General features: G+C 44.3%; 1 protein-coding gene and 1 long non-coding RNA gene across 2 annotated transcripts; one reads left to right on the forward strand and one right to left on the reverse strand.

Moving 5' to 3' along the window:
* The first annotated feature begins 20,816 nt into the window (after positions 1–20,816).
* tars1 (threonyl-tRNA synthetase 1) lies at positions 20,817–35,526 on the forward strand. The gene is made up of 19 exons (XM_040195987.2): positions 20,817–21,825; positions 22,473–22,550; positions 24,921–25,111; positions 25,705–25,828; positions 26,993–27,117; positions 27,578–27,695; positions 27,788–27,852; positions 28,067–28,145; positions 28,352–28,498; positions 29,031–29,129; positions 29,942–30,108; positions 31,105–31,267; positions 31,835–31,972; positions 33,125–33,202; positions 33,291–33,391; positions 33,887–33,991; positions 34,125–34,197; positions 34,724–34,838; positions 34,992–35,526. The coding sequence occupies exons 1-19, from the start codon at positions 21,766–21,768 to the stop codon at positions 35,138–35,140; spliced, it is 2,175 nt and encodes a 724-aa protein (XP_040051921.1). The 5' UTR covers positions 20,817–21,765; the 3' UTR covers positions 35,141–35,526.
* A 9,883-nt stretch (positions 35,527–45,409) lies between these two features.
* Positions 45,410–52,767, reverse strand: LOC120830295 (uncharacterized). Its single transcript, XR_005713893.2, has 3 exons — positions 50,561–52,767; positions 47,226–49,492; positions 45,410–47,121 (listed from the first exon to the last, which is right to left on the reverse strand). It is a non-coding gene; the product is annotated as an uncharacterized LOC120830295 (long non-coding RNA).
* Positions 52,768–58,726: the final 5,959 nt, after the last annotated feature.

Below are 58,726 nucleotides of genomic sequence, written 5' to 3' on the forward strand. Positions count from 1 at the left end.
CGTGGACCTGGATGGGGGCTCTGGGGGGGTGGGAGAGGGATCCTCACACGTAATGGAAGGAGGGTTAGAGGGGGATAGCAATGGCGGTCCTCCTTCGCCGTTTCTGATAAGCTGTGTTTTCTCTTCCTTCTTTGTGGGCTTCTCTTCTTGTCTCGTGTCCTTGGCAGTGGGGACAGATGGATGACGCATGATGTAAAACATGTTGGTAATGAAAAGCTTTGCTCCCATCTTATTCAGGCAAAGTCCATTTGTCTTAAAAAGATGCCTGCGGTCCCAGAAAAAGGTAAAATTGTTGATAGAATGCATTGAACGAACTGCACATGCAGTTAAGAGCCATTTGTTGAGCCAAAACAATCTACTCAATCTCTCAGCTCCTCTCCCGGTCGGGGGCAGAGGACCACTGATAAACACCTCAGCATTCACAGAGCTGACTGTTTCTAGGAGATTATCGAAGTGCTCTTTCAACTTTTCTGATTGTTGTTTTTCAATGTCATTAGAGCCAAAGTGCAGAATTAAATTTTTCACAGTTGGGTGTTCAGCCACAGTTTCCAAAATTCTTTCTTCCAAGTCAGACACCATATCCTTCAGAAAGCAGTACTTTGGTGTCGTTACTACTTTTCATATCTTTTACAGAAAAATCACCCACAATCAGATTTTCAGGCCCTGTCGTTAGCTTTCTCTGTGGCTTTAAGTTAGCAGGTCTTACCCTGCTGCGTGGTGGTGGAGGGTTATCCAGAAATTTAGAGGGGGATCCAGCAGCAGTGGAGCAAACCTGTTTTGTAGTTTTAAACCTGTTAGCTGGGGAGGTTTCTTGGTAGTTCCCCTCTTCTCAGTTGTCCGCTGCTTTGTTCTACGAAGCACAGGAGTTGCGGCGGCGTTATGCCTCGATGGTAAATGCAGGCCAATCGGCCAGATCACAGATATCGGGCCGCCGGGTCCTGCCAGTTATCCGTTCTCCCTTTTCTAGTCTTCTCTTTGGCTTTGCGAATGGGAATGGGAATGGGAATGGGAATGGGAATTTGGGAATGTCTTTTTTCTTTCTTTCTGGTAGCCGCTAAAATTTTAAAACTAAAGCGATGGTATTTGGTCCTGTAGGTTTCTGAAGTTTTGTTTAGCCCTGCGATAGGCTGGCGACCAGTCCAGGATGTACCCTGTCTATCGCCCGAAGTTGGCTGGGATGGACTCCAGCTTCAAGATTCTGTTGATGATAGCCTACTGTAAGACAAAGATGCAACATTCTATCTCTCCAGATGGCGGGCGAGATGCTCTCGCCACCTTGTTTGTGTGCATGAAACTACAAAATAGAACAACACGTGACCCCAAACCGTTTCGGTGAGGATGCAGTTTCACAGTTGGATTCCATGCAGTGTGCTTCCTCGGTCCTGGAGTTGTCTGTGTTTGAGGAAACCTCTCCTGAGTCAGATGATTCCATGTTGCTTTCAAAATCACTGCAATGTTCATGACATTTGTCTGAATCACACGCAGGCCAGACGACCATCAGCTCAATGGCAGCTTGTGTATAAGAGCTTCTGTGAGCGTAGTCAGCCAGGTGACTCATGGTGACAAAAGAATGTTCCAAGGCTTGCTGAGGTGTTATTCGCATCTCAGCATCTGGATTGAGCAACATTTGAAGGAGATTTAAAAATGCCCTTGTGTCTTCAACTTCAACCTCGTCAATTGCATCTGAATATACGTTTACTGCGTCAGCCAAATTTCCGATTTGGTCGAATTCCCCCTCTAACAATAGCAGCTGGTCATCATACTCTTCTGGTGTCTTCAGTCTCCATCGTGAATTGCGAGTGCAGCGTTTCCTCTTGAAATACTGGTGAGTGTATTGTCCAGCATCTAGCAGGTGGTCTTGTGGCTGACCGAGCAGACAGCAAATAGTTTTCATTACGTCGTACGATGATTCTCCATTGAAGATGTTCTGGCATAAAAACAGACATGCCAAGAGACATCCCAGTGACCACATGTCAATGGCTTCAGATATGGGGAGGCCCAAGGACACTTCTGGTGCTCGGTATGCACAAGCTTGTACAATCATTCCTTCCCGTACTTTGGAGGCTGGCATGGCCAAACCAAAGTCAATTAATTTCACTCTGAAGGGCTGATCTTGGTGGTTGACGAGCATAACGTTGTCAAGTTTTAGGTCTGCATGAAGGAGGCCGATACCCTTCAGGGCGTTGAGTGCTACAAGTAGCTGACGGGTTATAGGACGGATTTCATTAAGAGTCAATCGTTCCTCTCTCTGTAACATCAAATCCCAAAGACTCCTGTCTAGACACTCAAAAGCGATGCAAGACATGTCATCGTCTATGAAACTGTCCATGAATCTCACCAAGTTGTTTCTCTCTGGGTCAAGGTTCCTGAGCTTTTGCAGCATTTTTACTTCCTTGGTATAATTATTGACGTCTTTGAGGAGCTTTATGGCCGTATTCTCATTTGTATTCATATTGACACACTTGGCTACTTTGCCAAAACCTCCTTCTCCAATAAACTCCAATACTTTGTATCGTACAGACTTGTTGTGGAGTATAAAAAGCACTTTTTCCTGCAATGGTTCCGGTGAGGTTGGAGTATCACAGTTGGATCCCATGCAGTATGATTCCTCAGTCCCGGAGTTGTCCACGTTTGAGAAAACCTCTCCTGAGTCAGATGATTTCGTCTTGCTTTCAAAATCGCTGAGATGTTCATGACATTTGTCTGAATCACACGCAGGGCAGACGACCATCAGCTCAGAGGCAGCTTGTGTGTAAGAGCTTCTGTGAGCGTAGTCAGCCAGGTGACTCATGGTGACAAAAGAATGTTCCAAGGCTTCCTCAGGTGTTATTCTCATCTCAGCATCTGGATTGAGCAACATTTGAAGGAGATTTAAAAATGCCCTTGTGTCTTCAACTTCAACCTCCTCAATTGCGTTTGAATATTTGTTTACTGCATCAGCCAAATGTCCAATGTGGTCGAATTCCCACTCTGACAATTGCAGCTGGTCATCATTTTGCTTCTCGTACTCTTCTGGTGTCTTCAGTCTCCATCGTGAATTGGGAGTGCAGCGATTCCTCTTGAAATACTGGTGAGTGTATTTTCCAGCATCTAGCAGGTGGTCTTGTGGCTGACCGAGCAGACAGCAAATAGTTTTCATTACGTCGTACGTTGATTCTCTAAAGAAGATGTTCTGCCAAAAAAACAGACATGCCAAGAGACATCCCAGTGCCCACATGTCAATGGCTTCAGATATGGGGAGGCCCAAGGACACTTCTGGTGCTCGGTATGGAAGAGGTTGTACAATCATTCCTTCCCGTACATCGGAGGCTGTCATGGCCAAACCAAAGTCAATTAATTTCACCTTGAAGGGCTGATCTTGATGGTTGACGAGCATAACGTTATGAAGTTTCAGGTCTGTGTAAAGGAGGCCGATACTCTTCAGGGCGTTGAGTGCTACAAGTAGCTGACGGGTTATAGGACGGATTTCATTAAGAGTCAATGGTGCCTCCTCTCTCTGTTCTATCAAATCCAAAAGACTCCTGTCTAAACACTCAAAAGCGATGCAAGACATGTCATCGACCATGAAACTGTCCATGAATCTCACCAAGTTGTTTCTCTCTGGGTCAAGTGTCCTGAGCTTTTGCAGCATTTTTACTTCCCTGGCATAATCATTGATGTCTTTGAGGATCTTTATGGCCGTAGTCTCATTTGTTTTCATATTGACACACTTGGCTACTTTGCCATAGGTTCCTTCTCCAATAATCTCCAATACTTTGTATTGTACAGACTTGTTGTGGAGTATGGAGAGCTCTTTTTCCTTCAATGGTTCCGGTGAGGTTGCAGTTTCACAGTCAGATTCCATGCAGGATGATTCCTCACTGCTGGAGTTGTCCATGTTTGAGGAAACCTCTCCTGAGTCAGATGATTCAGTCTTGCTTTCAAAATCGCTGAGATATTCATGACATTCGTCTGAATCACACGCAGGGCAGACGACCATCAGCTCAAAGGCAGCTTGTGTATAAGAGCTTCTGTGAGCGTAGTCAGCCAGGTGACTCATGGTGACAAAAGAATGTTCCAAGGCTTCCTCAGGTGTTATTCTCATCTCAGCATCTGGATTAAGCAACATTTTAAGGAGTTTTAAAAATGCCCTTGTGTCTTCAACTTCAACCTCCTCGATTGCATTTGAATATTTGTTTACTGCGTCAGCCAAATGTCCAATGTGGTCGAATTCCCACTCTGACAATTGCAGCTGGTCATCATTTTGCTTCTTGTACTCTTCTGGTGTCTTCAGTCTCCATTGTGAATTGGGAGAGCAGCGTTCACTCTTAAAATACTGGTGAGTGTTTTTTCCAGCATCTAGCAGGTGGTCTTGTGGCTGACCGAGCAGACAGCAAATAGTTTTCATTACGTCGTACGATGAATCTCCATTGAAGATGTTCCGGCAAAAAAACAGACATGCCAAGAGACATCCCAGTGCCCACATGTCAATGGCTTCAGATATGGGGAGGCCCAAGGACACTTCTGGTGCTCGGTATGGAAGAGGTTGTACAATCATTCCTTCCCATACTTCGGAAGCTGGCAGGGCCACACCAAAGTCAATTAATTTCACTCTGAAGGGCTCATCTTGGTGGTTGACGAGCATAACGTTGTCAAGTTTCAGGTCTGCATGAAGGAGGCCGATACCCTTCAGGGCGTTGAGTGCTACAAGTAACTGACGAGTTATAGGACGGATTTCATTAAGAGTCAATGGTTCCTCTCTCTGTACCATCAAATCCAAAAGACTCCTGTCTAAACACTCAAAAGCGATGCAAGACTTGTCATCGTCTATGAAACTGTCCACGAATCCCACCAAGTTGTTTTTCTCTGGGTCAAGTGTCCTGAGCTTTTCCAGCATTTCTACTTCCTCGGCAAAATCATTGACGTCTTTGAGGATCTTTATGGCCGTAGTCTCATTTGCTTTCAAATTGACACATTTGGCTACTTTGCCAAAAGCTCCTTCTCCAATAATCTCCAATACTTTGTATTGTACAGACTTGTTGCAGAGTATGGAGAGCTCTTTTTCCTTCAATGGTTCCGGTGAGGTTGGAGATTCACAGTCGGTTTCCATGCAGGATGATTCCTCACTGATGGAATTGTCCATATTTGTGAAAACCTCACCTGACTTGTGCAGATGAGTCATTGTACTGGGGGTAAAATGTTTTTTCAAAATTAGACAGCTGCTCACAACTTCAGCTCTCAGGAGCTCTGCAGTGGCCCCTTCTGCTCTGTTATGAGAATGCCTTGCCAGATCAAAGGAAAGATCAAAGACTGATAAGCTCAAATGACGGGCATGTAACCATGGCAACCATTTGATGACATCACACAGTCGTCAAATGGTTTCCATGGTTACATTCCTGCAAAATAAATGCTTTATTTTCTCCACTGTATCACACACAAAAAGGTGAACTATACTTGAATCTCAGGATTCAACAAAAATAAGCGCGTGCATTAATACATTTGATCCGTTATTATAAAGTCAGCACTCCTTCGCGCTGCGGATCAGAGTCAGAGGAGAGCGGGTCTCTTGGCGTAGGTTCGATTTGAAAGAATGGCGACATAGATATTATATATAAAGGCCTTTGTATATAATATCTATGGCTCCAGATACATCCGCCCGCGTCCAGCTTTGAACCGAAAGCGGATGCAAAAGTACCGACGAGAGTGGGGGGAATCACCGGGGATCGCAGAGTCGCAGCGTTATTATTTTGTATTGAAGGTGGAAACCCTACTCACTACTTTTACCACAACACCCTTTCTTTTATTAGATACATTTGATTTTAACCTTTCGATCTGCGATGCCCTCTGTCCGTCCGGCGTTTCTTCATTTTGAACACACACTCGCGTGTGTTGCAGAGCAATTCACCGCCACAACAACAGGTGGAGCGACGTGTTTTGTTGAAGACCACCGAGAGAGTCACGTCTTTGTGTGTGGAAGCCGTTGGTTTGTTTATTTATTTATCATGGACTTTATTGCCCCGTGCTGTTGCTTTTTATCGCCTTTTTTCGCGGACACATTTGTCCCGTGTTTTCTTCCACAACTCTGTGCACCTCTTGTTCTCCCTCCATGAATCGGAGGCCATCCGCGTGTCCTTACAGTCCGCCAATGACGGCTTGTAGAAGCGCTCATATTTACGCATTTCTTCAATCTGATTCATTCTCTCTTCGTTTAAATAATGGCGGTATTGTGCTATGAAACCAATTCAGAGCAACTTGATTTGAGCTCATTTAGACTAGATTGCTGTGTTGCTGAAGTTTTAATTACACGTCGTAATGGATTAAGTACAACTAAATGCAAATAGAACAATTGCACATATGAAAATTGTTCAGTTGCATACTGATATATATATATATATTCCACCTCTGACTATATTCCAATAGAGCAGCACAGCAGATGTGATGTGACACATTAGGTTTGGTGTCATTCAACTGATTGCAGCACAAAACCAAAATCCAGCAATCACAAAACAGACTGCTATGAAGATGACAGCTAGTTTTCCTAAAAGGTTGCGTGGGCTAAATAATCTATGCTTCACAATATTTGCTTGGTCCCACATCGCAGGCAAAGCGGTGAATGTAACCGTGTCTGTTACCGTCGATGTAGTAAGAGAACTGATTCTGGAGGTTCATTACAATGAAAGTTGCTCAGTGGTCAAAATCACCATAAAAATGCAAGGTATTCCAGTCGCACCATAGAACAAATGCGCTGGCGTTTTCATTTAAGACCACCTAGAGCCGTCTGTCCAGCTTGGTTTCCTAAATGGAGGGGAGGAATTAAGCGCTGATAGAAGGCCTCGATCCTAGAGGATAAAATGCTCAAAGAGCTGCTTGCAACAAGCCGCTTCTCTTCTCCAAATCAGAGTACAATTGTGCTGTTGGTAAACGTTTTGTGTAAGAGCTCTACTAACGAAGAAATGAAGTCCAGACATATGGAACAATCCCCTGCTGGTTCCCCTTCTCTCCACCCACTCGTTGGCTTTACTTAAAAAATCATGGAAAGTATTTCCACATGATTAAATTGGTTTCTCTCTATGCTAAACAATTACGTTACTCTAAACACTATGTTAGTGTGTTGGGTTAATATAGTTTTGTAGAGTTGAATTGATATGAATGGTTTAATCAATACATTTAACCTATGAATTCACATTACCTTAACTCAATAGAATTGAGTTGGCCGAACTCAACTTCTTAGTGCTAAAATAAAGCCATTCAATCAAATGGAAATCCTTTCCATGATTTTATTAAGTTAAGTCAAAGAATAAATATTAAGTGCAGAAAATGACAATAACACAATGTATTATGTGGTTGAGGCAAGTTTATTCACAGGTCATTCAAGCTGACACTTTTATCCAAAGCATTGTTTTCATTACATGTCATTAAAGTTGACACATTTGCATTGCATTAGATGGTTTACATTTTTAAGGTATGCTTTACTGGTATAACCCATCCCACACAGTGGGAGCAGTTAGGGGCTGGGTGTCTTTCTCAAGTACACTTCCCAGCACACCTCCTGTACTCCATGCACACGGTCACCTGTTTTGTATCCCCCAAAACATTACAATGAACACCACAGGTGTTAAAACATGAACAGACCAACATCTGATCATAGTATTGAATTTGCATAAGATGAGGATGCAAATATTTTGCTTACCTTTCTGTGTGACGAACAATGATAGTGATGCACTTGACTTCAGGGATTTCGTCTTCTCCCGATATCTAAATGGGGCTTGTTCTCTTGATGATTACCAGGATCTTGTGCAGAAATACAAATGCATGTGCAGAAATACAAATGCAGAGTGCAAATCAAATGTATTTAATAAAGGAGATGGTGTTGTGGTAAAAAGAACATCTCAGCTGAGGAGCCGCTGGTCTCAGCAACCAACAGGCCCCAGGTCAGTCCTTTTGACCATCCCTAGTGCCCGTCTGTTGTCTCCACCAGCGAACTCGAGAACAATGGTTCCTACAGGTATTTATACCAATGCTTAAAGGTGTGAAAGTTAGTGTCCACACCTCTGGGAGTGGTCTTCTGTGAGTTCAATGTAACTTGGATTTCGAATGGCCCATAGTCAATATCAGTTGTTGTGCAAGTATTACATGCATGCATTCCAGTTGATTACATTGCATCAAATACAATCATAACTGTACATTTGTATTATTCTATTACAGTTGCAGAATTACAGTAGTTTTACAGTATTGTCATTACTTTATGGATTACGCAGTTTCAGAATCATGGCTGTATTCTGGTGTAGACTATATGCATTTTATTAATTTTATGAACCGGATCGTCAGTTTATTTCTAATATCCTACAGAAGACATTAATGCACATATCATTGTTTTACATTTAGACGGATGACGGTGGATATCTGCTTACCTTTTCCATGTGCGGGCCAACGGTTATCTTTTTAATCTGGTTGTGACAGACGGCCTTCGTCTTGGTTTTCGGGGTCATGTCAGATACTCAATTGTCTCAGTTTATCGCAACTTGAATGCATCTAATAAATGTTACGTTTCTGAAGTTCATGCAAATCCTACATGACTGAATCGCGTTCACATTGAAAAAAAGAATTAATATCGTTCGAAATACATGTTGCACTAAAGTAAACGTAACAACCAGCCAATAGCATTTTTTTGAGTGAGTCTACAGTCACAACCTGGGGAGAGTGCCCTTTCTGAAGAAAGTGTGTGTGTTTGCAAAAAGGATTTATTAGATAAATAATAAAGGAGAGAAGGCATTGAAACCTAATCTAGACCTTCAAATGAAGTTGACAGAAAAATTCAGTTAACTGAAGATGAAAATCCAAAGACCAGTTATTAGGACCTTTATCAGAATATTATTTGTTTTAATTTGTTATCGGTAGATTGGGTGGTTGATTCTTTAGAGTGGAACTGATGACCTGAATATTTTTTAAATCTTGGATGCTGCTGTTATTATAAACACTAATCTTTTGCAATTAGTAGTAATAGTAATATAGTAATAATGGTAATAATAATAGTAACATTTGGATGTGCAAAGACTAATTAACACTGCTTTAACTAATTGACTTCATAAAACAAGTTGACTAGGCAGTCAAAAACATTCTTAAAGAAGTTGGTAGATAGAGCATCAAGACAGAAGCGGTCAAGCGGAAATGGCTGTATCACAACTAGTTGTAATGAAAACAGCGCCATCTATTGTATCGGATATGACATGCTTTCGGCCAATGATTCGATTTATTCACTGCCATGTATATTGGGATAATAGCACCTCCCCCCGAAAAAGCATAGTCCGACTAATCAAAGATTCAAATTATACCATCATGTAAACACTGATAGATAAGTGTTTGTTCCACTTCTTCCCAATGTACAAAGAATTGAAATACACAAACAAGTCAAGTCAAGTCAAGTCATTTTATTTTGTATAGCCCATAATCGCAAATTACAAATTTGCCTTAGAGGGCTTTACAGTCTGTACACATACAACATCCTCTGCCCCGAAACCCACCATCGGCACAGGAAAAACTCCCCAAAAAATGAAAAAACCCTTACAAGAGGGAAAAAAGGGAAGAAACCTTAGGGAGAACGTCAGAGGAGGGATCCCACTCCCGGGATGGACAGACTACAATGGATGCCATGTGTACAGAATGAACAATGTATAATACATGCAATTCCTATGACAGAAATGATTCAAGTAATTGTGAGTAGTAAGCCAGGCGCACAGCAGGACCACTGCAGAGGCAACCACCATCAGATAGAACCACCATCACATAGAACCACCATCCACAGAAGCCTGTGGGGAGGGAGAGCACAGAGATTTTATGAGAGGGTAATGTCGGTTTATGAGTAAAGTAATATGATTAATATCTAAAATAATGATGATGATGATGGCAGCAGCAGGCGTCAGCATGGCCACGGTAGGTGTCAGGACCAGGGTCCCGAAGGAACCACGATCTACGGAGACCTGATAGGGAAGAAAGCACAAAAAAAACTCCCGGAAAGAAGCTGAATTACATTACATTACATGTCATTTAGCAGACGCTTTTATCCAAAGTGACTTACATTACACTTTAAACCCATGGCTTTTCACATTTTTGCCCGGGGAGCAATTAGGGGTTAGGTGTCTTGCTCAGGGACACTTCGACATGGAACATGGGGCAGCCTGGAATCGAACCAACAACCTTGTGCTTCAAGAAACAAGATAGTTCCTGTCTTGTAGATATGACCTGAACCGGCTTAAGACTGTGCCTGAGAGCCCCACCCAGTTTTCCAACCTGTCCAGAAGTATTGAGTGGTCGACAGTATCAAATGAAGCACTGAGGTCTAATAGCATTAATATTGAAGTTTTGCCAGAGTCTGTGTTAAGACGGATGTCATTTACAACTTTAATAAGAGCCGTCTCGGTGCTATGAAGAGGTCGAAATCCTGACTGGAAATTGTCGTGGCAGCCAGTTGAAGTCAGGAAGTGATTAAGTTGTTGTAGGACAACTTTCTCAATTATTTTACTTATGAAAGGTAGATTTGAAATTGGTCTGTAGTTGTTGATAATAGAGGCATCTAGGCTCCGCTTTTTTAGGAGAGGTTTAATAACTGCAGTTTTGAAAGCTTTTGGGAAATGGCCTGTCTGAATAGAGTTATTAACTATTTGCAATAAGTCTGTTGCTAGGCAGTAAAAAACATTCTTAAAGAAGTTGGTAGATAGAGCTTTAAGACAGCAGGTGGATGGTTTTAAATTTGTCACCGTTTCCACTAGAGTTTGAGAGTCTATGGCAGTAAAGCTTTTCATCATTGTTGTGTTACCTTTGCCTAAATAGGGTGGTGATCCAACATTTTTGTTTCAGATATTAATGGCGCGGCAGATGCCTTCAATTTTATCAGTATAAAAGAACGCAAACTCATTCAGGTGGTATTTGTGTTGGGGGGTTGGTCAGTCTGTCAACAGTTTCAAATAGGGTTTTTGCCTTATTAGTGTTGTTGTTAATGATGTTGGAGAAGAATGTTTCCCTAGCACTTTTTAAGTCTAAATTGTAGGCCTGGAGGCGCTCTTTATAGATGTCATGGTGAATATGAGGTTTTGTATTCCGCCAGATTCGTTCAGCCTTCCTGCACTCTCTTCTCTGGGCTGTTACAACAGCAGCTTTTCTCCAGGGTGCCTTTTGCTTACTAGAACTGGTTTTAACCGTAACAGGTGCAATGGCATCTATAACATTCAAAATTTTGGAATTAAAGTTGTTTACAAGATTATCAGCATGACATGGGATTAGAGGTGGTAACGAGGAGATGACATTTTTAAAGAGTACATTAGTATGTTCATTGATTGATGTATATTTTGATTGTGTGTCAGGAATGAAAGAAGTATTAAAGAAAACACAGAAGTGGTCAGACAATGAGGGATCAGTCACAAAAACATCCGAAACAATGAGACCTTTTGTGATAATCAGGTCCAGGGTGTGTCCCTTACAATGAGGAGCCTCTTTCACATGTTGAGACAGTTCAAATGTGTCTAAAATAGTCAAAAGTTCTTTTGCACCCGTGTCCTTCAAATCGTCAGTATGAAAATGAAAGTCACCAGTTATAACTAGACAGTCAAAGTCGGTAGAGATGCTAGACAATAATTCAGTAAAATCATCGAAAAAATGTGCAGAATATTTAGGTGGCCTGTAAATAATTAACAGGAGAACTCTGGGAGAACCTTTTAATACAACACAAAAATATTCGAATGATGGAAAATTATCAAGTGACATCTGTTCCCCCTGAAATATATTTTTAAATATAGCAGCAACTCCTCCACTTCTTTTTCCAGATCTACATTCATCAATAAAGTTATAGTTGGGGGGTGCTGCCTCAATCAGAATGCTTGCACTGTTATTTTGTTCTAACTATGTTTCAGTTAAAAACATAAAATCAAGTTTAGAAGTGGGAATAAAATCATTGACTAAAAACGATTTGTTATTAAGAGACCTAACATTAAGCAGAGCCATCCTGATGGTGTTATTCACAGGCTTTGGGGATGACTTTGAGCTGGAGAGAATAGGAATGAGATTTGTTAGATTAGCAGTGTGTCTAAATTTCGCAATGTTCACTCTCTTGGTGGTCACAATAGGAATGCAGAAGGTGCCATTTTGACGTAGGCGACCTTGGGTCCAGCTGATAATGCGGTCTACTGCTGAACCCTTTTCTATCTCAGTAATATTCAGGGCTGCTGTCAGGAGGAGGAGGGGGTGGGCCTAAGGGGGGGGGAGTGAGCAGCGTCACAGCTGGGATGGATTTGTGGAGGTGGAGGTGGAGCACGTCTTCGTAGAGGTGGGGGAGCAGATCGGAGTAAGATGGCGTCACCGCTGAGATGAGCTGGTGCAGGTGGACGCTGGGGGGGAGGGCGCTGAGGTCGATCTAAGGGAGTAAAAACAGGAGTAGGGCGGGGGGGTAAGTGGGGGTAACTCTTGGAACTCCAAGGGGGAGGAGGGGGGAGAAAGGTTTACTGAAGGGAGGGAGAAAGAGGGAGACGTGGACCTGGATGGGGGCTCTGGGGGGGTGGGAGAGGGATCCTCACACGTAATGGAAGGAGGGTTAGAGGGGGATAGCAATGGCGGTCCTCCTTCGCCGTTTCTGATAAGCTGTGTTTTCTCTTCCTTCTTTGTGGGCTTCTCTTCTTGTCTCGTGTCCTTGGCAGTGGGGACAGATGGATGACGCATGATGTAAAACATGTTGGTAATGAAAAGCTTTGCTCCCATCTTAATCAGGCAAAGTCCATTTGTCTTAAAAAGATGCCTGCGGTCCCAGAAAAAGGTAAAATTGTTGATAGAATGCATTGAACGAACTGCACATGCAGTTAAGAGCCATTTGTTGAGCCAAAACAATCTACTCAATCTCTCAGCTCCTCTCCCGGTCGGGGGCAGAGGACCACTGATAAACACCTCAGCATTCACAGAGCTGACTGTTTCTAGGAGATTATCGAAGTGCTCTTTCAACTTTTCTGATTGTTGTTTTTCAATGTCATTAGAGCCAAAGTGCAGAATTAAATTTTTCACAGTTGGGTGTTCAGCCACAGTTTCCAAAATTCTTTCTTCCAAGTCAGACACCATATCCTTCAGAAAGCAGTACTTTGGTGTCGTTACTACTTTTCATATCTTTTACAGAAAAATCACCCACAATCAGATTTTCAGGCCCTGTCGTTAGCTTTCTCTGTGGCTTTAAGTTAGCAGGTCTTACCCTTCTGCGTGGTGGTGGAGGGTTATCCAGAAATTTAGAGGGGGATCCATGGTCCTGCAACAGTGGAGCAAACCTGTTTTGTAGTTTTAAACCTGTTAGCTGGGGAGGTTTCTTGGTAGTTCCCCTCTTCTCAGTTGTCCGCTGCTTTGTTCTACGAAGCACAGGAGTTGCGGCGGCGTTATGCCTCGATGGTAAATGCAGGCCAATCGGCCAGATCACAGATATCGGGCCGCCGGGTCCTGCCAGTTATCCGTTCTCCCTTTTCTGGTCTCCTCTTTGGCTTTGGGAATGGGAATGGGAATGGGAATGGGAATGGGAATTTGGGAATGTCTTTTTTCTTTCTTTCTGGTAGCCGCTAAAATTTTAAAACTAAAGCGATGGTATTTGGTCCTGTAGGTTTCTGAAGTTTTGTTTAGCCCTGCGATAGGCTGGCGACCAGTCCAGGATGTACCCTGTCTATCGCCCGAAGTTGGCTGGGATGGACTCCAGCTTCAAGATTCTGTTGATGATAGCCTACTGTAAGACAAAGATGCAACATTCTATCTCTCCAGATGGCGGGCGAGATGCTCTCGCCACCTTGTTTGTGTGCATGAAACTACAAAATAGAACAACACGTGACCCCAAACCGTTTCGGTGAGGATGCAGTTTCACAGTTGGATTCCATGCAGTGTGCTTCCTCGGTCCTGGAGTTGTCTGTGTTTGAGGAAACCTCTCCTGAGTCAGATGATTCCATGTTGCTTTCAAAATCACTGCAATGTTCATGACATTTGTCTGAATCACACGCAGGCCAGACGACCATCAGCTCAATGGCAGCTTGTGTATAAGAGCTTCTGTGAGCGTAGTCAGCCAGGTGACTCATGGTGACAAAAGAATGTTCCAAGGCTTGCTGAGGTGTTATTCGCATCTCAGCATCTGGATTGAGCAACATTTGAAGGAGATTTAAAAATGCCCTTGTGTCTTCAACTTCAACCTCGTCAATTGCATCTGAATATACGTTTACTGCGTCAGCCAAATTTCCGATTTGGTCGAATTCCCCCTCTAACAATAGCAGCTGGTCATCATACTCTTCTGGTGTCTTCAGTCTCCATCGTGAATTGCGAGTGCAGCGTTTCCTCTTGAAATACTGGTGAGTGTATTGTCCAGCATCTAGCAGGTGGTCTTGTGGCTGACCGAGCAGACAGCAAATAGTTTTCATTACGTCGTACGATGATTCTCCATTGAAGATGTTCTGGCATAAAAACAGACATGCCAAGAGACATCCCAGTGACCACATGTCAATGGCTTCAGATATGGGGAGGCCCAAGGACACTTCTGGTGCTCGGTATGCACAAGCTTGTACAATCATTCCTTCCCGTACTTTGGAGGCTGGCATGGCCAAACCAAAGTCAATTAATTTCACTCTGAAGGGCTGATCTTGGTGGTTGACGAGCATAACGTTGTCAAGTTTTAGGTCTGCATGAAGGAGGCCGATACCCTTCAGGGCGTTGAGTGCTACAAGTAGCTGACGGGTTATAGGACGGATTTCATTAAGAGTCAATCGTTCCTCTCTCTGTAACATCAAATCCCAAAGACTCCTGTCTAGACACTCAAAAGCGATGCAAGACATGTCATCGTCTATGAAACTGTCCATGAATCTCACCAAGTTGTTTCTCTCTGGGTCAAGGTTCCTGAGCTTTTGCAGCATTTTTACTTCCTTGGTATAATTATTGACGTCTTTGAGGAGCTTTATGGCCGTATTCTCATTTGTATTCATATTGACACACTTGGCTACTTTGCCAAAACCTCCTTCTCCAATAAACTCCAATACTTTGTATCGTACAGACTTGTTGTGGAGTATAAAAAGCACTTTTTCCTGCAATGGTTCCGGTGAGGTTGGAGTATCACAGTTGGATCCCATGCAGTATGATTCCTCAGTCCCGGAGTTGTCCACGTTTGAGAAAACCTCTCCTGAGTCAGATGATTTCGTCTTGCTTTCAAAATCGCTGAGATGTTCATGACATTTGTCTGAATCACACGCAGGGCAGACGACCATCAGCTCAGAGGCAGCTTGTGTGTAAGAGCTTCTGTGAGCGTAGTCAGCCAGGTGACTCATGGTGACAAAAGAATGTTCCAAGGCTTCCTCAGGTGTTATTCTCATCTCAGCATCTGGATTGAGCAACATTTGAAGGAGATTTAAAAATGCCCTTGTGTCTTCAACTTCAACCTCCTCAATTGCGTTTGAATATTTGTTTACTGCATCAGCCAAATGTCCAATGTGGTCGAATTCCCACTCTGACAATTGCAGCTGGTCATCATTTTGCTTCTCGTACTCTTCTGGTGTCTTCAGTCTCCATCGTGAATTGGGAGTGCAGCGATTCCTCTTGAAATACTGGTGAGTGTATTTTCCAGCATCTAGCAGGTGGTCTTGTGGCTGACCGAGCAGACAGCAAATAGTTTTCATTACGTCGTACGTTGATTCTCTAAAGAAGATGTTCTGCCAAAAAAACAGACATGCCAAGAGACATCCCAGTGCCCACATGTCAATGGCTTCAGATATGGGGAGGCCCAAGGACACTTCTGGTGCTCGGTATGGAAGAGGTTGTACAATCATTCCTTCCCGTACATCGGAGGCTGTCATGGCCAAACCAAAGTCAATTAATTTCACCTTGAAGGGCTGATCTTGATGGTTGACGAGCATAACGTTATGAAGTTTCAGGTCTGTGTAAAGGAGGCCGATACTCTTCAGGGCGTTGAGTGCTACAAGTAGCTGACGGGTTATAGGACGGATTTCATTAAGAGTCAATGGTGCCTCCTCTCTCTGTTCTATCAAATCCAAAAGACTCCTGTCTAAACACTCAAAAGCGATGCAAGACATGTCATCGACCATGAAACTGTCCATGAATCTCACCAAGTTGTTTCTCTCTGGGTCAAGTGTCCTGAGCTTTTGCAGCATTTTTACTTCCCTGGCATAATCATTGATGTCTTTGAGGATCTTTATGGCCGTAGTCTCATTTGTTTTCATATTGACACACTTGGCTACTTTGCCATAGGTTCCTTCTCCAATAATCTCCAATACTTTGTATTGTACAGACTTGTTGTGGAGTATGGAGAGCTCTTTTTCCTTCAATGGTTCCGGTGAGGTTGCAGTTTCACAGTCAGATTCCATGCAGGATGATTCCTCACTGCTGGAGTTGTCCATGTTTGAGGAAACCTCTCCTGAGTCAGATGATTCAGTCTTGCTTTCAAAATCGCTGAGATATTCATGACATTCGTCTGAATCACACGCAGGGCAGACGACCATCAGCTCAAAGGCAGCTTGTGTATAAGAGCTTCTGTGAGCGTAGTCAGCCAGGTGACTCATGGTGACAAAAGAATGTTCCAAGGCTTCCTCAGGTGTTATTCTCATCTCAGCATCTGGATTAAGCAACATTTTAAGGAGTTTTAAAAATGCCCTTGTGTCTTCAACTTCAACCTCCTCGATTGCATTTGAATATTTGTTTACTGCGTCAGCCAAATGTCCAATGTGGTCGAATTCCCACTCTGACAATTGCAGCTGGTCATCATTTTGCTTCTTGTACTCTTCTGGTGTCTTCAGTCTCCATTGTGAATTGGGAGAGCAGCGTTCACTCTTAAAATACTGGTGAGTGTTTTTTCCAGCATCTAGCAGGTGGTCTTGTGGCTGACCGAGCAGACAGCAAATAGTTTTCATTACGTCGTACGATGAATCTCCATTGAAGATGTTCCGGCAAAAAAACAGACATGCCAAGAGACATCCCAGTGCCCACATGTCAATGGCTTCAGATATGGGGAGGCCCAAGGACACTTCTGGTGCTCGGTATGGAAGAGGTTGTACAATCATTCCTTCCCATACTTCGGAAGCTGGCAGGGCCACACCAAAGTCAATTAATTTCACTCTGAAGGGCTCATCTTGGTGGTTGACGAGCATAACGTTGTCAAGTTTCAGGTCTGCATGAAGGAGGCCGATACCCTTCAGGGCGTTGAGTGCTACAAGTAACTGACGAGTTATAGGACGGATTTCATTAAGAGTCAATGGTTCCTCTCTCTGTACCATCAAATCCAAAAGACTCCTGTCTAAACACTCAAAAGCGATGCAAGACTTGTCATCGTCTATGAAACTGTCCACGAATCCCACCAAGTTGTTTTTCTCTGGGTCAAGTGTCCTGAGCTTTTCCAGCATTTCTACTTCCTCGGCAAAATCATTGACGTCTTTGAGGATCTTTATGGCCGTAGTCTCATTTGCTTTCAAATTGACACATTTGGCTACTTTGCCAAAAGCTCCTTCTCCAATAATCTCCAATACTTTGTATTGTACAGACTTGTTGCAGAGTATGGAGAGCTCTTTTTCCTTCAATGGTTCCGGTGAGGTTGGAGATTCACAGTCGGTTTCCATGCAGGATGATTCCTCACTGATGGAATTGTCCATATTTGTGAAAACCTCACCTGACTTGTGCAGATGAGTCATTGTACTGGGGGTAAAATGTTTTTTCAAAATTAGACAGCTGCTCACAACTTCAGCTCTCAGGAGCTCTGCAGTGGCCCCTTCTGCTCTGTTATGAGAATGCCTTGCCAGATCAAAGGAAAGATCAAAGACTGATAAGCTCAAATGACGGGCATGTAACCATGGCAACCATTTGATGACATCACACAGTCGTCAAATGGTTTCCATGGTTACATTCCTGCAAAATAAATGCTTTATTTTCTCCACTGTATCACACACAAAAAGGTGAACTATACTTGAATCTCAGGATTCAACAAAAATAAGCGCGTGCATTAATACATTTGATCCGTTATTATAAAGTCAGCACTCCTTCGCGCTGCGGATCAGAGTCAGAGGAGAGCGGGTCTCTTGGCGTAGGTTCGATTTGAAAGAATGGCGACATAGATATTATATATAAAGGCCTTTGTATATAATATCTATGGCTCCAGATACATCCGCCCGCGTCCAGCTTTGAACCGAAAGCGGATGCAAAAGTACCGACGAGAGTGGGGGGAATCACCGGGGATCGCAGAGTCGCAGCGTTATTATTTTGTATTGAAGGTGGAAACCCTACTCACTACTTTTACCACAACACCCTTTCTTTTATTAGATACATTTGATTTTAACCTTTCGATCTGCGATGCCCTCTGTCCGTCCGGCGTTTCTTCATTTTGAACACACACTCGCGTGTGTTGCAGAGCAATTCACCGCCACAACAACAGGTGGAGCGACGTGTTTTGTTGAAGACCACCGAGAGAGTCACGTCTTTGTGTGTGGAAGCCGTTGGTTTGTTTATTTATTTATCATGGACTTTATTGCCCCGTGCTGTTGCTTTTTATCGCCTTTTTTCGCGGACACATTTGTCCCGTGTTTTCTTCCACAACTCTGTGCACCTCTTGTTCTCCCTCCATGAATCGGAGGCCATCCGCGTGTCCTTACAGTCCGCCAATGACGGCTTGTAGAAGCGCTCATATTTACGCATTTCTTCAATCTGATTCATTCTCTCTTCGTTTTAATAATGGCGGTATTGTGCTATGAAACCAATTCAGAGCAACTTGATTTGAGCTCATTTAGACTAGATTGCTGTGTTGCTGAAGTTTTAATTACACGTCGTAATGGATTAAGTACAACTAAATGCAAATAGAACAATTGCACATATGAAAATTGTTCAGTTGCATACTGATATATATATATATATATATATATATATATATTCCACCTCTGACTATATTCCAATAGAGCAGCACAGCAGATGTGATGTGACACATTAGGTTTGGTGTCATTCAACTGATTGCAGCACAAAACCAAAATCCAGCAATCACAAAACAGACTGCTATGAAGATGACAGCTAGTTTTCCTAAAAGGTTGCGTGGGCTAAATAATCTATGCTTCACAATATTTGCTTGGTCCCACATCGCAGGCAAAGCGGTGAATGTAACCGTGTCTGTTACCGTCGATGTAGTAAGAGAACTGATTCTGGAGGTTCATTACAATGAAAGTTGCTCAGTGGTCAAAATCACCATAAAAATGCAAGGTATTCCAGTCGCACCATAGAACAAATGCGCTGGCGTTTTCATTTAAGACCACCTAGAGCCGTCTGTCCAGCTTGGTTTCCTAAATGGAGGGGAGGAATTAAGCGCTGATAGAAGGCCTCGATCCTAGAGGATAAAATGCTCAAAGAGCTGCTTGCAACAAGCCGCTTCTCTTCTCCAAATCAGAGTACAATTGTGCTGTTGGTAAACGTTTTGTGTAAGAGCTCTACTAACGAAGAAATGAAGTCCAGACATATGGAACAATCCCCTGCTGGTTCCCCTTCTCTCCACCCACTCGTTGGCTTTACTTAAAAAATCATGGAAAGTATTTCCACATGATTAAATTGGTTTCTCTCTATGCTAAACAATTACGTTACTCTAAACACTATGTTAGTGTGTTGGGTTAATATAGTTTTGTAGAGTTGAATTGATATGAATGGTTTAATCAATACATTTAACCTATGAATTCACATTACCTTAACTCAATAGAATTGAGTTGGCCGAACTCAACTTCTTAGTGCTAAAATAAAGCCATTCAATCAAATGGAAATCCTTTCCATGATTTTATTAAGTTAAGTCAAAGAATAAATATTAAGTGCAGAAAATGACAATAACACAATGTATTATGTGGTTGAGGCAAGTTTATTCACAGGTCATTCAAGCTGACACTTTTATCCAAAGCATTGTTTTCATTACATGTCATTAAAGTTGACACATTTGCATTGCATTAGATGGTTTACATTTTTAAGGTATGCTTTACTGGTATAACCCATCCCACACAGTGGGAGCAGTTAGGGGCTGGGTGTCTTTCTCAAGTACACTTCCCAGCACACCTCCTGTACTCCATGCACACGGTCACCTGTTTTGTATCCCCCAAAACATTACAATGAACACCACAGGTGTTAAAACATGAACAGACCAACATCTGATCATAGTATTGAATTTGCATAAGATGAGGATGCAAATATTTTGCTTACCTTTCTGTGTGACGAACAATGATAGTGATGCACTTGACTTCAGGGATTTCGTCTTCTCCCGATATCTAAATGGGGCTTGTTCTCTTGATGATTACCAGGATCTTGTGCAGAAATACAAATGCATGTGCAGAAATACAAATGCAGAGTGCAAATCAAATGTATTTAATAAAGGAGATGGTGTTGTGGTAAAAAGAACATCTCAGCTGAGGAGCCGCTGGTCTCAGCAACCAACAGGCCCCAGGTCAGTCCTTTTGACCATCCCTAGTGCCCGTCTGTTGTCTCCACCAGCGAACTCGAGAACAATGGTTCCTACAGGTATTTATAACAATGCTTAAAGGTGTGAAAGTTAGTGTCCACACCTCTGGGAGTGGTCTTCTGGTGAGTTCAATGTAACTTGGATTTCGAATGGCCCATAGTCAATATCAGTTGTTGTGCAAGTATTACATGCATGCATTCCAGTTGATTACATTACATCAAATACAATCATAACTGTACATTTGTATTATTCTATTACAGTTGCAGAATTACAGTGGTTTTACAGTATTGTCATTACTTTATAGATTACGCAGTTTCAGAATCATGGCTGTATTCTGGTGTAGACTATATGCATTTTATTAATTTTATGAACCGGATCGTCAGTTTATTTCTAATATCCTACAGAAGACATTAATGCACATATCATTGTTTTACATTTAGACGGATGACGGTGGATATCTGCTTACCCTTTCCATGTGCGGGCCAACGGTTATCTTTTTAATCTGGTTGTGACAGACGGCCTTCGTCTTGGTTTTCGGGGTCATGTCAGATACTCAATTGTCTCAGTTTATCGCAACTTGAATGCATCTAATAAATGTTACGTTTCTGAAGTTCATGCAAATCCTACATGACTGAATCGCGTTCACATTGAAAAAAAGAATTAATATCGTTCGAAATACATGTTGCACTAAAGTAAACGTAACAACCAGCCAATAGCATTTTTTTGAGTGAGTCTACAGTCACAACCTGGGGAGAGTGCCCTTTCTGAAGAAAGTGTGTGTGTTTGCAAAAAGGATTTATTAGATAAATAATAAAGGAGAGAAGGCATTGAAACCTAATCTAGACCTTCAAATGAAGTTGACAGAAAAATTCAGTTAACTGAAGATGAAAATCCAAAGACCAGTTATTAGGACCTTTATCAGAATATTATTTGTTTTAATTTGTTATCGGTAGATTGGGTGGTTGATTCTTTAGAGTGGAACTGATGACCTGAATATTTTTTAAATCTTGGATGCTGCTGTTATTATAAACACTAATCTTTTGCAATTAGTAGTAATAGTAATATAGTAATAATGGTAATAATAATAGTAACATTTGGATGTGCAAAGACTAATTAACACTGCTTTAACTAATTGACTTCATAAAACAAGTTTAGGAGGTAATTTAATTAGGAAAGCGTCTGACGTTGAAGCCCCGCCTCCTGCAATGTTGCATCAGAATCGCAACATCCGGGTGACGTCATCTTCCCTTACCCGGTAACTCCTCTTACCGGACTACTGATATTTACTAAAGTCCTCTCTTAACGCGAACTTTTCTCTTGTTATGGCCGACCAAGCTGTCGTGGAGAAAATGAGCGAACTGAAGGTGGGCGAGAAAAAGAAGGTAAGGTTTACGTTTTGTAACCGCCTACATTTAACGTTAAGACATATTCTCCACTTCCTAGCTAACGTTAGCCTAGCTATGGTCAGTCATGCTGTCACTCGGTCACAACGCGGTGCTAACCCGGTGCTAACGTCGCAGATAGCTAGGTAGCACTTACGCTTGACCTAAAAAGAAAGGTAGTTTTAATCAGTTTTATCTGCCACATTTCAATTCAGCGAGTTCAGTCGGCGAGTTGGGTTTTCTGCTTTTTAGACCAATCACTTTAATTAGTTTTAAATTGGGACCCGTCCAATGGACTACTGTGATCCGTTTTGTATAAAGCTGTCTCCTCTTATAAACGTGTTTATGGCGTAAACATTTCTGATAATAACCATAGAATGCGTTACAAAATGGAGAGGCTGTCAGGGTATTCTTCATCACTTTCATGCTGGATCACAAATAATCTGTATCGAAGGCTTCGTTACCAGTGAGAAGGATGGGCTCTCTTTTCATGGTAACAGGTTATGCTCCAATTGTTACACAGTATAGTGTTCCACACACGTTGTAGTTCTACATCTTTTTGCAAAACGAAGCTCTGTCTGAATGTGTCTTTCATCAACTTTCCTCTTGACAAACGTTCAATAACATCTTGCATCTTTCCTGTACAGGGGGGACCTGAGTGTGCCAAAGATGGAGGAAAGAAGAAGGCTAAAGGTGCCGCTGGGGAGTCTGCAGGCCGGGCTGAGGTGAGTTACTGACTTCAACGAGCCATCACAAGTGTGTAGATGCCAATGTCACGTTAACAAGAACCGTAGGCCTGATCCTGTTGCATATAAAAGCCCCCCAGCAGCATCAGAGCCCCGGTGCTGCGGTTCGGGTTGAGCTGTTCTTTTGGACCGGCTGGCTAGTTTCAGCGGTCGGGCCTTCTACATTTGCGTACTCTTGCTGTTTATTAGTAAATAAGAGATTTACTCTTTATTTGTTAACTTGAGAGTAAACTTAAATAGTAAGTTCCCATTATTAAATGTGAAATGCTGCAACCTATTGCTGTCTAGCTTGTGCCTACATGTCACATATTGTGACTTAAATCGAAACCAACACTCCAAATTCATTTGGCTGGATGTTTAGATAACGTGGACAGTAGTCAGACTCCAACCAGCCATAGTCACTCACTGTGGTGGTGAATCTGCCCCACGAAGGCACCGTCTGAACCGCCAATGAAGGACATATTGACGAGGACACAGTGTCAGGAAAAAGGCTGATACAGGTGGAGTTGCTGTGCTGCACACACTGGCTTCCCTGCTTGTTGGTTTCTTTTATTAGATACTGTCAAAACATTTTATATGGTTAAAAAAACGAGGGGTCGTTGTGTAGTTACACTAAGTTGAAAATGTAACAAAATACTTTTTATTTTAACATTTTTACAGTGTGTTTCAATGCCCTACATGGCCTTGTGGATCATTGTGTAATCTCCACTGGACTGAGACTTTCATTTACATTGAAGTTATGTCTGGTATTCATCTCCTCCAGAAACGTGTATTTTGAAAATCAAGTTCTGTCTTGAGAGCTATCAATTAATCAAATGCTCTGATGCCAGATAATAGATACATAATTACATTACATTACATTACATGTCATTTAGCGGACGCTTTTATCCAAAGCGACGTACAATAAGTGCATTCAACCATAGGGTACAAACTCAGGAGAACAAGAAACAAGAAAGTGCAATTTCCTCAAATAAGCCAATTTACAATTTGCTATAGATGAGTGACGTTACAAGTACAATTTAAGTGCTACAATTTGTTAGTCTTTAGTCGAGGTAGAGTCTGAAGAGGTGTGTCTTTAGTTTGCGGCGGAAGATGTGAAGGCTCTCTGCGGTCCTGGTGTCTTCAGAGAGCTCGTTCCACCATTTCAGCGCAAGGACAGCGAAGAGTCGAGACCTAGTCGAGTGTTTTGCTCTCAGTGAGGGAGGGACGAGTAGTTTTGCAGATGCAGAGCGGAGAGTGCGGGTCGGGATGTAGGGTTTGACCATGTCCTGGACGTAAGCTGGACCCGATCCATTCACAGCATGGTACGTGAGCACCAATGTTTTGAACTGGATGCGGGCGGCCACCGGTAGCCAGTGAAGAGAGCGGAGGAGTGGAGTAGTGTGGGAGAATTTCGGAAGGTTGAAGACCAGTCGAGCTGCTGCATTCTGAATGAGCTGCAGAGGTCGAATGGCGGTGGCAGGGAGACCTGCCAGGAGGGAGTTGCAGTAGACCAGGCGGGAGATGACAAGAGCCTGAATCAGTACCTGCGCTCTGAGTGAGAAGGGGACGTATTCTCCTTATGTTGTAGAGCGTGTATCTACAGGATCGCGTTGTCGCGGTGATGTTGGGAGTCAGGGAGAGTAGGCTATCGAGTGTGACGCCGAGGTTCTTAGCGGTCAAAGTGGCCGTTAGCACGGAGTTTCCAAAGTTGTCAGGATCTGGGTAAGCGAATCTTTTCCGGGAAAGAGAAGTAGTTCAGTCTTGTCGGGGTTGATTTTCAGATAGTGGGCGGACATCCACTGAGAGATGTCAGTTAGACAGGCAGAGATCCGAGCCGCCACCTGGGTGTCCGAGTGAGGGAAGGAGAGAATTAGTTGGGTGTCATCGGCATAGCTGCGGTAAGAGAAGCCATGCGAGCGAATGACAGCGCCAAGAGAGTTGGTGTAAAGCGAGAACAGGAGGGGACCCAGCACGGAACCCTGAGGAACTCCAGTAGTAAGAGGACAAGGTTCCGACACAGATCCTCGCCAGGTTACCCGGTAGGTGTGGCCATAATACATAATTTAATCCGATACTCTGTTTAATCCTTTAATTTGATCTGAATAAAATGATGGGATGACCTTCAGGCCCATCAACCAACACGCTTGACTGTGCGCATTCTGTCCGTGTGCCAACGAGAACCGTGATCGTTGTTTGCGTTCATAATGTCAATTCGGAGAAGTGAAGACTCAGTTTTTCAGCAACACGTTTACCTTCTTTGGAAAAAAGTGTATATTGACGTTTTGAGTAAATATACACCGCAGTTTGATACTTAATGAAAGTAATACACACTGACAAGATCTTCTGCTTTCTTTTATACCGGTGTAGCTGACGCCAGCCCCCCAGTACATCGACGAGCGTCTCTCTCTGTACACTAAGCTGAAAGCGGAGCACGAAGCGCTGATGGCAGAGAGGGCTGCGCAGCACAGCCGAGCCATCAAGGTGACTCTGCCCGACGGAAAGGTGGTGGATGCCGAGTCCTGGAAGACCACGCCGTACCAGGTGGCTTGTGGAATCAGGTAGGGGCCATCAAGGGATTCCTGTATACTCTTTGAGTGGGATCCCCTGAAATGAAAGAAACTAAAGTCGCGAAAGCAGTTATGAAAGCAGTGATTGGAAATGACACCCGCCAACCTTAGACCGTCCATTAAAGTCATTTAGAAGAAAACAGCTTTTGTAACTTTAGGGATTGTCTGAGAATGATCTCACCACCAACATTGTCCATTACACAATCAGGGCAGAGATTGTGTTAACATGGATTAAATGCTTACGTGATCAGACTGCACGGTAGACTCAGGGGATTTTAGGGAGCTCAATCACTCCCAGTGTGAGAGTGGATATGAATCCATATGACTCTAATTTCTGTGTAATGAGCACGTTGCCGTTTATGGCTGGAGTTTTTCACCATCTATGACCCAAAGGCCTGTACATAAATAATCTTAACTGAATTCAAATGCTAACACTCCTTTTGCAAATTAAATAGTGACACTCCGGTATGACAATCTGCCAATTACGTGGTGAGGTGTTGTGGTTGTTGTTGTGATATTTATTACAACACTGTTGTAATATTCCAGTCACTCAGGGTTGATGTTTTTCTTGTTGTCTCGTCCAGTCAAGGCCTCGCTGACAACACGGTGATTGCTAAGGTGAACGGCGCCGTGTGGGACCTGGACCGACCGCTGGAGGACGACTGCAGCCTTCAGTTGCTCAAGTTCGATGATGAGGAGGCTCAAGCTGTAAGTCCACCCCGTCCCTGGTCTGATGCAGTGCTTATTAGAGATGCACAATATGTATCAACATGATATCTGAATGCTCAATGACCGGAGGTTTTATTATTAATAAGATAATGACATTTTAGCTGAAGAATGCTTTGCTCATATGCAGTCAAACACCACCCAATACAATGAGTAGTGGAGAGTGAAGACTCCCTTAAAGTGTTCAGTCTTGAGTAACTTTGATTAGTAAAGTTGTTTGATACAATAATACAACAGATATTATAAATTGAATTATGACCTGTTTAAGCTGATACCTACTATAGATGGCTATAACAGTAAAATCATCACATTAGTAACATTTTTAAACTCACTTTGCGGGTAAGAAATATTTTTTGAGACGTTGGTGGAAGGTGTCCAGATAAAGAGCCCTGCAGAATAAACAGCTGTTTGTTTTCAGTAAATAATACATTGACATTTCTGATCTTAGCATAATAATTTCAATTCTTTGTATAAATGTCCATTATAACCAAAGTTTGTTTGTGAATGATTTCTTAACTAGAACGTATAGATAATCGGCCTGAACTCTTACACTTCTTAGTTTATGTTATTGTAGCAATAGTGATGGCAGATCCATTTTTGTAAGTTCAGAGCTATGGAATATTAAATCCATGAACACAATTCACTGCAGGTTATTCTAATTCCATCCTACGGTTATAAATACAACAGCAGTGTTCAGTGCTTTTACTCAGCAGTAGCCAACGTCTCTGAGCTCATTCAGCCTTATTAGAGTGTAGTTGGGGCAGGCAAGGTCAAAGGGATGAATGAGACGTTTACAATCAATAATAAACCTCAAAGCTCTTGTGTCTGAGACATAAAGACGTGAGGGTATAAAACGCTGCTGGTCTGTGAGAGTATAACCAGACTTAAATTAAAACAATTTTAGCTTCATGGTCTACAAGGCGATGAATATGTTCTCCCGCAGGATCATTTTTACTTTGTTATTCTATATGGTCGACATTCAGTAGAAGTAGGTGTTTCTCATTTTGTGGTTTAAATGTCATCAAAGTCTTGTACTGACCTCGAGGTCAACGCTCGTAATGTCACAGCACAGTCGTGCTTTGCATTCTTCTTCTTCTCTTTAATAACCAGGCGTGTGTGCGTGTGCGTGTGTGTGTGTGTCTCCAGGTTTACTGGCACTCCAGCGCCCACATCTTGGGTGAAGCCATGGAGAGGGTGTACGGAGGCTGCCTCTGCTACGGGCCCCCGATCGAGAGCGGCTTCTACTACGACATGTTCCTGGAGAACAGCGAGTGAGCCGTCTTTGTGCTTCCGGCTCGTCCGTACAGCCGCTTGTGTTAGTCAGCGCTCTGTCATTTGGGTGTGTGCACTCGGCGTCGGTCGGGTTCACTTCCTGAAACTTGAGCGGAACAAGTTAACACATCTATTCGTAACTCCGAGCTAGAGATTGCTTCTGGGGAGCTTAGAGAGCATCTTGAGAAACCTTCTCCGTACACGACTTCTCCTTCGTTGCGAGACGAGTGCTGTCTAATTCAATGTACGATCGTACAAATGATGAAGTCATTTAATGCTAATGGCGTTCTGGGACAAGAAGGATATTTCGACATTGCGCAAGCCCTGAAGCCGAGCTCGGGCGAGCTTATCACCTTCTGCCAGTCAAGGAAATGACACAGTGTGCATATTGATGTGGGACTAGGTAAGCCCGTCCCTGGATGTCATTGCCCTTGTGTTTTGCTCTGATGTGTCGCACAGGGGCGTATCGAGCAATGACTTCCCCGGTCTGGAGACCCTCTGCAAGAAGATCATCAAGGAGAAGCAGCCGTTTGAGAGGTTGGAGATAAAGAAGGAAACTCTGCTGGAAATGTTCAAGGTATCGTGAAACGCAAACAAACTCCTCCTCCTCCTCCCTCACACGGAAAAACACCCGGTGAGAAATATTCACGCACGTTCTCTCCTCCACAGTACAACAAGTTCAAGTGCCGCATTCTTAATGAGAAGGTCACCACCCCCACCACCACCGTCTACAGGTGAGTCCAACGCTCCAAAGACAAAAAAACGGTTCCCCGATGCACAAAGAAAATGAGGGAACTTTGGTACAGCATTAAATGATTTATTTAAAAAAAAAGATTTTCATCTTTATTAGTGTCACTTACAGGTCTGAAAATACAGATGTGTTGATCTTCTCATGCAATTTGTCAACAAGAAGTAAATATTGGCAGCCTTACCCTGAACACTTTTCAGGTGCGGCCCTTTGATCGACTTGTGTCGCGGGCCCCATGTGAGACATACAGGAAAGATCAAGGCGCTAAAGATCCATAAGGTGAGCAGCTCATTTCTGCGTCAGGTAGCATGCTGCGTCCTAAGTTATCATTGGACCCGTTTCGGACAGCAATGTGGCACAGCGGACTACTATGTGACGCTTCAACAGTGCAGCGACAGCGTGGGCCCCGCTACGTTTCATTCTCCGGGGATTAGATGGACCCGAGAAACTCACGTAATCCTTTTTGTGGTGTCTGGGTCCGCTAGAATTCGTCTACCTACTGGGAGGGGAAGGCGGACATGGAAACCCTCCAGAGGATCTACGGAATCTCCTTCCCCGACCCCAAGATGCTCAAAGACTGGGAGAAGTTTCAGGAGGAGGCCAAGAACCGAGATCACCGCAAACTGGGCCGGGTATGAGGAGAGAAGAGGCTTTGGTCTCCAGAGTCATTATAGAACAGGTTTTGCTTTAGGAAGGAAGGTTATTTGCAGTATGTGTTGAAACACTAGTGGGATGCTCGTGAAGTACAACAGCCCAGGTTTGATGAAGCCGCATGTTGTCAACACACATTACTAAGAATTCAGCACCCCGTTTGCTGCAGGATAGAACAAGACTTAATTATACTGTTTTAACTTTTTAAGACAAATGCCTCAAAGTTTAAACTGTTAGAAATCGGTTAGAAGGCAGAATGAATCTGGGGGGGGGGGCATTCAATCCGATCACCTCACTGAGCTGTCAGGCTGCCCGCGTTGCCTTTGCTCTGCAGCTCTACGGTTTGCAGGAAACTCCCAGTTTAGGGTGTGCAGCTGTCATTCATTCTGTACAATGATAACCGGTGTGGGAAGTATTCAGTATTTGTAAAAGTGAAAACCAGTCAGGCCCGTGAGGCGGCTCCTGTTTTAGTTCTCCATCACGCTGACAAACCTTTTTGGATCTTTAATTCAGGAGCAGGACCTGTTCTTCTTCCACGACCTGAGTCCCGGGAGCTGCTTCTTCCTGCCTAAGGGGGCCTTCATCTACAACACCCTGATCGAGTTCATCAGAGTGAGCCTGACCTGCTGTGGACTTTCAATTGGCTGGGAGACCTGGGGAGAAGGAAAAACTGATTTGGACCTTGAGTCAACCCGTTCCGTATTAGTGGTTTTATTTAATGCCAGATGTAGTGCTGCAGTTGTGTATTGCTGTAAGTGCCAAAGCACTATACCATATATATATATATATATACACACGTAGTTTATTGTAAATCACACTCATGACTTCAGGGCTGACGAATCAAGTCTGAACACACAAAGGGTTTTCATGCAAAAGGTCACGTCTTAAAAGAAATGCTTTTTAATATTCATTTCCATGCAATTCTGCCATGTAATGGAAAAACGGTTCAAAGCTCGACGTCGCTCCAGGGAAAGAGATTTATGGATCTTAGAACGTTCTATCGTCGTGTGGAATAAAATGAAACGTTTCGTTCCGTCTCTGAAGAGATGCGATTTGGACTATCGGGCACATTGAAATTAATTTCCCTTTGATTTGATGAAATAAATTTGGAGGGGTGTTTCTTAAACAGATCCGCCTGCACAACAAAGCAGTCTGATGTGTGCCGCGTTATGACTTGAGGGACCACAAAAAATTCCATCCATTTCCATCCATCGCCAGCAGCTTTTTCTTATACTAGAAAATTGATATCAGACTAGTTTGTCTTTCAATAATATGAACGGGGAATATGCAGCTTTTTCAAAAGCCCAGAGCTCACCTGCTGTCCCGACTGTTTGGGTGTCACGCCCAACCGGCTGTTTGCAGCTGTGAGCATTGTGAAGCCGAGCGGCGTCCTAACGAGATAAACCCCGTTCCGTGTTTGCCAGAGTGAGTACAGGAAGAGGGGTTTCCAGGAGGTGGTGACGCCCAACATCTACAACAGCAAGCTGTGGCAGACCTCCGGCCACTGGCAGCACTACAGCGACAACATGTTCTCCTTCGAGGCCGAGAAGGAGACCTTCGCCCTCAAGCCCATGAACTGCCCGGGACACTGGTGAGGCCTCCTTTAACCTGCCTTCCACGTTGTTGGGAATTAACTAGACAAGGAAGGAAAAAACGGACACATCTGTAGCACCAGGGAAACGCTGCCTGCGTGAGAAGCCTTCGCTTTTTAAGTAATTGCTACAGCAAGAAACACACGGGAATGATCCCGAGACAGCGTATGGACATCGTCAACATTCTCAGTAGAATATGTCAAAGACAGCAAGGAAGTGAGTAGGTATTTTAACCTCAACACCTCCTTTTCTGTTTTCTGTCTACAGAATCCCTTGATTTGCACAAAACCAGGCTTTTTTTTTATTTTTATTTTTTTAATGCTTGTGGGCCGTGATTGTTTAAATCACAGGGATTCGCATGGCTGCAGACAACATTGGAGTTGTTGCTGTTAATTGCTGGTTATTTAATTTACAGATGAGCAAATGGTCTTTTTCTGACTAAACTAGATATAGATGACCATTGGCAATAAATTAAACAAAAACAATATGGTCATCATACATTAGTTTGAATGCAACTACTACAAATTCTAACCCGCTCCCTCACTGCGACCCTCATAGTTGTCGTGCGGAGCGCCGGTAAGCCTGCTGAGATGTCTTGTTAACCTGCAGGTTTCAGGGTGTTTGTTAACGAAACCAGGCAGTTCTTTATGAAAGAGCTTCATATTTGCCGCACCGCTCTGCTCCTTCGTAATGGAGCGACGCTCTTTCCGTGGTTTGGTCTCTGGATGACCCGGCTCATGTTCCTGCTGGGTGCCGCACTGCTGTAAGGAGCCAGACTGCAGCTCATTGTCTCTGCATCTTTTATTCCGCTTGTCTTTGTGCGCTGGCATCTCCTCTGGTATGATGGATAAAGATGGAAATTGAGAAGCGGACGCGTTGTCGGATAATAAATCCAACTTTAAAGGCACTAATGAGGATGATTGTGATAACTGGAGGTCGGGGCAGGCCGTTGTGATTGCTGTAGTTTTGATTCCTCCCCTCCTGTTTGGCTGCAGCCTGATGTTCGATCACCGGCCGCGCTCCTGGAGAGAGTTGCCCATTCGCATGGCCGACTTCGGCGTGCTGCACAGGAACGAGCTGTCAGGGGCCCTGACGGGCCTCACCCGGGTCCGCCGCTTCCAGCAGGACGACGCTCACATCTTCTGCACCATGGACCAGGTGAGCACCCACTCTGCCAGAGCAGCAACAAGCTGCAGCTCAGCTTGCATCTCATGCGAATGCACGCGCGTTGTCACGTCATTGATCTGTCACAGATGGTTCCTTCATTTATTCATACATTTTTTTACATTGTGCCATACGAGAATGAACACAGGCAGATTATTCTCTGAAACACCAGAGGGCGCACAACCAATGGGGGGAATCAAAAAGATACCGAGCGTAACCCAGAGCAACGCTCACTTTAAAGTGAGTCAATCACTGCCGAGACTGACCGAGCGCCGAGTGGAAAGTGATGACCGTTTAGTGGAAGTGGATTTCTGTGGAGAGGAACTGCGAGAGAATCCGTGTCCTGCTGCTACAGTTCATTAGTCGTATTTATGGGTGATGCTGCCGCTGAGCCCACCGTCACGTTGTCGGGGGGCTCGCCAGGCTGCTGCAGCTTGGCGGGCATGTTTAGTCCCTCCTTACAAAGAGAAGCACTGCCAATACCCCCCCCCCCTCCATTTAGCATAGCGAGATGCGTGAATCTAATCATCTCACGTGTCTGGTTTTTGCACCCACACCCAGATCGAGGAGGAAATCAAGGGCTGCCTGGACTTCCTGCGCACCGTGTACGAGGTCTTCGGATTCACGTTCAAACTCAACCTCTCCACCCGGCCAGAGAAGTTCCTGGGGGACCCGTCCGTCTGGGAGCAAGCAGAGAAGGTGACCACCAGGCCCACTTTTTTTCCCCAAAAGCTATGATGTTATCAAGGTGGAGACTTTGTCGCCACGACACAGGCAGAAAAGGGAAATTTGAGGGAGCAGGTTGGGCTTGAAACTGTCTGACACCAAGATCCAGTGAGTAAAACTGAGTGATAATGTGTCTTTATCGCCGAGTGTCTTCTGTAGTGGATTAAACTCATCTCGTGGGACAACTCAAAGGGAGATTATCCAGCTGCAAAGTTATACACGTTTATTTCATCAGCATTACCTGTGGCTAGAGGGAATAAGTTTATATGGAAAATGGATTAAAATAAGGGAAATAACCACATATGTTCAAGTAGTAAAGCAACTATATGTAAGGATAAACTAAATACTAAAACATCACAATTCACACCTGCCAAGTAAAACTAAAACACAGTGTAGTAATAGAAAGCGACGATGGGAAGGGAAGCGATCTGTCTTATGTTCTACTCACTGTAAAACCCTCTGAGGCAATTTGTGCCTCAAATCTCTTTTGCAAATGATTTTGTACTCACTTTTGTTAAGTTCTCTTAGATGTGAGCCAGATATTATGCAGATGTGCGCCAGCTATCATGCAGATTCGGCCACTCAGTGGTGCTTTTCAAACGTTCCAGAGATCCTCTTCATTTCGTCAGTGATGTGATGGTTTAAAGTCCTCGCTGGATGAAGTGTGTCCTTTCGCCTGCTGGCTGCAGGAACATCACTGAAGTTATTTTTAACACATCTTTTAATTAATATTCATCTAGTGGCCACCGTTTTAAATATTAAACTCTGCAGTCTGCTGATCAGATCACAGAAGCTACCGGCTGCTGCTGCGACTCCCTGCATGTGTTCATATGTAGGCAGCTTGAGAGATCCACATTTCTCAGAAGAAAAGCATTTACCAAATTCAGCACTGACTTGTTCTAATTAATCTTTGCACACGAATAAGTGGAGGATTATTTACACTGGAAATGAAGTGTCGCCAACGTGAGGAGAACTCCTCGTTAACTCCCTCAATCAACCATGAAGTCCCACCGAGGCGACATCCCCCAGCCCGGCGGTGGCGGGACAAGGCGTGTGTCTCACACACGCGGGTGTGGACACCCAGCGAGCAACACGCCACTCACTGCCTGCGTCCTTTTCCCACAGCAACTGGAGAACAGCTTGAATGACTTCGGGGAGAAATGGGTGCTGAACCCCGGCGACGGCGCGTTCTACGGGCCGAAGGTGAGACGCGCTGACGCTGTTGCTTGAAGCCATGAAAAGGCCCGATGGCGCCACCGCCGCCGCTCACAGTTCTGTCGTTCCTCCCCAGATCGACATCCAGATCAAGGACGCCATCGGCCGCTACCACCAGTGTGCCACCATCCAGCTGGACTTCCAGCTCCCGATCCGCTTCAACCTCTCCTTCGTCAGGTAACTCTGCCGCCGCGTTCATCAGGGGATCGGCGGTTCGGCCCCCGGCTCCGCCGGAGTGTCCTTGGGCAAGACACTTGACCACGTGATGCCCCCGTAGCTGTGACCACGGCGTGTGAATGCTATTAGTGCTGGTTGCTGATGGGCAGGTGGCCCCTCCCATCAGCATATGAATGGGTGAATGATGACACGTAACGTTGAAGCACATCGAGTCGTATTTACATGATGGAGGAAGCTGAGAGAGAAGGAAATTATTATTTTTGAGGCTGCAAATGCACTTTCCCGAACATTAAGGGTTGATGTGAAAGCAAAGAACAGGATAAGCTCGAATGGAACAATATGATGTGCATTTATGTTCAAGTTATATATGATGTTTCTGTCATAATCTAGAGAGAGTACCAACATGTTGCCCAGACGATCTCTGATGATCCCGTTTTAGAGTTCTTCTTTTGTGGATTTCCTAAACGGAAATGTTCATTGTGATGACTTTTGTAGCCAAGACGGGGAGGACAAGAAGCGGCCGGTGATCATCCACAGAGCCATCCTGGGATCGGTCGAGAGGATGATCGCCATTCTGACAGAGAACTACGGAGGCAAATGGTTCGTAAACCTAATCTCTCAGGACGCTGTGGTCTGCTTACTGTTAACGATCTGCACATCAGACGCGTTTGAACCCGTGTGGCTGTACATGGCTGCTCAGGCCCGCTAAGCGCCACCACGTGTTGTGTTGCAGGCCGCTGTGGCTCTCTCCTCGTCAGGTGATGGTTGTTCCCGTGGGGCCGACCTGTGAAGAATACGCTCAGAAGGTAAACCGCTGATCTAAGACTAGATTCCACCTCCGATGAAATGTGAAGTTCATCAGTTGGATGTCTTTCGATAGCGTAGCACTCGGCCCAGTGGTGGAGGAGCTCTGAGGGGCGGAGCTACGAGCATGCACGTGCTAATCCCGCTACGGGTGTATTTCTAGACACCGTTTTGTTTATTTGGGTTCCTGTTTGTTTCCGCTTGGAAAACATTTGGCTAATCTGTTGGTTTACAACCTTTGCGACTGCTTTATTATGAATGTCATTTATATTTGTTTGAGGCAGGAAGGAATTATAATATGAACGGTCCTCAGTTAAAAGCCGGTAAAAGCTGCATTCAACACTAGCCTGCAGATATTTCAGAATAAAAGCCTTCTCGACAAATTTGAAACACACTTTTTGTCCCATACACTGACTACATATGATGTTACCTGGCAGGTACTTTACCGTTTTGCAAATGGATTAATGCAAAAAGATTGACATGAACTTCTAGAATGGAGGCATGAACGTAACCGTTTCGATGTGTCAGGTCAAACAGGAGTTCCACAACAAGGGCTTCATGAGCGATGTGGATCTGGACCCCGGCTGCACTCTGAACAAGAAGATCAGAAATGCACAGTTGGCGCAGTACAACTTCATCCTGGGTCAGTGGACACGCTCTCTTCTCCCACTTCCTCCCTTCTCTTACTTACTCCATCTCTCTTCCTCTCTTCTTTCGCTTCCTGTCGTGTCTCCGCCTCGCTGTCCATCTCCATACTGATCATGTTTTTTCTTTTTGTTTCTCTGCTGGTATATAGTGGTTGGAGAGAAGGAGAAGACCAGCAACACTGTGAACGTACGCACCCGCGACAACAAAGTCCACGGCGAGCGCACCGTGGAGGAGTGCGTCGAGCGTCTCCAGCACCACAAGACCTGCAGGAGCCTCAATGCTGAGGAGGACTTCTGATCTCTCTCTGTCTCTCTGGGGGCTGTCAGCTCGTCCTTCTCTCAACATTACGACCACTGTGGTAACTATTAGAACAAAATCAGTGTCTGGTGAGGGATCAACTACTTTTCACATTGTGGCCTCGTCCCTTCTTTTTGTCCACATGGACATTATTTTACATTTGGTAATTGTTTCTTTTTTTCTGGCGTCTTCTCCGAGTTGCTGAGTTTTTGGTCCGTATTCTTCTGCTTACACACAAATGCAGCCACGATAATTGAATCTTTGAACAGATGATTTAAAACACGGGGGAAATGATTTTGTTACGCTGTCTTAACAGTTTGTATCAGTCACTTTCTTCAGGGAATTGTACGAGTTACAATTTTGATAATTAAACGGTCTATTCTTAATACGTGTGTGTGTGGGGCTTTTTATTTCGACACACACCTGACCTCCGTTACCGTTCACGCCACTAGTGGGTACTGTGTGCGTGTGCGTGCGCGTCCTTGCACAAGTGAGAGATACTAAAACCTGTGACTAACTTGAGTGTATATGATGAGCATATTTTGTTTCACACACTGTGAGTCTGAATGCACTAAGGGATGAAAGCTGGACTGAAATATGTAATTGCACTTTGAGAGGCTGTGAGCTCCCACTTCTGACCACAAGCCAACGAAAACATTGATCTTGGCTCCTGCAGGTGGCAGGCCATTAAGAACACGTTAAGAGGCCATTGGTTATTTTTGGCCAATTGGAACTTTTCAGCACCAAATGAAATCTGTGTGCAGCTTTGGTTTCTTATAGTCGGCCACAGTGAGACACACGGATGAGAGACTTATTCAAAGCCATTGACTGGTTAGATGTAATGTTCCCTGAAGTTAAATGCTCTTTTTACCAAGCATGCCGATTGTAAATGCTAAATCTTTAGGAAACATGGAGAATGAAAGCGATGAACTTCATTTCTAAGGACACCTTCATATGAAATCTGACCAGTAGGTGGGACAGCTGCTCCAGGGTGGGTGTGGGAGAGGAAAACATCTGAGCGAGAGGTCAACGAAAGACGTCAGTGGAGTAGGAGAGCGCGAACAGGCGGAGCGAAGACTCTCAATGCCCACCCCCCACCCCCCGGGGCACTTCCAGGCCGCCCGAGTATGAGGGGTCACGACGCTTCAGTGAACTGAGCAAACACTCGCTTCTCCCCCCACGTGTGGAAACGGTCCTCATACTGCGATAAGGACACACTCCCTTCAGTCTTTGTGTGTTATATGATTTGCTCTCAAGTACCTCGACTGATGGGTGGATGCAGGTTTTTTTAACTAATTGAAGGAGAATAGATTCAAACTGGCTGACACCTGCTCCTGAGCGCGAGGGGTAACGTTTTAAAAAGTAAAAAAGTGTCATCTCTCTAACCGCCAGCAGGAGGCAGCGCCTCCGGTAATAAAACCGTGAACCTTGTGATTGACACGTCAACATACCATTTACTTCACTGCAGCGGTCCAGATGTTATTATTGGTGATTGATAATTGAGATTTATTGTAACGTGACAAAGATAAATCTACAATCATTCATTCTGTCTTAATTCAAGACACCTTCAGTTCACCTGCATGAACTCAGTTCAAAGCTAAAAGACAAAAGCTCATTTATTCCTAAACTCAACCCCTAGTTTAATTCTAATAAGGGGAGAACATTTATACATTTTCAGATTATGGATTTGTAATTAAATAGAACTTTTATTATTTGAGTTGACAATTGCTTATAAATTATACACACAAACTTCAATGTAGGAGTCATTTTTAATCACAGGTACTCTTCAACTGTGAGTGGGAATCAAACAACAAATCTGAAAGTCACATATGATTTAAAAAATATATATTGCATGACATAAGTATTTGATACATCAGAAAAGACAAACTTAATATTTAGTACAGAAACCTTTGTTTGCAATTACAGGCATTATACGTTTCCTGTTGTTCTTGACCAGGTTTGCACACAGTGCAGCAGGGATTTGGGCCCCTTCCTCCATACAGACCTTCTCCAAATCCGTCAGGTTTCGGGACTTTCAGCTCCCTCCAAAGATGTTCTATTGGGTTCGGGTCTGGAGACGGGCTCGGCCACTCCAGGACCTTGAGATGCTTCTTACGGAGCCACTTCTTAGTTGCCCTGGCTGTGTGTTTTGGGTCGTCGTCATGCTGGAAGACCCATCTTCAACGCTCTTACTGAGGGACGGAGGTTGTTGGCCAAGATCTCAGGATACACAGTCCCATCCATCCTCCCCTCAATACGGTGCAGTCGGCCTGTCCCCTCTGCAGAAAAGCATCCCCAAAGAATGATGTTTCCACCTCCTTGCTTCATGGTTGGGACGGTGTTCTTGGGCTTGTATTCATCCTTCTTCCTCCAAACAGGGCGAGTGGAGGTTAAACCAAAAAGCTCTACTTTCCTCTCATCAGACCACATGACCTTCTCCCATACCTCCTCTGGATCATCCAGATGCCATCCATCCATTGGCGAACTTCAGACGGGCCTGGAGATGCGCTGCCTTGAGCAGGGGGACCTTGTGTGCGCTGCAGGATTTTAATCCATGACGGCGTAGTGTGTTACTGATGGTTTTCTTTGAGACTGTGGTCCCAGCTCCCATTTGACGACCATCCCTCACCTTCCTCTGGATCATTGATGCCCCACGAGGTGAGATCTTGCATGGAGCCCCACACCGAGGGAGATTGACAGGTGTCTTTTATACAGGTAACACGTTCAAATCGGTGCAGTTAACAAAGGTGATGAGTGGAGAACAGGAGGGCTTCCTAAAGACAAACTAACAGGTCTGTGAGAGACGGAATTCTTACAGGTTGGTAGGTGATCAAATACTTATGTCATGCAATAAACTGCAACGTAATTGTTTAAAATCATACAGTGTGATTTTCTGGATTCATCACCCACAGTTGAGTACCTATGATAAAAAATTAGACTCCTACATGCTTTGTTACAGGGAAAAGCTGCAAAATCGACATCGTCATTTTTAATGACTGTTTTTAACAACAGGAGTTCTTTCTGCCTTTTTAGAAGACTTTCTCATACCAACATGTGAAAAACTATATTATGACTTTTCTTACATTAGTTTAACACGCTATTCTACGGTCAACATAACATATACTGTGACTTTTTAATGTATTTAGTGCCGGCAGCAATAGGGCCGCCCCTTGTCCTCCTGTGACTGCTCTGTGGAAGCACAAAGAGGGGAAAGGACACTAGAGATCCAGGCACGCGATTATGTAACAGCAGAGATCTGTTTTGTCAGCTTGGCTCAGAGAAAAGTTGTTTTTTCCCTTTTATGTACGTATGTTAATAACGAGGAACTAGATTGCGATCTTTGGCTTGTTGATATCTTGTTTCCTTTTGTGTGTGTTCTTTCTTTAACAAAATAGTTATTTCATAGTTATTAAACGTTATCTACGAGCCGCCGGAGGCCAGACGGGACGTCCGGTTGCGACGTGTGTTCTAGGCATGTTTGAATATTACGAGTCAGGTGACCCTCGACCCTCGTTCATGTGCTTTTTAATACAAACAACATTGTGAACACTAATAATATCATCGATTATATTTCTGTGAGGTTGATTGGTGACTCTAAATTGCCCGTAGGAGTGTGAATGGTTGTGTTTCTCTGTGTGGCCCTGCGATTGGCTGGCGACCAATCCAGGGCGACCCTGTCTATCACCTGGAGTTGGCTGGGATGGACTCCAGCCCCCCCCTGCGACCCGGTGTGCAGGATAAGCGGAGTGAAGATGGATATTTCTGTGAGCAGGATCCTGAAGTAGCTGCACAACGTGTAAAGTACCTATTTAAATAGGCAGTGGAGCGACCGTACTACAAATACAATACTCTTTTATGTAAACGTATTACACTTCTTCCAGTTGGACTCGTCTCTATTTTGAAGATATCTAGTTTAAATGCTTTATTATCGCTAAATCCACTGGATTTAAATGGATGCTCTATACACCTGTTGCCATGGCGAATCGTGCAGTCAGAGCTCCATTGATGATGGCCGTTTTCCATCTACACAAGAGCTTAACTCAGCGTGAACAAACTCAAGAGTTAATGGATCAGCGTAGTATAAGCAAACTGTTATAAATGCCTCTTCTAGAAAAGCAAGGTTAGCTTTACCCCCCCCCCCCTCAAAGTCCTTATGCTAAGCTAACCGGCTTCTGTTTCTGACTTTGACACCAAAATAACTGTTTAGAAAACAAACTTCTCAAATAACTCGACTCATAAATACCTAACTCAAGAAAGCAGATTCAAAACGTGTTCATCCCAGAACCTTCCTTGTTGTCCTTGTATTTGTGTTGACTTCCCTCAGTCACCATGGCGACTGATGGTAGTCACCGCTGTTGTGTATTAGGTCCATATGATGTATGTGAAAGGTTTGTTTCCACTCTGTTTTTTTTCCCAGCACTGACAGCCAAAAGCCAGAGAACCTCCCCTGTGACACACTCGTGTTGCTCTCCGCCCTTCATCGTCCCGCCGTGTTGCTTCTGGACCAAAGAAATGCATATTTGAATGTTTAAACCAAACATTTCTTCTCTGTGTCTTCAGCAGCTCTTGTCCCATATCACACACATGCACACAACCTGCTGCTGCAACATTAGCCGCTCTGCATGGACGCAACACAACCCCGAATTATTGGTCCGCGGCTTGTGAAGTTAGTTTTGCTCAAGAAAACCATCGGCCGTCTTTAATATCAATATGTTCCCTAATTACATTAGATGAAGGATTCATCTTTTCACAGCAGGATCTGGTCCGCACAGAATTTAACCATCACTGTTTTATCCACACCACCCATCACCTAATGTATTTATATGGTTTAGTTATTAAATGCAGCTAATTGTTCCATTGGTTATATTCAGCTTATTATTCCACCTTTTTATCAATGTCTTTCGGCTGAATATCTTTCCTTTTTTTGTCACATTTTTCCTTATTTCAACGGTTTATTAATCACTAACGTTAATCATCTGACGATTTTAGTCGTTGCCTTTATTTAATGCATTACTTCTAACATAATATTTTGAACAATGTGTAAATATCTTTCTCTTCCGCTCTGGACTTTTCTGGTCGCTTACTTGATTTTATGCCAACTGGCAACCCATGCCTTCAAGGTGTTGCAACTGGGGATATGTTTTTAAATTTTTTTTTTATTACTCCATCATTTTGTTCAGCTTTTCCCAAATGTTTCCATTCCCTCTAACAAGTGCAGCAGCACCTCCTCGGCGATAGTTTTTGGAATCACTTTTTTTCCTTTCAAGTCCATCCCGAAGGACGTTTCCCACAAACTCACCGTGACAAGTATGATTCTAACAGATGTTTAATAAAGTCTGATATTCTTGGGTTGCAAACGGCAGTAAAAGCACTTGGCCCCTGGCGCTTTAAAACCCCAACGTCTTTACCACAAGTCAACATTTGAATCTTGCGTGCAGCGCCCTCGGCATCGCAGTGGCCGCCAATAGGCTTATTTTTGTTGCTAATATACTCCTTATGGTAAAGAACTACATACTGTAAATCTCCCGTAGGCACAGTCCACTTCCCTTTCATGCCTTTGTTGAAATTGGCCACGACATGAGTCCAGCAGCTTCATTACAAGAGCTGAACGCTTCTACTCTGCAATCACACCCTTTTTCTCCATTAACCGGCGAATAAAAGATCTTTTACCCACAGTTTCCATCGTTTTATGCCACACGGCCTGACATTTTTCCTCGCTTAACGCGACCTGTCCTCACGCACGAGTTTCCCAGTAACCTCGATGGTTCTGTGCAGCCTGTGACTGATCCCGACTGTTCCAGAGGTGAATTCCTCCTTTCTCAACTTGCTTTAACTCAAACTCACATCTTTTCCTTACGTGCAGCCAGCCAGATGTTTAGGCTGGAAGTTGTCCACAGAGGAGGCCTCGTGGTATGCACGGTTGTTATTTATCCAAATGTATTATTCTCTTCTCTTCTTTTTTTTTTTTTGGTCTTTCTCCTTCTCTTTGCTCTCGGGGGGGAGTTTCACTTCGGACCCGAAGTAGGCGTTGCAGAGAGGAAAAGGCTTCGGCAGCAAACCAACAATTCACCGTTGGGATGACGGAGCTGATTAAGTTGAGGTTGACAGCTGCATGAATCACCGGCTGGCCGTGCTAATAGATGGCCGTATAAAATCACTGCGGGACCACCCATGCTGCAGGGCAGAGAATAGGAGCATCAAGTCATATCTACCGCGTAGCGCTGTACAACCCCCCCACCACCACCACCACCCTCCCCCAAGGAGCTCTCTTAGCAACACAGGAAAGGCCTGTCTGGCATCCGCAGCGCACTGATTCATATTTGGCACTTTCATAAAGGTTCCAAAGCTTTTTTTCGGGGGGGGGGGGGACCTATTCTTAAACATTTTGTTCCTTAATCACCTTTTTCAGAGAAAAAAAAAAGCTATAAACATTTCAATGGCAATAATTCCTCTTTCATACAAAGATCTCAGTACGTGGTAGAATATTTTTTTTTAGTTTTTCCTCTTATAAGTGAGAAGAAAAGGCTGCACACTACTGCCGCCATTACCCACATCTTCTATTTTCCTCGCACTATTTGTCCATCTATGAATGGAGGGGTGCTTGAGCTCATTCAGCAGAGGCGCCAAGAGAGGTGTGAAGGTGGCTGTTTGCGGGGGCCTCTTCCATTGTGAGGGGGGAGATAAAACATGAGCAGAGCATGAGGGGGGCGGACCCCTGTCGCACAAAGCCGTGCATATTGCTCAATACCAAGGCCCGGGTCCCTCGGTGTAGCACAACAAAACTCTTCGGGCCGGGCGAAGGGCCCCTTCTTGCATGGAGCCTGGCCGTGCACGTGTCACATGACTGACTGATTGCGTGCTCGATTCTCAGGACTGCAATGGTGCGGCAATAAAGAAGTCCAAACTGCTAGAATGTGGTTTTTTTATAGTTTCTTCTGCTGGATGCTCCACTAGGTTCACCCGCTGGTGACAGAGCCACGTTTCGGTGGTGGTCTTGTTTTGGTTCCTTACGTTTCCAGAGCTTTATTCTGAGGAACTTAGGGTGTCGGGAGACATCCAAAGCGTTTGGAGAAAGAAATCAATTATCTGATGAAATGCTCCGCAGATTCATCACCACCAGCGACACATGATCAGGAATTAGATCGTGCAGAAATGGCAGCTTTAAAGATGGTAAATAATGCAGATACGTTAGAAACGATTAGTAGTAACTGGTCTTCTGTTTGCGCCACTTGGGAGACTGTGACTGGCATTAATTGGCAGACTAATCCACAATGATAATAGAGCTGCAGCTCGTGAAACAACGTTTTTAGGCTTTTTTTCTATCACATTCTCTAATCTTTGTGCCGTCGACAAATCCCGGCAGAGAAAATAATCAGTTTAATTTGTTATAAAAACGGCACACTTGGCCCACATTTCAGTCAAGTCATTACAGGATGTTCTTCGGGTGGTCTGGTTGTGAGAAAAGCTCAAGACCGCCGAAACCGCACCGCAGAATTGTCCCAATCAAGTGAACGACAAACCAGTCACATCTGGAATCCACTTTGCCCACAGCGACGCTGAGCGAGCGTACACTTCGACCTCTGGCTCCGATGCACTTAAGCTGCCACAGCGTGTCCTTTACTGCCGTTTAATGGCTCCAGGTCATCTCTCATAAAACCAGAGTGTGCAACAAAAAGGACTCTCGGCCCTTCGTTCGCCCCCCCCTGACGAGTGTTTATGGCGGCTACCTGCGCTTCCCTCTGACGCGCTGCCCAGGTGGGCCGGCGTGGGGGGGGAAAGTCAATAAAAGGATGTGGGTGTTTGTGACGCTGCAGGAGGATAAGCCAGGTCTGTGGTTCAGTCTGTTGGTTTGACAACAAACCAGCTGCTGTAAAAACTAAGTGCTTTGCTCGAATGATTAGTGCAAAGCTCTTTTTATGGGACGTTTGCAGTTTGGGGCAGATTTTGTGAATACTGATATCCGGTACTAAATAACCCGTAGTGGGTTCTTTGTGTCGCTGTATTAAAAAAAGGGACATTGAATAGTTTCCGTGGTAATCTTCAAATTGAAATATTAGTCTTCAGCTTGCAGAGTAGTTCAATGTTCAGTCAGAACCTTCAGGGATTCTCTGAGTGCTATTTATCTTTTCCACGTTGCGCTCTCATGCACAGGTGTTGATGTGTCACGGCACACGAGAAGCACTTTGTCGTGTGCCACGTGACAGTCGGACGGACCGATGACCACGGCTTACAGCGTGGTTACTGTGGCCGTCCTCACCGTCCGCTGTGTACCTGTGAATGGAGTTTATACACATGTTTACACAAAGTTTAGTGGCGTTTTTTTTGTTAACCTATTCCGGCTTTGTCTCACGCGTTTTATTTCCCATGGGATCCAGAAACAACACAATATTATTACTGTTACTTAATATCCTGTTTGCTGTCATTGCTAAGAGTTAGAGAGACTTAGTTGGCAAGTCGTACTTTTTCTTTTGAACCCATTGGCTTAAGTTTGGTGCAGATGCAACAAAACTGTCTGAAAAGGTGAACAAATCTGATTCGATTCAGCAATGTTTCCTCACAGGCATTAAAGGTACCGTACTCTTCAAAGCAAAATAATAGCATTTGTATTACAAGCTTTTCTCACATCGTATCTTCAGTGGAAATATTTTCTCACCGTGTTTTGGAAGCAAAGCTCTCGCTTAAACCACGTGTTTATTTTTCTAAAAGCTCATAAAAGTACACAATTTAATTTCCTGGCAGTAAGTAGTAGTTTAGCTCAGTGTCCCGCCTGCACTCATAAAGTCACCTGTACCTGAGCTCACAGACCCGTCTCTGTAGCCCCGGCGCCCACCTGCTTGTGTTTTAGTTTCCACTGTTGGCAAAATATCGAGTTGCTGCGTTTAAATGGCTCCTTTAATGGGTCCACAACACCGCCCGTTTAAAAAGAGACTCCCGACAAAGAGAGCGGCCAACAAAAGGCCCGTGTTAAATTAGGCATTTAATTCAACACTTGTTCGCGAGGGCAAAGTAATCAGAGGTGAATGGTGACAACATATCAGGAGGACAAGGAGAGGCGGGTCGTGGCAAAGGAGAAAAACTACAGAGCACAGACACGTTATTTAAGCTTCATGCAGAAAATGGAACAGTGGAAAAGGGCAGAATAAAAAGTATTAAATCTGTTCTAAACGCCAAGCTAAAGGCGATCTGTAGTATATTCCAGTGTTGTACTTGAACTACAAGCCACAACATTAAAACGAGTGCTGGTATACAAGCGGCACTAAATGCGTCCGTACCTGCTGAAACTTGTAATCTCCTGAGTGTCACAGTACAACTTTTCTCATCTTCACATAAAATAAATAGATAAAATGACACCTGGAACGCACCCGGTTCCTTAGATGACAGCCTCGCGCCGCTCGTTTTGAAAACTAAATTTGCAGTTGTTGTGGTTTTATGATTTAATTACAAATGCAAAGCTCTGGGGTAATGCTCGGGGGGGGGCTGCCTGCCCTCGTCGAGCAGAGGATAATTACAGGGAGGGGGAAACCTCGTCAGGGTCACAGGAATTCACCCTGATTTATTCGAGAGTGAAAGGATTCCTTGTAAGCCCTAAATAAATTTTAATTGCGGTAAGCTGTCGAACACAAGGACCCCCTCTAGGAAAATAATTGAAGAGGGTATTAAGGTGCCACAAGGGTCCAGCGAACTCACACAAAATACTTCAAGTTTATTTAAGGACTTTCGCTTGAATGCAAAAAACACACACGCACACCACTCGCATGGAGTCACACAATTAAACTACAGCAGCTCAGTCACACAGCCTCATGCTGACTGTTAACTAAATGGAACAAACTGATTTTTGTATTATTTGGCATAAGTGTCGTGTGGTTTTGACAAACCACAAAAATAAGTGTGAACTTGTAAGTTTGAACACAAACTGAAATCAACAATAAGTGGGAGCCTGGAATCCGCGTGCCGAGACGCCTCCGGCCCTCATGGCGCACTTGTCAAGTCTTGTTGTGGTATTTATTGGTTTGATTCTGCAGATTATCTGTATTTCATCCTCTAAACAACAAAGTGTTAGTGAAATGCCAATGTGCCGTCACTTTATTGTTCCTTCTCACTTATATGTGTTCTCTGTAACATCTGAGTAGAGCTAAAGGCTTTAAATGCGCAATTCAGCGCAGAGTCGGCGTTTGTGGCGTGTGGTAACTCCTCTCCCGTCAAATCAGTCAGTCATTCCACGCGCGCGGGCAAAGTCATGGAGCTCTTTAAAAATGATACCAAAAGAAGTTTATGTTTAGATCAAATCTTGGGTCATATTCTGCCTTTAATAAACATAAAACAATGTACATTCAAAGAAATGTCACCGTACCATTAGACCAAACTCCACTCATCAGTTTCCTACACTGTGAAGAAAGCAGGGGATGTACTTATGATACCGGTGGGTATCAAACTCCAGACCGACCGCTCAAAACATCTCGTTTCCCCGAGGAAGCACAGAAGCCAAAGACCAGTTTAAACTCTAATCTGTGAAGTCTCAGCGTTTGTTTTATGAAACGACATTTCAAAAGAATGCCAAAATATTCAGGTTCTTTTTAATAGGGTCAGTTGTGATCGACGTGCCTCCCAAGTGTGTGTCCCCTGAAGTAATGGGCCTGTAAAATGAGCTTTAAACGAGCACCAGACAGGTGTCTGTCCTCGCCCTTCCACGCTGTCCCTGCCCAGGACAGAGGGAAAGTGTCTGGGGCGGACAGGGGGAGGGATAGAGATGGATGCACAGAGGGAGGGGGGTACACGCCCTTAAAGGAAGCGTATAACTACACGTCTACTTTCTCTTTTTTGCTGTTCTCTTGCTCATTCTATTTCCTGCTGTGTCTGCTTCTAGGGACGGGATGGGGATGTCCTGTGAAGACTATGCAGCACCAGTCAAAGGTCTGGACACATTTTCTCATTCAATTCAATGAGACAGTGAACCCAAACCTTTGATTGGTGCTGTCTGTGTTTTGTGGTGATTCTTACTGCTCAGGGGTTGAATATTGCCTGAAAAAAAAATAGTATTCTTTGTCCAAGACAAACTCACCACCACTAATATAACAACTATACGTGAGTGCCGTGAGGGGCGGGGGGGGCTTAACGCCCCTTTCTTCTGCTTCGACCAGAGATCGGAGACCCCTGCACAAGTTGCAGCCTGCTGCTCGGCGCTCAGGCCCCGAGGACGGGAAAGGGGGCCGATAATTGAGGCGGAAGGAATGGAGGGAGGGAGTCATGTTCCCAAAACACGACTTCTGCTAAATATTCACACTTTTTTTCCCCGTCGCAGACATTTCGGGAACCAAGAGCGTTAGAGCGGAACCTTTTACAGACGCCAAGTACAGTCATTCAGTGGTTCCTGCTTCCTTCACAAGACAAGAGCACGACAACGCACCAGAGAAAACAAACGGCACTAAAGTGCACTGCAATAAACCGAGCAGAGTAAATGAGCACCAGTGTTTTCTGGTCGCCGATGTTGAAGTCAAGGCAGGAACAGAGGAGGATCACAGTGATTTTTACCAAAACGATTGACAGGTCATCAGTCAAACGGCCGTGTGACAACCAACTCTCCCTCTGTGTGAAAGACAAGGCGCTCAATGTAGCGAGGAGGCCTCAAATTCAAACTGCGACCTTTGCTGGTGAAGGTGGAATGATCTCGGGGGCGGACGGGCCTGCGGGCTGCGCCACCGACGGCTGAGGGGTCTGCGCCTGTCAAAGGTTGTCTTGTGGTCTTCAGCTGTGATGGATCGTTGGTTCCTCCCAACAGACGGATCTTTCTGCGGCGGCAGCAGCAGCTCCGTCCTGCGGGGTCACAACAGGAAAGCCCCTGCAGGCTCTCAGTCACTCACAGGCCGCGGCATGCGGCTGGACATTATCTGTCTCTGGATCTCTTCCTCCGCTTCCCCTCCATTGAACACCGAGTTGCACGGCACGTCCATTCCCAGCGCGTCCAAAGTCGAAACAGACCTGATCTGGAATAATTCGGAATGTTCGATGCAGTTAATGGACGTAAACTGTTGCCAAGTAAAACAAAAATGTTCAGAGACGGGTTGATAAGTTTTAGTCATTCACTCACAAAGGAATCAAAGTCTTTTACTTTGAACGCAGGTCACGCAGATGTTGGATTAACTCATCTCCCTTTTTTCTCGCAATCAAGCTCCCCTCTTGCTTCCGTCTGTGCTCGCGTGAGGCTTCCTGGTGGATGTTTGTATTTGTCAACCCTCGGCTCATTACCCGTGCAGGCAGCTGTTAGAGGGCGGCTCCTTCACTTGAGATCTTCATTGACATCGAGCATGTGCCGATAACAGCCAGGTCGCCCTCCTCCACCGATAATAGACAAAAGGTACTCGCAGGCATTTTCTGTTATTATATATATATAACAATCGTATTAGACTTTTGACTATTGCCGTAAGCGAAAATAAAATGGCTGTTTCATGCACATCACCATGGAGGGCGATTGCTCGTCGTCACACACATCACAAGAGTCGTATGATATCTAACTCAGTTGCTGCCCATTTTTTAATGCACTTTCAAATGAGCTTCCTTATTCTCCTTTTTGATGTCAGTTGCCGGTCGGGATCAGAATCATCACTCTCTCGACACTACATGCAGCACATGTTGTACAGATTGTTTCAAGCTTTTCTTATTACAAATAATTCAAATCTGGTTTCAGACATGCATTAAGAAATGTTGCCTTTTCCCATCTTTCCTTTACAAACCAAGCTAAAGAATAATTGATTACACGGCACAAGCAAGGACACATTCTTCCTCGTGTCTTGTGCTTTTTGCTGGTTGGATCGGAGGGACCTTAGGCTATCTCCTCTTTTAACAAAGGGAACTTGTTCCGTGAGAGGCACAATTAAAGAGTGGGAGGCAGGAAGATTACACACAAGCTTTATGGGCACCTCCAAAATGACTCAAGAGCCGACTATTCAACAGCTGGTAAAATGATCCATAGTCACGAAACACGCAGAGCCAATCTTCTCCCTGTAACGCGCACGCTCCTCTTCCTCCTCCTGCCGGACGTTACCGCCACGGGGGTCACGCAAAGTCAAGGGGAGATGGAAAGCGGTTCTGACGGCGGGGCCGAAGTGAACTAAGGCGTTCAGTCTGGCGGCTGTCGGAAGAGATGAAGCCACAGCGGCCTTCCAACGTCAGCAACACAGCGCACAGTAGATCAGTAATAACTTTAACACATGACGTCGCACCACTTTCCATCACGTACGCAACTTCAAAGGGGGGAAATATGGTATTTATTGATGGGCCCATAATTCAGTCCTCCTCCAACGCCGGTCAAATTTCAGTGGACGAGGCAGGGAGAATGGGAACCAGATGATATGAGGCCGGGGCCCCAAACCCGGGCTTTCAATTTAGGCCGGCAGGTTGTCGGGTCGAATCCTGATGGGGGAAGAGACCCCCCCCCTTCACCCCCCGGACCATGGGGCAGAGAGAAAAACAACCTGTCTGATGTATCCACACATCACATGAGCTCAAGAAAACCTTCCTCATGTTCTGAGTATTTTAATTGTCATACAACATTGTTTTTGTTTTTCATAACAGTTTTTTTTACTCGTGTGAATCGAAAACTAAATCATTACATTTTCTCATTTAATTTTATTAAAACAATAGTTAACAGGTAAGCTATTGCTGTTAGCTAGATATCTAAAGTTAGTTTTTTGGCTTCATACCCATAATAAAAAGTATTAACTCTGGAACTACTTTGTCTATTTGTACAATGTGTGTTTGTGGGGGTAAAGGGGAACCCTAAGTGCAATAATCTGTAACAATTAGTTAATATGTTACTAAAATATATCAATATTAACGTATTGGTTCTGACCTGGTTCTGGCTTGTTTGTTTCCAAAGGGTTAAATAATAACGGCTACTTTAACTATTTCAGCTGATTGTTTACACCATGTCCCCGTTACTGTTTCCCCTTCTAGGTTCACTTGCTCACTCGCGTTCATGTTTGAGATTGGATTCCTATCTCTGTCTCTACCACTCCAACAAGCATAACGGGTGATTATTCTTTAGCTTTGTTAAACTGATTTTAACCCCCTTCTGTGGTGCAGCACGCGCTTTCTGTCCCACCGGCTCTTTCATACAGGAAACATACAGCCTCTACACGGGACACTGTGCGAGCCGTCCGTCCCATCCTGCTCTGCTCACGCCGAAGGGATTTCCACAAAGCAAACAGTGGTTAGCTTCGCACTTAGTGTGGAGAGCCGCTGCAACCAACAAGTTCACTTCCAGAGAGAAGCTCGGTCTGTAGCTGCAGGAATGAATAGTTCGCTGGCAGAGATCCAAGCTGGATGTGGTTTCACTCTGAGCTGTAGCGTTTGCTCCTACAGGGGAGGGGATGAGAAGGGGGAAGGAGAGAGAGAGAGGGGGGGGGGGGGGCTATCAGTTACAGTGGTTGGAGCCATGCAATCTGAGATCCTCTGTGATTCCTCTGCTATGCCTGAACGCTTGACTGGTATTCATGTTCTCCTGCAACAATCACCACGCAGATGGGCCGGTTCCGCGCGCGCCGTACAAGTTACATTTGCTTCTGTGACTGTTTACATGCAGCTGTTTGCGATGTACTTTGCATTGCTGAGCCCTCTGCTTTCATACTTTTCCCACACAGAAGATGACGTGATGTCACGCCTGCATATTTACAGGGCGGTTGTGATTTTGATAGAAGAGCAGCCTCAAACATCTGCATGGAGTAGTGGCTTTCTCCTTCGTAGTTTATGTATAGGCACACTATTTTTAGTGATGCTCACCAAACATACAGTTAGAACACCATTGTTAAACACAACGTACCATGTCCACCCACTATTTGAGTGACGGACAGAGAGACCGCCATGCTCATCAACTCATTCCAAACTATATAGTGGGTGAATGTCGATCCTTGAACTGAACAAATGGAAAAAAGTTATGTTTAAAGATGATTTAATGAATGCACCTTTATATTATGTGTGTCTAACAGTGTATGATGGGCCTAACCCTTAAGACTGCTGTAATGAAACGCATCAATACAATAGTGTTTGGCCCTCAGTCTTGGTTTTTGGGGAAACAAAAGTGACACAAAGGGGGGGAGCTACAACCGATCAATAAATAAGACCCAAAAATGACAAGCTGAATCTTCATGTTCTTTTTTTATTGTAAATGGGTCATCATTTAGTAAATGAACATCCTGCTGTATTAACGAAAACCCGGAACTAGAGATCGAGACCATAAACTGTTTCATGACAATTGGCTTCTATCAGTAAACCAAATCTGGACATCAACTGGAAGACATTTTGTTTCCTTGGTATTGTTATGCAATAAAATGTGTTCACAAAACTTCACACGTTGATGTCATGCACAGTAGTTTATTTGAACTAAAATAATAACTGTTTGTATATCACAAAATATCTGGGATTTACCTCATGGTGACAATCCTTGAGCCGTGGAGCTGAATATTTTTTCCTTCAAGCACATTGCTCATTAGAGGGCAGGGGGGGGGACAAACCCCCCCTGAACACTCACCAGAACAAATGTCAGTGTCTGCTCTGTGAAACAGTCCTCTTTGTGTTTCCTCGATCCCTCGTTACACAAATCAATATGCACGCACACATTGCCGCTCAATGTGCAGCTCAGCCATCTGTCTCTCCGCAGTGGGTCCTTGTTACCTGTTGTACTCTTTCTTACCCTCCGCATTCACCAGTCGCATCCCAGTGCCAGCAGTCCCTTTCACCGTCCCGTCCAGGGAGGGGTTCTCACAGAAAGGGGGATCCAAGTGCCTCGGGGGGGACCTTACAGGGCTGCTTGTTATTACAGGTTATTCCTCTCATTCCTGTAACGATTTGATATGAAATGAAATAGATGGGATTCTTTAAATGTAAGCCACATCACTGCCAGAGCCTGTGGATTAAGAGCGATGGGAGACAGATGCTTCTCCTTAGAGCCTTGGAGCATGGGGGGGGTGGGGGGGGCGGGCTCAGGTTTACGTTGCAGCGGTCTTAGAAGTCAGTTAGCTGTCCAGACCTGGGCCATATGGAGTTGGTTAGGAGCGGAGCGCCGAGCCTCGGGCCCTTTCTGTCTCCACGCGAGGACCAGCGGTGAACGGTGCAGCGAGACATTTTCCAATTGCTGCGGGCGCCATAAGGCTTCAAAGATTACAGTCAAAGTTTCTTGGAGGCGAGAACAACAAAAGCTGGCATCCGATAATGATGAAAGGGCTCCAGAGGGAGGCGTTCCTGCCTACAAAAGCATTTCAAGTGCGACAAAACATGAATCAAAGTTCACATTTTATCTAAATTTGCTGGAAGCTCATCTGTCGTTTGTATCATGTTTAAACTGCATGTAGTCCCTTTCAAAAAGTGGCTTTGTCCAGATGTGAAATTCATGGTCCTTATGAAAAAATGTTCTTTAGGTGGCTGTTTTCCTTTTCAGTAACTCTCATAAAGATCTTTGTAAAAGAAAAAAAACCCTGTCGAAGCAGCTGTTTGTGTGAGACGGTCCTTCTAATGACCCTCAGTTAAATGTGCACCTAAAGCGTCCATTATCAATGAATAACAGGAAGGTAATGTTCCTGCTCCTAAACTACCCAACATTTTCTGACCGATGGCCCCTCAGAATAAAGGGTCAGGGCCAATTATAAGCAAGCTGCTAATAGTGTTTTATTGAGTCCAGATGTTGTTCACATTTCTTACATCATCTACAGATTTCCTGGGCACAGGCCTCGAGTTTCTGATGAAGGTGATCCTGCCAACTTTGAACTCGTTGGGGATGCCCAGCCTCCATTAAACACAGCACACAGTTAATGACCAAAAAGCATACAGGAACTAACGAGAAACATCACAGTGTTTCATTCACTGCACTCTTACACACTGTAAAAAGCAATGCGCTTTGTATTACACAAGACTTCATTAATTATTGTTTTCGTCAGTTTGCTTTGTTGAGCATTTTCTTTCCGACGTTTCAGCCCAGTTTCCACTTTAAATTGACCATTTGGTCTATTTTTATCCAATACTCACAACTATAAAAGTTGTTTAAAAAGTCTAATCATTTTTATTGTTTTGAACGGTGTGTTTTGGTTACCAGCTAACCAAGCTGGCGTAAATCTCAATCTTGCAAGATGTTTTTTAGAAGGGCTTCCACATTAAATATGGTCATCTGATTTGTATGTTATTATAAAAGATTATTAATAAAGGAAGAACCAGCCAAGCCACAGCGAGCTCCTCTCTATGCACAGGGAGGCTTGTTGGATGGGAGTACGTTTCACTCCGTCAAAACACCTTCTTCTCAGCGTAACAAGAAGAGGAATGAGAACAGGCCACAGTTTGTCTTGTTCGTGTCCAAACAAACAGTACTTTTTAAAGTTTGTATGTTTTAACATTGACAAGGCAGCACTGCTGCAGACACATTCATTCTGGGCTGCACAGTTGACACCGGATCATCATTTGGAACAAATGACATTTCACATCGAGGCACTAAGTTGTGTAATGACTCCTGGTCTGGATGTAGTCACAGAGAGATGCACTCGTGGAGCAGACTTATAAATGATCTCATTGCATTATCTACAAATCTCCAGTGGTTTAATAGAACAAAAGGCTAAAGTCAAAACCCCCATTGTGTGTTAGCAGGAGACTTGTTTCTTGCTACAGAGCCGCTTATGGGTTCTGGTTCGCCCACAAACTACATGCTCGTTAGTTTGTTTCCCCTGTTTGCTGTTCATAAATATCTCTCTTTCTTGTCTTCTCTCTCTCCCTGTTCCCTCCCTCCCTCTAAACAATTTGTTACACTAATAATTGTACATTTATAAAAATGACCCGGCCGAGCTGCATGCTGGCTACAGCTCACAACAAGAAGTAACTGTGTTGCTACATGAAAACACAGAAAAGAGCGATACAGATACCAAAACCACACCAAGAGAGGAGCTGCGTCTGTTTGGAGGGTTTTTGAAAATTCTACGTAAGTTAGGTTAGATCTAAAATGATTTATTACAAAGTCTGTCGAGCCTCTGGTGGCAACACCAGCAGCCACAACGAGCTAATCCGCTGACTAGCTAACACGCTAACGAGAAAACACGCTGGCCAGTTGCGAGCAAGTTGGCCAGCAAGCGACGAACAGCTGTTCGGGTCCTTTTCGGGGTGCGTGAATGAATGTGTTCACTACCATCAGAATCTCTGTAAATACTGTGATATGGATGTTTGGCCGCACCGCTCAGCCCTACTTCCCCCTCACACTCTCTTGGCCGGTTGTCAAACCCTCGGAGCCATTTGGACCATCACGCCCAAAGTTGGCTGGAGCTGAAATGAATTACTGACAAACAAAAAAAAAAGCGCTTAGCAACCTCTTTACGGTGGAGCAAGAAACACAGCAACAGGTTGTCTCTTGTGGTGTCTGGCTTGGTGGGTTACCTCGACTGAATTATAAGAGCTGACGCAGAATGATACAGGGAGAGAGGAATTTACATGACATCACTGCGTGTGCCAGAGGTGCCGAGTCGGCAGTAATAAGACATGATATACCGTGTGGGCGATGACACTACCGGCCTGTGATTCTGCATCATGGTGGTCATCCACGTGATTACCGTTTCTTTTCACTGCCGGCAGCATCACGGGAGTCATCATGAGCGTCTCTTTCTGACTTGGGAACGTTCATCTCAACTTCACAGGCTTCATGTGGGAAGTGGACGTGGTCACCATTGCGTCACCCATTGGTTTGTAGACTGCTCTCACACTTTTCAGGCTCGCAAGCTACTTTTCAAATAACCAAGTCGTGGCGATCTACCCCTCCCCTCCGAGGACCGGCTGACGGGCGGCCGGTAAGTAGTGGCGGTGACCAGCAACGGCGGTGGCGTAAGCGCAGAACGAGTCGATATGAAGACAACAACGAGCCTCTCATCTGTGAGAAGGAGGGAACCGTCACAAGCGTCGCGCACATACTCATTACCTCACTGGAGTCAGCCCAGGCTGCTTTGGAATTTAATTAAATTAGCAATATCATTAGTTTCCGTCATCTCCCTCGGGAGACCACACGTGTGACGTGACGTCGTTTTTTTTTTATCGATGACACGCGATCGACTGGTACTGCCTTCGACCTATTGGGCCCCCCTTCCCTAAAGCACGCCCTCACTGTATTTACATCTAAATGGACCATCATTTAATAAATGAACATGATGCTGAATTGACTTTCTATTGTATTGTATCGATCTCATGTAAATCTTTGTAAAGTTTTTTTTATCTGTACATACTTTAAAATGTTTTTTGTGTTATTGGCCGCCTCATCAACAGGCCGTGTCCCCCACCGTCTGCTGAGTGCACAGGAATGCTCCCCGTAGGAAATTGAAAACTTACTAACACAAGTCTGGGCGACGGGAAATTAAAATAAAGCAGTCAAGCGTTGGGAGTCTGGGATTCTGAACCTGACATGTCGGGCCAGATGAACGCTATGAAGAGCAGCTGGTAAACTGTCCCTGAGGCCCAACCTGCTTGAAACGGACCACGTGTGTTTCACATTTGTAGACGCGTAACTCTGAGCGATTCGTACTTTCTTTGTTCTGATCGCAGCTCTATGAAGCAGGAATCCTTCGGTTGGTATTGTGCTTCTGGTTTACACAGAAGACAACATGCGTGTCATGACAGTCCTCCCTTATCTTCCCATCTCCTGCTGGTGCTATCTCCCACTTCGGGCAAAGAATGCGTGCTGCTGTGTCAGGGTGTGCAGGCGGCGGCTGACAAAGCGAGTAAACACGCAGAAAAAAGAGCTGAGATGAACCTGAGACGACTTCAAACCCGCCTCCAGTTGTTCCTGAAACAAAAATTCAGCAAATTCTTTTTAGGGGGTCATCAAAACATATTTTCTATGAAATTTAGATACTATATTAGAACATAACAAATATCTCTTATCGTGTTAGAGTAGACTTTTAATAATTCGTAAAAACAGTCCTGCTGCGGTTTACATCCACGTAAAAAATTTTTACGCTGTTTAAACATTTGTGTGTAATTAATCAAATTAGCATTTGAATTCTTAACTCATGTGTTTGTGAAATCACAGGGGCCTTTGACAACGGGCAGACGTTGTGTGTCAGAGTGTGTGAGGCTTAAATGTCAAGTATTCAAATCACATTTTCAAGTTAATCGCTTTTCTTCAGGTCGTGGAATGCTTTCCCATATTTGCAGTTTCAAAGCTGTGTTAATAAAGTTTTTACTCCACTGAGACGGGGCCTTTTCAAGCGGCTTATCATTGAATGTGCAAAGTTCTTTGCCTGAGGTTGCTTCACACTACATTTTGTTTTACTCAACCTTTAATGACTTCAATATTTTTGCTTTTCAGCTTCTCAGCAGTCCGAGTTCTGTTTCAAGTCTTGAGTATACCGAACTATTAAAACGAGTCACATAAGGCATAAACCTAGTCGCAAACATGGCCACTTATGGTTGTGTACTTGAGCCACAGTATTTCACTTTTCTCCCCCATCCGCCATGTTTCAGAAGTTATTTTAGACACATAATTCTAACTAAAGTGCAGCGACTAATTAAATGTGGAATATCTAAACATACGGCGATGTCGGGTCCTCAGTGGACTCTGATCTCTAGTTCATTGAGATAGTTTCAGCAGCTTGAAGGCCTAAATGTAGCTCTAATGACTCAGGGTGGCACCCGGGGAGAAGGACGGCGCTCTAGGGTATCTTTGGGGAAGATTGTTATCTATAGCTCCATTCATGGGCAAATGTTTCTGTCCCTTTGGTGGAGGGCGCTTCTCTCAGTGGGCTGAGCCAGGAGATAAGAGAGAAGACTAAGGGAAGGAGACAAGCTAATGGGAGGGAGATTTCCCATGGCTGACCAAACCACAAGCAGCTGGCCATCTGCTTAAACACTAAGCAGGAAAACATGATATTCCCGTAAAGCTCAGGCCATCATCGGCGATCAGTTTCACAAACGGAACTTTGCATTGTTTTTAAATCATGGCTTTGGGCTGCATGGAGTCTTGATTGTCACAAAAGGTCTGTTGTGGTTTTTGAGCTCAAATTACTGGTTTCCTCAAAACTTTTCAGTTGCAACCCCTTCTTTGTCTTCATTCTGGGGACGCAATAGTATTCGATTTTGAAACTTGTTTGGCATAAAGTTTAGCTTTGTGGCTTGTAGCTGAGTCAGAGGGTTCTGTGAGCTGAGGGGATTAGAAGTATCTCAGATTGCCAAGTTGTATCTAAGGTCTATCCTGTTTGCTGGAGCAGTTAATAACCTTTCCATCGCACGAGGACACCTTGTCATCCCTTAAATACCCCAACTGTAGTATAATTTAAACAATCAATAATTTAAGAGTTACCTTTACGTACCTGCATTGGACTTTAAAATAGGAGTCACCAAAAAAATAAGCTATTTTTTCTGTCCTTGTTTTATAGGCAAATTCCTTGACTACCATTCTCCAATTTAAGTGCATCCTACTAATAATCGTTCGCCAGATGGAAATGATCATTATCTGGTGTTTGCCCTCTGCCACCGCTTCCCCCTGCTTGTTACCCAAGTGCAACAACACAACTCTCGGATTTGTTTCGCATGAAAGAGAGTCCCGAAGTGAGCACTCACCCAAAACACCCTCTTAGGAACAAAATTAGTAAGTGTTGGTACCCAAAAAGCACCTGGTTAAAAACCCTCGCCCACCTCCAGGGTGACCTACCAGCAAAGCCCTCGCTCTCCTCATGAGCCGGCTTTGGATAATTGTGTATCTTTTACAGTGAGGTGTCAGTTAACAGTGCGTAAACAAAGGGCTTCATGGGGATCCGGAGAGCTGCTACGTCTCGTCCGTGCTGCATTCAAGGTGCACGAAGAGGGATAGTTTGCTTTGGCTGCCGCTGAGCAGAGCTCAGTCTAGCAGGGATTTGAAAGGAGATCAGACGGTTTTCACATTGTGGTCGTTTTGTTTGATTAGACTTAATTCCTCTGAGTGCCACTGACACGCTTCCCTTTGTTGATCAGACCGTGAGCGACAAAGAGCACACAAAAGCCGCTGGTTGGATAGTAGCGAGTGCTGAGTGAAAGCATTTACACTACTTGGATCTGCATTGTGGCGGCTCAGACCCGAAGGCTTCGCTAAAATACACATGTTCCAAATTATAACCAGCTTCTCAATGAAAACCAACAGAGACCAAAAAAAAAACCCATTGCCGCATGAATGAGAAGCTAAATAAAGCAACAAAAGGTGTTATCGAAAAGGGTCTAAGATTATGCAAGCAAAGGGGTTAGAAAGTGTAATGGGGCTCAGTGGCCTTTGCTCCTCTCTAGACGGGTTTTGTTTGTTTAACAGCGTTAGATCCTCGAGGTGCTAAAGAGGGAGGGCCGGGAGACGGTCCTCTTGCTAAAAAAAGCCAAAGGAGGTGCAAACACGGGGGTGGCTGAAGATTACGTTTTATTAAGTGCTGCAACAATCAACTGAAAATTGTCAGCTAAGAATTTATCAAGCCAAAAGGCCTTTTATTTCCTTATTCATGCTCCTCTAATGTAAAGATTTACTATATTTATGTCTCTTTAAAACTGAATACTGTTTGGTTTGTAACGTTTGGTTTTACTAAATAAATAATATTTACTTGCGATTAACCTGATCGAATTGTTTCTTTGATTCATTTAATCATCACTGGGTCTCTACGGAGTCGGATCATTCTTGACGGAATCAGAGCATGATGTGTGTTTGTACTGTAAAATGACGCCGCTTTAATCATCAGCATGAAAAGACGCTTGGACCCTCGCCAGGCCAACGAGTGCACTCAGGTATCTCATTAGGACCTATTTGTCTGTGGGTGGTTCACCACCGGCACCGAGCATAAACCGCTCGGCGTCATGCACACATAAGAAGAACTAATGTCAAGATTAAACATTGTGGTTTCCACTCCCCACCCACAAATGGGGCCACAGCACGTACACACACACACACACACACACCCACACACACACACACACAAACATCAAATAGCGAACTGAACCTGTGCCATTATGCACTGCAATTAGTTTGTGTTTGGTTTGATGATACGTGATGAATATGTCCCGCTAACCTAACAAAAAAAAGGGCTTTTGCGTGATTTTTTCGAGGTTGTTTTCCCAAACTTCCTAAATAAATGAAGAAAAAAAAACCTGTGGAATAAAATCAGCTAAAAAAAGAGTTTTGAAGCGGCGCGCGGAGCTGATATTAGATCTGCTCCACGGAGACAAAGCCACCTGTCTGAGGGGCCCCGGCAGAGAAAGGCTGAAGGCCAAATCTCCGGCAAAATGTCAGATTCTTTGATTAACATTCCTGGCCGGGGGCTCATTTGGCGACTCCGTCAACAGGTGGATGAGCCGGGCGGCTCAAGGGCAGAGTTCTGACTCCGTCCTTCATCGCTGCTAATAATGAGACAGGTGAAAGACGGAGCCGAAGCTGTGAGTCCTCCCGTTTCCTCGACCTCCTCCCTCCGAGAGGAAAACACTCTAAGAAATAAAAAGACAGAAAGGATGTCAGCGTCAAGCAGGAAATAAAAGGTCTGCTGGTGGCGTTAATTTGGGCCCGTCTCCTTGGCATGGTTTCATCTTTTTCTTTTTTTTTAAGGGAGATTTTCTTTCCTTCTTTCCAAGGAC

This window comes from Gasterosteus aculeatus, chromosome 13 (assembly GCF_964276395.1).
Source record: "Gasterosteus aculeatus chromosome 13, fGasAcu3.hap1.1, whole genome shotgun sequence".
Taxonomy (NCBI): Eukaryota; Metazoa; Chordata; class Actinopteri; order Perciformes; family Gasterosteidae; genus Gasterosteus; species Gasterosteus aculeatus.

What these genes read in the sequence shown, in the direction of transcription:
- tars1 (XM_040195987.2), top strand. Translation starts at nt 21,766, where the DNA reads ATGGCCGACCAAGCTGTCGTGGAGAAAATGAGCGAACTGAAGGTGGGC. An exon ending in ATGTTCCTGGAGAACAGCGA is followed by an intron (nt 27,118 to 27,577) that starts GTGAGCCGTCTT and finishes TGTGTCGCACAG; the next exon opens with GGGCGTATCGAGCAATGACT. An exon ending in TCTGGGAGCAAGCAGAGAAG is followed by an intron (nt 31,973 to 33,124) that starts GTGACCACCAGG and finishes CTTTTCCCACAG; the next exon opens with CAACTGGAGAACAGCTTGAA.